Consider the following 72,089-nt stretch of genomic DNA (forward strand, 5'->3'; position numbering starts at 1 on the left):
AGATACGGGATCCCAGAGTATCCCAGAGTGAGTGTGAGAGATTGGGAATCCCAGAGAGACTCCGAGTGTGTGTTAGAGATTGGGGATCCCAGAGTGTCCCCGAGAGGGTGTGAGAGATAGGGAATCCTAGAGTGTTCCCGAGAGTGTGTGAGAGATACGGGATCCCAGAGTGTCCCAGAGTGTGTGTGACAGATAGGGAATCCCTGAGAGTCTCCGAGTGTGTGTGAGAGATAGGGGATCCCAGAGAGTCTCCGAATGTGCGTTAGAGATAGGGGATCCCAGAGTGTCTCTCAGAGTGTGTGAGTGATAGGGAATCCCAGAGAGTCCCCAAGTGTGTGTGAGAGATAGGCAATCCCAGAGAATTCCCGAGTGTGCATGAGAGATAGGGAAACCCCGAGAGTGTGTGAGAGATAGGTTATCCCAGAGTGTCCCCGAGTGTGTGAAAGAGATAGGGAATCCCCGAGTGTGTGTGAGAGTTAGGGAATCACCGAGTTTGTGTGAGAGAGATAGGGAATCCCCGAGATTGTGTGAGAGATAGGGAATCCCAGAGAGTCCCCGACAGTGTGTGAGAGATAGGGAATCCCAGAGTGCCGCGAGTGTGTGTGTGAGAGAGGGAATCCCAGAGTGTCCCCGAGTGTATGTGAGAGATAGGGAATCCCAGAGTGTCCCCGAGTGTGTGTGAGAAATAGGGAATCCCAGAGAGTCCCCGAGAGTGTGTGAGAGAAAGGGAATCCCAGAGTGTCCCCGAGTGTGTGTGAGAGATAGGGAATCCCAGAGTGTCCCCGAGTGTGTGTGAGAGATAGGGAATCCCAGAGTGTCCCCGAGTGTGTGTGAGAGATAGGGAATCCCAGAGTGTCACCGAGTGTTTGGGAGAGATAGGGAATCCCAGAGTGTCCCCGAGAGTGTGTCAGAGATAGGGAATCACCGAGTGTGTGTGAGAGATTGGGAATCCCAGAAGGTCCCCGAGTGTGTGTGAGATAGAGAATCCCAGTGAGTCCCAAAGTGTATGTGAGAGATAGGGAATTCCCGGTTTTGTGTGAGAGATAGGGAATCCCCGAGAGTGTGAGAGAGATAGGGAATCCCAGTGTGTCCCCGAGTGTGTGATAGAATCCCAGAGATTCCCCGAGTGTGTGTGAGAAATAGGGAATCCCAGAGTGTATGTGAGTGACAGGGAATCCCAGAGTGTCCCCGAGAGTGTGTGATAGGATCCCAGATAGTCACCGAGAGTGTGTGAGATATAGGGAATCCCATTGTGTCCCCGAGAGTGTGTGTTAGAATTCCAGAGAGTCCCCGAGAGTGTGTGAGAGATAGGGAATCCCAGGGTCTTCCCGAGAGTGTGTGAGAGATAAGGAATCCCCGAGTGTGCTTGAGAGATAGGGAATCCCTGAGAGTGTGTGAGAGATAGGAAATCCCAGAGTGTTCCCGAGAATGTGTGAGAGAAAGGGAATCCCAGAGTGTCCCCGAGTGTGTGTGAGAGAAAGGGAATCCCAGAGTGTCCCCGAGTGTGTGTGAGATAGGGAATCCCAGAGAGTCCCCGAGTGTGTGTGAAAGATTGGGAAACCCAGAGCGTGTGTGAGAGATAGGGAATCCCAGAGCGTGTGTGAGAGATAGGGAATTCCAGAGCGTGTGTGAGAGATTGGGAATTTTAGAGTGTCCCCGAGCGTGCGTGAGAGATAGGGAATCCCTGAGAGTCCCCGAGTGTGCGTGAGAGATAGGGAATCCCAGAGAGTGTGTGAGGGATAGGGAATCCGAGAGTGTCCCTGAGAGTGTGTGAGAGATAGGGAATCCCAGAGTGTCCCCGAGTGAGTCTGAGAGATAGGGAATCCCAGAGTGTCCACAAGTGTGTGTGAGAGATAGGGAATCCCACAGAGCGTGTGAGAGATAGGGAATCTCAGAGAGTGTGTGAGACATAGGGAATCCCAGAGTGTCCCAGAGAGTGTATGAGAGAAAGGGAATCCCAGAGTTTCCCCGAGTGTGTGTGAGAGATAGGGAATCCCAGAGCGTGTGTGAGAGATAGGGAATGCCAGAGCGTCCCCGAGTGTGTGTGAGAGATAGGGATTCCCTGAGTGTCCCCGAGTGTGTGTGAGATATAGGGAATGCCAGAGTGCCCTGAGTGTGTGTGAGAGATAGGGAATCGCAGAGAGTGTGTGAGAAATAGGGAATCCCAGAGAGTCCCTGAGAGTGTGTGAGAGAAAGGGAATCCCAGAGTGTCCCCGAGTGTGTGTGAGAGATAGGGAATCCCAGAGTGTCCCGGAGTGTGTGTGAGAGATAGGGAATCCCAGAGAGTCCCCGAGTGTGTGTGAGAGATAGGGAATCCCAGAGAGTCCCCGAGTGTGTGTGAGAGATAGGGAATCACAGAGAGTCCCCGAGTGTGTGTGAGAGATAAGGAATCCCAGAGAGTCCCCGAGTGAGTGAGAGAGATAAGGAATCACAGATTGTCCCTGAGAATGTGTGAGAGATACGGGATCCCAGAGTGTCACCGAGTGTGTGTGTGAGAGATAGGGAATCCCAGAGTGTACCCAATTGTGTGTGAGAGATAGGGATTCTCAGAGTGTCCCCGAGTGTGTGTGAGAGATAGGGAATCACCGAGTGTGTGTGAGAGATTGGGATTCCCAGAAGGTCCCCGAGTGTGTGTGAGAGTGAGTGTTCCAGTGAGTCCCAAAGTGTGTGAGAGAGATAGGGAATCCCAGAGTGTCCCCTAGTGTGTGTGAGAGAGAGAATCCCAGTGAGGTCCAAAGTGTGTGTGAGATATAGGGAATTCCCGGTTTTGTGTGAGAGATAGGGAATCCACGAGAGTGTGAGAGAGATAGGGAATCCCAGAGTGTCCCCGAGCGTGTGATAGAATCCCAGAGATTCCCCGAGTGTGTGTGAGAGATAGGGAATCCCAGAGTGTGTATGAGAGATAGGGAAACAAAGAGAGTCCCCGAGTGTGTGTGATAGGATCCCAGATAGTCCCCGCGAGTGTGTGAGAGATAGGGAATCCCCGAGTGTGTGTGAGAGATAGGGAATCCCAGAGTGACCCCGAGAGTGTGTGAGAGATAGGGAATCCCAGAGTGTCTCCGAATGTGTGTGAGAGATAGGGAATCTCAGAGTGTCCCCGAGTGTGTTTGAGAGATAGGGAATCCCAGAGTGTCCCGGAGTGTGTATAAGAGATAGGGAATCCCAGAGAGTCCGCTAGTGTGTGTGAGAGATAAGGAATCCCAGAGAGTCCCCGAGTGTGTGTGAGAGATAAGGTATCCCAGAGTGTTCCCGAGAGTGTGTGAGAGATACGGGATCCCAGAGTATCCCAGAGTGAGTGTGAGAGATTGGGAATCCCAGAGAGACTCCGAGTGTGTGTTAGAGATTGGGGATCCCAGAGTGTCCCCGAGAGGGTGTGAGAGATAGGGAATCCTAGAGTGTTCCCGAGAGTGTGTGAGAGATACGGGATCCCAGAGTGTCCCAGAGTGTGTGTGACAGATAGGGAATCCCTGAGAGTCTCCGAGTGTGTGTGAGAGATAGGGGATCCCAGAGAGTCTCCGAATGTGCGTTAGAGATAGGGGATCCCAGAGTGTCTCTCAGAGTGTGTGAGTGATAGGGAATCCCAGAGAGTCCCCAAGTGTGTGTGAGAGATAGGCAATCCCAGAGAATTCCCGAGTGTGCATGAGAGATAGGGAAACCCCGAGAGTGTGTGAGAGATAGGTTATCCCAGAGTGTCCCCGAGTGTGTGAAAGAGATAGGGAATCCCCGAGTGTGTGTGAGAGTTAGGGAATCACCGAGTTTGTGTGAGAGAGATAGGGAATCCCCGAGATTGTGTGAGAGATAGGGAATCCCAGAGAGTCCCCGACAGTGTGTGAGAGATAGGGAATCCCAGAGTGCCGCGAGTGTGTGTGTGAGAGAGGGAATCCCAGAGTGTCCCCGAGTGTATGTGAGAGATAGGGAATCCCAGAGTGTCCCCGAGTGTGTGTGAGAAATAGGGAATCCCAGAGAGTCCCCGAGAGTGTGTGAGAGAAAGGGAATCCCAGAGTGTCCCCGAGTGTGTGTGAGAGATAGGGAATCCCAGAGTGTCCCCGAGTGTGTGTGAGAGATAGGGAATCCCAGAGTGTCCCCGAGTGTGTGTGAGAGATAGGGAATCCCAGAGTGTCACCGAGTGTTTGGGAGAGATAGGGAATCCCAGAGTGTCCCCGAGAGTGTGTCAGAGATAGGGAATCACCGAGTGTGTGTGAGAGATTGGGAATCCCAGAAGGTCCCCGAGTGTGTGTGAGATAGAGAATCCCAGTGAGTCCCAAAGTGTATGTGAGAGATAGGGAATTCCCGGTTTTGTGTGAGAGATAGGGAATCCCCGAGAGTGTGAGAGAGATAGGGAATCCCAGTGTGTCCCCGAGTGTGTGATAGAATCCCAGAGATTCCCCGAGTGTGTGTGAGAAATAGGGAATCCCAGAGTGTATGTGAGTGACAGGGAATCCCAGAGTGTCCCCGAGAGTGTGTGATAGGATCCCAGATAGTCACCGAGAGTGTGTGAGATATAGGGAATCCCATTGTGTCCCCGAGAGTGTGTGTTAGAATTCCAGAGAGTCCCCGAGAGTGTGTGAGAGATAGGGAATCCCAGGGTCTTCCCGAGAGTGTGTGAGAGATAAGGAATCCCCGAGTGTGCTTGAGAGATAGGGAATCCCTGAGAGTGTGTGAGAGATAGGAAATCCCAGAGTGTTCCCGAGAATGTGTGAGAGAAAGGGAATCCCAGAGTGTCCCCGAGTGTGTGTGAGAGAAAGGGAATCCCAGAGTGTCCCCGAGTGTGTGTGAGATAGGGAATCCCAGAGAGTCCCCGAGTGTGTGTGAAAGATTGGGAAACCCAGAGCGTGTGTGAGAGATAGGGAATCCCAGAGCGTGTGTGAGAGATAGGGAATTCCAGAGCGTGTGTGAGAGATTGGGAATTTTAGAGTGTCCCCGAGCGTGCGTGAGAGATAGGGAATCCCTGAGAGTCCCCGAGTGTGCGTGAGAGATAGGGAATCCCAGAGAGTGTGTGAGGGATAGGGAATCCGAGAGTGTCCCTGAGAGTGTGTGAGAGATAGGGAATCCCAGAGTGTCCCCGAGTGAGTCTGAGAGATAGGGAATCCCAGAGTGTCCACAAGTGTGTGTGAGAGATAGGGAATCCCACAGAGCGTGTGAGAGATAGGGAATCTCAGAGAGTGTGTGAGACATAGGGAATCCCAGAGTGTCCCAGAGAGTGTATGAGAGAAAGGGAATCCCAGAGTTTCCCCGAGTGTGTGTGAGAGATAGGGAATCCCAGAGCGTGTGTGAGAGATAGGGAATGCCAGAGCGTCCCCGAGTGTGTGTGAGAGATAGGGATTCCCTGAGTGTCCCCGAGTGTGTGTGAGATATAGGGAATGCCAGAGTGCCCTGAGTGTGTGTGAGAGATAGGGAATCGCAGAGAGTGTGTGAGAAATAGGGAATCCCAGAGAGTCCCTGAGAGTGTGTGAGAGAAAGGGAATCCCAGAGTGTCCCCGAGTGTGTGTGAGAGATAGGGAATCCCAGAGTGTCCCGGAGTGTGTGTGAGAGATAGGGAATCCCAGAGAGTCCCCGAGTGTGTGTGAGAGATAGGGAATCCCAGAGAGTCCCCGAGTGTGTGTGAGAGATAGGGAATCACAGAGAGTCCCCGAGTGTGTGTGAGAGATAAGGAATCCCAGAGAGTCCCCGAGTGAGTGAGAGAGATAAGGAATCACAGATTGTCCCTGAGAATGTGTGAGAGATACGGGATCCCAGAGTGTCACCGAGTGTGTGTGTGAGAGATAGGGAATCCCAGAGTGTACCCAATTGTGTGTGAGAGATAGGGATTCTCAGAGTGTCCCCGAGTGTGTGTGAGAGATAGGGAATCACCGAGTGTGTGTGAGAGATTGGGATTCCCAGAAGGTCCCCGAGTGTGTGTGAGAGTGAGTGTTCCAGTGAGTCCCAAAGTGTGTGAGAGAGATAGGGAATCCCAGAGTGTCCCCTAGTGTGTGTGAGAGAGAGAATCCCAGTGAGGTCCAAAGTGTGTGTGAGAGATAGGGAATTCCCGGTTTTGTGTGAGAGATAGGGAATCCACGAGAGTGTGAGAGAGATAGGGAATCCCAGAGTGTCCCCGAGCGTGTGATAGAATCCCAGAGATTCCCCGAGTGTGTGTGAGAGATAGGGAATCCCAGAGTGTGTATGAGAGATAGGGAAACAAAGAGAGTCCCCGAGTGTGTGTGATAGGATCCCAGATAGTCCCCGCGAGTGTGTGAGAGATAGGGAATCCCCGAGTGTGTGTGAGAGATAGGGAATCCCAGAGTGACCCCGAGAGTGTGTGAGAGATAGGGAATCCCAGAGTGTCTCCGAATGTGTGTGAGAGATAGGGAATCTCAGAGTGTCCCCGAGTGTGTTTGAGAGATAGGGAATCCCAGAGTGTCCCCGAGAGTGTGTGAGAGATTGGGAATCCCAGAGAGTCCCCGTGAGTGTGTGATAGAATCCCAGAGAGTCACCGAGAGTGTGTGAGGGATAGGGAATCCCAGAGTGTCCCCGAGTGTGTGTGAGAGATACGAAATCCCAGAGTGTCCCCGAGTGTGTGTGAGAGATAGGGAATCCCAGAGTGTCCCCGAGTGTTTGTGAGAGATAGGGAATCCCAGAGTGTCCCCGAGAGTGTGTGAGAGATTGGGAATCACAGAGAGTCCCCGAGAGTGTGTGATAGAATCCCAGAGAGTCGCCGAGAGTGTGTGAGGGATAGGGAATCCCAGAGTGTCCCCGAGTGTGTGTGAGAGATAGGGAATCCCAGAGTGTCCCGGAGTGTGTGTAAGAGATAGGGAATCCCCGAGAGTCCGCTAGTGTGTGTGAGAGATAAGGAATCCCAGAGAGTCCCCGTGTGTGTGAGAGAGATAAGGAATCCAAGAGTGTTCCCGAGAGTGTGTGAGAGATATTGGATCCCAGAGTGTCCCAGAGTGTGTGTGAGAGATTGGGAATCCCAGAGAGTCTCCGAGTGTGTGTTCGAGATTGGGGATCCCAGAGTGTCCCCGAGAGGGTGTGAGAGATAGGGAATCGTAGAGTGTTCCCGAGATTGTGTGAGAGATACGGGATCCCAGAGTGTCCCAGAGTGTGTGTGACAGATAGGGAATCCCTGAAAGTCTTCGAGTGTGTGTGAGAGATAGGGGATCCCAGAGAGTCTCCGAATGTGCGTTAGAGATAGGGGATCCCAGAGTGTCTCTAAGAGTGTGTGAGTGATAGGGAATCCCAGAGAGTTCTCGAGTGTGTGTGAGAGATAGGAAATCCAACAGAATTCCCGAGTGTGCATGAGAGATAGGGAATCCCCGAGAGTGTGTGGGAGATAGGTTATCACAGAGTGTCCCCGAGTGTGTGAAAGAGATAGGGAATCCCAGAGAGTCCCCGAGTGTGTATGAGAGATAGGGAATCCGAGAGAGTCCCCGAGTGTGTCTGAGAGATAGGGAATCCCCGAGTGTGTGTGAGAGTTAGGGAATCACCGAGTTTGTGTGAGAGAGATAGGGAATCCCCGAGATTGTGTGAGAGATAGGGAATCCCAGAGAGTCCCCGACAGTGTGTGAGAGATAGGGAATCCCAGAGTGTCCCCGAGTGTGTGTGTGAGAGAGGGAATCCCAGTGTGTCCCCGAGTGTGTGTGAGAGATAGGGAATCCCAGAGTGTCCCCGAGTGTGTGTGAGAGATAGGGAATCCCAGAGTGTCCCCGAGTGTGTGTGAGAAATAGGGAATCCCAGAGAGTCCCCGAGAGTGTGTGAGAGAAAGGGAATCCCAGAGTGTCCCCGAGTGTGTGTGAGAGATAGGGAATCCCAGAGTGTCCCCGAGTGTGTGTGAGAGATAGGGAATCCCAGAGTGTCACCGAGTGTGTGTGAGAGATTGGGAATCCCAGAAGGTCCCCGAGTGTGTGTGAGATAGAGAATCCCAGTGAGTCCCAAAGTGTTTGTGAGAGATAGGGAATTCCCGGTTTCGTGTGAGAGATAGGGAATCCCCAAGAGTGTGAGAGAGATAGGGAATCCCAGTGTGTCCCCGAGTGTGTGATAGAATCCCAGAGATTCCCCGAATGTGTGTGAGAAATAGGGAATCCCAGAGTGTATGTGAGATACAGGGAATCCCATTGTGTCCCCGAGAGTGTGTGTTAGAATTCCAGAGAGTCCACGAGAGTGCGTGAGAGATAGGGAATCCCAGGGTCTTCCCGAGAGTGTGTGAGAGATAGGGAATCCCCGAGTGAGTGTGAGAGATAGGGAATCCCAGAGTGTCCATGAGAGTGTGCGAGAGATAGAGAATCCCAGAGTGTCCCCGAGAGTGTGTGAGAGATAGGAAATCCCAGAGATTCCCCGAGTGTGTGTGAGAAATAAGGAATCCCAGAGAGTCCCCGAGTGTGTGTGTGAGAGATAGTGAATCCCAAAATGTCCCCGAGTGTGTGTGAGAGAATACCAGAGTGTCCCTGAGTGGTTGTGATAGACTCCTAGAGAGTTCCCGAGTGTGTGTGTGAGATAGGGAATCCCAGAGAGTCCCCGAGTGTGTGTGAGAGATAGGGAATCCCAGAGAGTCCCCGAGTGTGTGTGAGAGATAGGGAATCCCAGGGTGTCCCCGAGTGTGTGTGAGAGATAAGGAATCCCAGAGAGTCCCCGAGTGAGTGAGAGAGATAAGGAATCCCAGATTGTCCCCGAGAGTGTGTCAGAGATAGGGAATCACCGAGTGTGTGTGAGAGATTGGGAATCCCAGAAGGTCCCCGAGTGTGTGTGAGAGAGAGAATCCAAGTGAGTCCAAAAGTGTGTGTGAGAGATAGGGAATTCCCGGTTTTGTGTGAGAGATAGGGAATCCCCAAGAGTGTGAGAGAGATAGGGAATCCCAGAGTGTGTGTGAGTGATAGGGAATCCCAGAGTGTCCCCGAGAGTGTGTGATAGGATCCCAGATAGTCACCGAGAGTTTGTGAGATATAGGGAATCCCAGTGAGTCCCCGAGTGTGTTTGAGAGATTGGGATTCCCAGAGTGTCCCCGAGTGTGTATGATAGAATCCCAGAGTGTCCCCGAGTGTGTGTGAGATAGGGAATCCCAGAATATGTGTGAGAGGTAGGGAATCCCACAGTGTGTGTGAGAGGTAGGGAATCCCAGAATGTGTATGAGAGGTAGGGAATCCCAGAGTGTGTGCGAGAGGTAGAGAATCCCAGAGTGTGTGTGAGAGATAGGGAATCCCAGAGAGTCCCCGAGTGTGTGTGTGAGAGATAGGGAATCCTCGAGTGTCCCCGAGTGTGTGTGAGAGATAGGAATACCAGAGTGTCCCTGAGAGTGTGTGTGAGAGATAGGGAATCCCAGGGTTTTCCCGAATATGTGTGAGACATAGGGAATCCCAGAGTGTCCCTAAGAGTGTGTAAGAGATACGGAATACCAGAGAGTCTCTGAGCGTGTGTGGGAGATAGGGAATCCCAGAGAGTTCCCGAGTGTGTGGGAGATAGGGAATCCCCGAGTGTGTGTGAGAGATAGGGAATCCCAGAGTGTGTGATAGAGATAGGGTATCCCAGGGAGTCCCGGAATGTGTGATAGAATCCCAGAGAGTCCCCCAGTTTGTGAGAGATACAGGAACCCAGTGAGTCCCCGAGTGTGTGTGAGATGCAGAATCCCAGAGAGTCCCCAAGTGTGTGTGATCGATTGGGAATCCCAGAAAGCCCCCGAGAGTCTGTGAGAGATAGGGAATCCCAGTGTGTGTGTGAGAGATGGGGAATCCCAGAGTGTGTGTGAGAGATAGGGTATCCCATAGTGTGTGATAGAATCCCAGAGCTTCCCCGAGTGTGTGATAGATACAGGATCCCAGTGAGTCCCCGAGTGTCTGAGAGATACAGAATCCCAAAGAGCCCCCAAGTGTGTGTGAGAGATAGGGAATCCCAGAGAGTCCCCGTGTGTGTGTGATAGAATTCCAGAGAGTCCCCGAGTGTGTGTGAGAGATCGGGAATCCCATAGAGTCCCCGAGTGTGTGTGACAGATCGGGAATCCCAGAGAGTCCCCGAGTGTGTGTGAGAGATAGGGAATCCCAGAGAGTTCCCGAGTGGGTGTGATAGAATCCCAGAGAGTACACAAGTGTGTGTGTGAGATTGAGAATCCCAGAGTGTCCCCCCGTGAGTGTGATAGAATCACAGAGAGTTCCCGAGCGTGTGTGAGAGATCGGGAATCCCAGAGTTTTCCCGAATATGTGTGAGACATAGGGAATCCCAGAGTGTCCCTAAGAGTGTGTAAGAGATACGGAATACCAGAGAGTCTCTGAGAGTGTGTGAGAGATAGGGAATCCCATAGAGTTCCCGAGTGTTTGAGAGAGATAGGGAATCCCCACGTGTGTGTGAGACATAGGGGATCCCAGAGTGTCCCCGAGTGTGTGTGAGAGATAGGGAATCCCAGAGTGTCCCCGAGTGTGTGTGAGAGATAGAGAATCCCAGAGTGTCCCCGAGTGTGTGTGAGAGATAGGGAATCCCAGAGTGTCCCCGAGTGTGTGTGTGAGAGATGGGGAATCCCAGAGTGTCCCCGAGTGTGTGGGAGAGATAGGGATTCCCAGAGTAACCCCGAGTGTGTGTGAGATCTAGGGAATCCCAGAGAGTTCCCGAGTGTGTGTGAAAGATAGGGAATCCCAGAGAGTTCCCGAGTGGGTGTGATAGAATCCCAGAGAGTACACAAGTGTGTGTGTGAGATTGCGAATCCCAGAGTGTCCCCCCGTGAGTGTGATAGAATCACAGAGAGTTCCCGAGCGTGTGTGAGAGATCGGGAATCCCAGAGTTTTCCCGAATATGTGTGAGACATAGGGAATCCCAGAGTGTCCCTAAGAGTGTGTAAGAGATACGGAATACCAGAGAGTCTCTGAGAGTGTGTGAGAGATAGGGAATCCCATAGAGTTCCCGAGTGTTTGAGAGAGATAGGGAATCCCCACGTGTGTGTGAGACATAGGGGATCCCAGAGTGTCCCCGAGTGTGTGTGAGAGATAGGGAATCCCAGAGTGTCCCCGAGTGTGTGTGAGAGATAGAGAATCCCAGAGTGTCCCCGAGTGTGTGTGAGAGATAGGGAATCCCAGAGTGTCCCCGAGTGTGTGTGTGAGAGATGGGGAATCCCAGAGTGTCCCCGAGTGTGTGGGAGAGATAGGGATTCCCAGAGTAACCCCGAGTGTGTGTGAGATCTAGGGAATCCCAGAGAGTTCCCGAGTGTGTGTGAGAGATAGGGAATCCCAGCGAGTCCCCGAGTGTGTGTGAAAGATAGGGAATCGCAGAGTGTCCCCGAGTGTGTGTGATAGAATCCCAGAGAGTCCCCGAGTGTGTGTGAGAGATAGGGAATTACAGAGAGTCCCCGAGTGTGTGTGTGAGAGATAGGGTATCCCAGAGTGTCCCCGAGTCTGTGTGATAAAATCCCAGAGAGTCCCCGAGTGTCTCTGAGAGATAGGGAATCCCCGAGTGTGTGTCAGAGATAGGGAATCCCAGAGTGTTCCCGAGTTTGTGTGAGAGATAGGGATCCCAGAGATTCCCAGGGTGTGGGTGAGAGAATCCCAGATTGGCCCTGAGTGTGTGTCAGAGATAGGTAATCCTAGAGTTTCCCTGAGTGTGTGTGAGAGATAGGGGAGTGCCAGAGTTTCCCCGAGTGGGTGTGATAGAATCCCAGAGAGTCCCCGAGTGTGTGTGAGAGATAGGGAAACCCATAGTGAACCCGAGTGTGTGTGAGAGGTAGGGAATCCCAGAGAGTTCCCGAGTGTGTGTGAGAGATAGGGAATCCCAGAGTGTGTGTGAGAGATAGGGAATCCCAGAGTGTCCCCGAGTATGTGTGACAGATAGGGAATCCCAGAGAGTCCCCGATTGTGTGTCAGAGATAGGGAATCCTCGAGTTCCCCTGAGTGTGTGTGAGAGATTGGGGAATGCCAGAGTGTCCCCTAGTGTGTGTGATAGAATCCCTGAGTGTGTGTGAGAGATAGGGAATCCCATAGTGACCCCGAGTATTTGTGAGAGATAGGGAATCCCAGAGAGTTCCCGAGTGTGTGTGAGAGATAGGGAATCCCAGAGTGTGTGTGAGAGATAGGGAATCCCAGTGTGTGTGTGAGAGATAGGGAATCCCAGAGTATGTGTGAGAGATAGGGAATCACAAAGTGTCACCGAGTATGTGTGACAGATAGGGAATCCCAGAGAGTCCCCGAGTGTGTGTGAGAGATAGGGAATCCCAGAGAGTCCCCGAGTGCGTGTGTGAGAGATAGGGAATCCCAGAGTGTCCCCGAGTGTGTGTGAGAGATAGGAATACCAGATAGTCCCCGAGTGTGTGTGAGAGACAGGGAATCCCAGAGTGTCCCTGAGAGTGTGTGCGAGAGATAGGGAATCCCAGAGTTTTCCCGAATATGTGTGAGACATAGGGAATCCCAGAGTGTCCCTAAGAGTGTGTAAGAGATACGGAATACCAGAGACTCTCTGAACGTGTGTGAGAGATAGGGAATCCCAGAGAGTTCCCGAATGTGTGACAGATAGGGAATCCCCGAGTGTGTGTGAGAGATAGGGAATCCCAGAGTGTGTGAGAGAGATAGGGTATCCCAGGGAGTCCCGGAATGTGTGATAGAATCCCAGAGAGTCCCCGAGTTTGTGAGAGATACAGGAACGCAGTGAGTCCCCGAGTGTGTGTGAGATGCAGAATCCCAGAGAGTCCCCAAGTTAGTGTGATCGATTGGGAATCCAAGAAAGCCCCCGAGAGTCTGTGAGAGATAGGGAATACCAGTGTGTGTGTGAGAGATGGGGAATCCCAGAGTGTGTGTGAGAGATAGGGTATCCCATAGTGTGTGATAGAATCCCAGAGCTTAGCCGAGTGTGTGATAGATACAGAATCCCAGTGAGTCCCCGAGTGTCTGAGAGATACAGAATCCCAAAGAGCCCCCAAGTGTGTGTGAGAGATAGGGAATCCCAGAGTGTCCCCGAGTGTGTGTGTGAGAGATGGGGAATCCCAGAGTGTCCCCGAGTGTGTGTGAGAGATAGGGATTCCCTGAGAGTCCCCGAGTGTGTGTGAGATCTAGGGAATCCCAGAGAGTTCCCGAGTGTGTGTGAGAGATAGGGAATCCCAGCGAGTCCCCGAGTGTGTGTGAAAGATAGCGAATCGCAGAGTGTCCCCGAGTGTGTGTGATAGAATCCCAGAGAGTCCCTGAGTGTGTGTGAGAGATAGGGAATCCCCGCGTGTGTGTGAGAGAAAGGGAATCGCAGAGTGTCCCCGAGTGTGTGTGAGAGATAGGGAATCCCAGAGTGTCCCCGAGTGTGTGTGAGAGATTGTGATTCCCAGAGTTTCCCCGAGTGTGTGTGAGAGATAGGGAATCCCAGAGAGTCCCCGAGTTTGTGTGAGAGATAGGGAATCCCAGTGAGTCCCCGAGTGTGTGTGAAAGATAGGGAATCGCAGAGTGTTCCCGAGTGTGTGTGATAGAATCCCAGAGAGTCCCTGAGTGTGTGTGAAAGATAGGGAATCGCAGAGTGTCCCCGAGTGTGTGTGATAGAATCCCACAGAGTCCCTGAGTGTGTGTGAGAGATAGGGAATCCCCAAGTGTTTGTGAAAGATAGGGAATCCCAGAGTGTGTGTGAGAGATAGGGAATCCCAGAGAGTCCCCGAGTGTGTGTGAGAGATAGGGAATCCCAGAGTGTCCCGGAGTAAGTGTGAGAGATAAGGAATCCCAGAGAGTCCCCGAGTGTGTGTGAGAGATAGGGAATCCCAGAGAGTCGCCGACTGTGTGTGAAAGATAGGGAATCGCAGAGTGTCCCCGAGTGTGTGTGATAGAATCCCAGAGAGTCCCTGAGTGTGTGTGAGAGATAGGGAATCCCAGAGTGTCCCCGAGTGTGTGTGAGAGATAGTGATTCCCAGAGTTTCCCCGAGTGTGTGTGAGAGATAGGGAATCCCAGCGAGTCCCCGAGTGTGTGTGAAAGATAGGGAATCGCAGAGTGTCCCCGAGTGTGTGTGATAGAATCCCAGAGAGTTCCTGAGTGTGTGTGAAAGATAGGGAATCGCAGAGTGTCCCCGAGTGTGTGTGATAGAATCCCAGAGAGTCCCTGAGTGTGTGTGAGAGATAGGGAATCCCCAAGTGTTTGTGAGAGATAGGGAATCCCAGAGTGTGTGTGAGAGATAGGGAATCCCAGAGAGTCCCCGAGTGTGTGTGAGAGATAGGGAATCCCAGAGAGTCCCCGAGTGTGTCTGAGAGATAGGGAATCCCAGAGTATGTGAGATAGATAGGGTATCCCAGGGAGTCCCGGAGTATGTGATAGAATCCCAGAGATTCCCCGAGATTGTGAGAGATACAGAATCCCAGAGAGTCGCCGAGTGTATGTGAGATACAGAAACCCAGAGAGTCCCCAAGTGTGTGTGAGAGGTAGGGAATCCCAGAGTGTCCCCGAGTGTGTGTGAGAGATAGGGAATCCCAGAGAGTCCTCGAGTCTGCGTGAGAGACAGGGAATCCCATAGAGTCCCCGAGTGTGTGTGAGAGATAGGGAATCCCTGAGTGTCCCCGGGAGTGTGTGATAGAATCCCAGAGAGTCCCCGAGTGTGTCGGAGAGAGATAGTGAATCCCAGAGAGTTTGCGAGTATGTGTCAGAGATAGGGAATCCCAGAGAGTCCCCGAGTGTGTGTGAAAGATAGGGAATCCACGAATGTGTGTGAGAGATAGGGAATGCCCGATTGTGTGAGAGAGATAGGGAATCCCAGAGGGTCCCCGAGTATGTGTGAGAGATAGGGAATCCCAGAGAGTTCCCGAGTGTGTGTGAGAGGTAGGGAATCCCAGAGTGTGTGTGAGAGATAGGGAATCCCCGAGTATGTGAGATAGATAGGGTATCCCAGAGAGTCCCGGAGTGTGTGATAGAATCCCAGAGAGTCCCCGAGATTGTGACAGATACAGAATCCCAGAGAGTCGCCGAGTGTAAGTGAGATACAGAAACCCAGAGAGTCCCCGAGTGTGTGTGAGAGATAGGGAATTACAGAGAGTCCCCGAGTGTGTGTGTGAGAGATAGGGTATCCCAGAGTGTCCCCGAGTCTGTGTGATAAAATCCCAAAGAGTCCCCGAGTGTGTGTGAGAGATAGGGAATCCCCGAGTGTGTGTCAGAGATAGGTAATCCTAGAGTTTCCCTGAGTGTGTGTGAGAGATAGGGGAGTGCCAGAGTGTCCCCGAGTGGGTGTGATAGAATCCCAGAGAGTCCCCGAGTGTGTGTGAGAGATAGGGAAACCCATAGTGAACCCGAGTGTGTGTGAGAGATAGGGAATCCCAGAGAGTTCCCGAGTGTGTGTGAGAGATAGGGAATCCCAGAGTGTGTGTGAGAGATAGGGAATCCCAGAGTGTCCCCGAGTATGTGTGACAGATAGGGAATCCCAGAGAGTCCCCGATTGTGTGTCAGAGATAGGGAATCCTAGAGTTCCCCTGAGTGTGTGTGAGAGATTGGGGAATGCCAGAGTGTCCCCTAGTGTGTGTGATAGAATCCCTGAGTGTGTGTGAGAGATAGGGAATCCCATAGTGACCCCGAGTATTTGTGAGAGATAGGGAATCCCAGAGAGTTCCCGAGTGTGTGTGAGAGATAGGGAATCCCAGAGTGTGTGAGAGAGATAGGGAATCCCTGAGTGTGTGTGAGAGATAGGGAATCCCAGAGTATGTGTGAGTGATAGGGAATCCCAGACTGTCACCGAGTATGTGTGACAGATAGGGAATCCCAGAGAGTCCCCGAGTGTGTGTGAGAGATAGGGAATCCCAGAGAGTCCCCGAGTGCGTGTGTGAGAGATAGGGAATCCCAGAGTGTCCCCGAGTGTGTGTGAGAGATAGGAATACCAGATAGTCCCCGAGTGTGTGTGAGAGACAGGGAATCCCAGAGTGTCCCTGAGAGTGTGTGTGAGAGATAGGGAATCCCAGAGTTTTCCCGAATATGTGTGAGACATAGGGAATCCCAGAGTGTCCCTAAGAGTGTGTAAGAGATACGGAATACCAGAGACTCTCTGAACGTGTGTGAGAGATAGGGAATCCCAGAGAGTTCCCGAATGTGTGACAGATAGGGAATCCCCGAGTGTGTGTGAGAGATAGGGAATCCCAGAGTGTGTGAGAGAGATAGGGTATCCCAGGGAGTCCCGGAATGTGTGATAGAATCCCAGAGAGTCCCCGAGTTTGTGAGAGATACAGGAACCCAGTGAGTCCCCGAGTGTGTGTGAGATGCAGAATCCCAGAGAGTCCCCAAGTGTGTGTGATCGATTGGGAATCCCAGAAAGCCCCCGAGAGTCTGTGAGAGATAGGGAATACCAGTGTGTGTGTGAGAGATGTGGAATCCCAGAGTCTGTGTGAGATAGGGTATCCCATAGTGTGTGATAGAATCCCAAAGCTTCCCCGAGTATGTGAGAGATACAGAATCCCAGTGAGTCCCCGAGTGTCTGAGAGATACAGAATCCCAAAGAGACCCCAAGTGTGTGTGAGAGATAGGGAATCCCAGAGTGTCCCCAAGTGTGTGTGAGAGATAGGGAATCACAGAGAGTCCCCGAGTGTGTCTGAGAGAGAGGGAATCCCAGAGCGTCCCCGAGTGTGTGTGAGAGATAGGGAATCCCCAAGTGTTTGTGAGAGATAGGGAATCCCAGAGTGTGTGTGAGAGATAGGGAATCCCAGAGCGTCCCCGAGTGTGTGTGAGAGATAGGGAATCCCAGAGAGTCCCCGAGTGTGTCTGAGAGATAGGGAATCCCAGAGTGTCCCGGAGTAAGTGTGAGAGATAGGGAATCCCAGAGAGTCGACAAGTGTGTGTGAGTTACAGAAACCCAGAGAGTCCCCAAGTGTGTGTGAGAGGTAGGGAATCCCAGAGTGTCCCCAAGTGTGTGTGAGAGATAGGGAATCACAGAGAGTCCCCGAGTGTGTCTGAGAGAGAGGGAATCCCAGAGAGTCCCCGAGTGTGTGTGAGAGATAGGGAATCCCCGAGTGTGTGTGAGAGATAGGGAATCCCAGAGAGTTCCCGAGTGTGTGTGAGAGATAGGGAATCCCCGAGTGTGTGTGAGAGATATGGAATCCCAGAGTATGTGAGATAGATAGGGTATCCCAGGGAGTCCCGGAGTGTGTGATAGAATCCCAGAGATTCCCCGAGATTGTGAGAGATACAGAATCCCAGAGAGTCGCCGAGTGTATGTGAGATACAGAAACCCAGAGAGTCCCCAAGTGTGTGTGAGAGGTAGGGAATCCCAGAGTGTCCCCGAGTGTGTGTGAGAGATAGGGAATCACAGAGAGTCCTCGAGTCTGCGTGAGAGACAGGGAATCCCATAGAGTCCCCGAGTGTGTGTGAGAGATAGGGAATCCCTGAGTGTCCCCGAGAGTGTGTGATAGAATCCCAGAGAGTCCCCGAGTGTGTCGGAGAGAGATAGTGAATCCCAGAGAGTTTGCGAGTATGTGTCAGAGATAGGGAATCCCAGAGAGTCCCCGAGTGTGTGTGAAAGATAGGGAATCCGCGAATGTGTGTGAGAGATAGGGAATCCCAGAGGGTCCCCGAGTATGTGTGAGAGATAGGGAATCCCAGAGAGTTCCCGAGTGTGTGTGAGAGGTAGGGAATCCCAGAGTGTGTGTGAGAGATAGGGAATCCCCGAGTATGTGAGATAGATAGGGTATCCCAGAGAGTCCCGGAGTGTGTGATAGAATCCCAGAGAGTCCCCGAGATTGTGACAGATACAGAATCCCAGAGAGTCGCCGAGTGTAAGTGAGATACAGAAACCCAGAGATTCCCCGAGTGTGTGTGAGAGATAGGGAATTACAGAGAGTCCCGGAGTGTGTGTGTGAGAGATAGGGTATCCCAGAGTGTCCCCGAGTATGTGTGATAAAATCCCAGAGAGTCCCCGAGCGTCTCTGAGAGATAGGGAATCCCCGAGTTTGTGTCAGAGATAGGGAATCCCAGAGTGTTCCCGAGTTTGTGTGAGAGATAGGGATCCCAGAGATTCCCAGGGTGTGGGTGAGAGAATCCCAGATTGGCCCTGAGTGTGTGTCAGAGATAGGTAATCCTAGAGTTTCCCTGAGTGTGTGTGAGAGATAGTGGAGTGCCAGAGTGTCCCCGAGTGGGTGTGATAGAATCCCAGAGAGTCCCCGAGTGTGTGTGAGAGATAGGGAAACCCATAGTGAACCCGAGTGTGTGTGAGAGGTAGGGAATCCCAGAGAGTTCCCGAGTGTGTGTGAGAGATAGGGAATCCCAGAGTGTGTGTGAGAGATAGGGGATCCCAGAGTGTCCCCGAGTATGTGTGACAGATAGGGAATCCCAGAGAGTCCCCGATTGTGTGTCAGAGATAGGGAATCCTAGAGTTCCCCTGAGTGTGTGTGAGAGATTGGGGAATGCCAGAGTGCCCCTAGTGTGTGTGATAGAATCCCTGAGTGTGTGTGAGAGATAGGGAATCCCATAGTGACCCCGAGTATTTGTGAGAGATAGGGAATCCCAGAGAGTTCCCGAGTGTGTGTGAGAGATAGGGAATCCCAGTGTGTGTGTGAGAGATAGGGAATCCCAGAGTGTGTGTGAGAGATAGGGAATCCCAGAGTATGTGTGAGAGATAGGGAATCCCAGAGTGTCACCGAGTATGTGTGACAGATAGGGAATCCCAGAGAGTCCCCGAGTGTGTGTGAGAGATAGGGAATCCCAGAGTTTTCCCGAATATGTGTGAGACATAGGGAATCCCAGAGTGTCCCTAAGAGTGTGTAAGAGATACGGAATACCAGAGACTCTCTGAACGTGTGTGAGAGATAGGGAATCCCAGAGAGTTCCCGAATGTGTGACAGATAGGGAATCCCCGAGTGTGTGTGAGAGATAGGGAATCCCAGAGTGTGTGAGAGAGATAGGGTATCCCAGGGAGTCCCGGAATGTGTGATAGAATCCCAGAGAGTCCCCGAGTTTGTGAGAGATACAGGAACCCAGTGAGTCCCCGAGTGTGTGTGAGATGCAGAATCCCAGAGAGTCCCCAAGTGTGTGTGATCGATTGGGAATCCCAGAAAGCCCCCGAGAGTCTGTGAGAGATAGGGAATACCAGTGTGTGTGTGAGAGATGTGGAATCCCAGAGTCTGTGTGAGATAGGGTATCCCATAGTGTGTGATAGAATCCCAAAGCTTCCCCGAGTATGTGAGAGATACAGAATCCCAGTGAGTCCCCGAGTGTCTGAGAGATACAGAATCCCAAAGAGACCCCAAGTGTGTGTGAGAGATAGGGAATCCCAGAGTGTCCCCAAGTGTGTGTGAGAGATAGGGAATCACAGAGAGTCCCCGAGTGTGTCTGAGAGAGAGGGAATCCCAGAGCGTCCCCGAGTGTGTGTGAGAGATAGGGAATCCCCAAGTGTTTGTGAGAGATAGGGAATCCCAGAGTGTGTGTGAGAGATAGGGAATCCCAGAGCGTCCCCGAGTGTGTGTGAGAGATAGGGAATCCCAGAGAGTCCCCGAGTGTGTCTGAGAGATAGGGAATCCCAGAGTGTCCCGGAGTAAGTGTGAGAGATAGGGAATCCCAGAGAGTCGACAAGTGTGTGTGAGTTACAGAAACCCAGAGAGTCCCCAAGTGTGTGTGAGAGGTAGGGAATCCCAGAGTGTCCCCAAGTGTGTGTGAGAGATAGGGAATCACAGAGAGTCCCCGAGTGTGTCTGAGAGAGAGGGAATCCCAGAGAGTCCCCGAGTGTGTGTGAGAGATAGGGAATCCCCGAGTGTGTGTGAGAGATAGGGAATCCCAGAGAGTTCCCGAGTGTGTGTGAGAGATAGGGAATCCCCGAGTGTGTGTGAGAGATATGGAATCCCAGAGTATGTGAGATAGATAGGGTATCCCAGGGAGTCCCGGAGTGTGTGATAGAATCCCAGAGATTCCCCGAGATTGTGAGAGATACAGAATCCCAGAGAGTCGCCGAGTGTATGTGAGATACAGAAACCCAGAGAGTCCCCAAGTGTGTGTGAGAGGTAGGGAATCCCAGAGTGTCCCCGAGTGTGTGTGAGAGATAGGGAATCACAGAGAGTCCTCGAGTCTGCGTGAGAGACAGGGAATCCCATAGAGTCCCCGAGTGTGTGTGAGAGATAGGGAATCCCTGAGTGTCCCCGAGAGTGTGTGATAGAATCCCAGAGAGTCCCCGAGTGTGTCGGAGAGAGATAGTGAATCCCAGAGAGTTTGCGAGAATGTGTCAGAGATAGGGAATCCCAGAGAGTCCCCGAGTGTGTGTGAAAGATAGGGAATCCACGAATGTGTGTGAGAGATAGGGAATCCCAGAGGGTCCCCGAGTATGTGTGAGAGATAGGGAATCCCAGAGAGTTCCCGAGTGTGTGTGAGAGGTAGGGAATCCCAGAGTGTGTGTGAGAGATAGGGAATCCCCGAGTATGTGAGATAGATAGGGTATCCCAGAGAGTCCCGGAGTGTGTGATAGAATCCCAGAGAGTCCCCGAGATTGTGACAGATACAGAATCCCAGAGAGTCGCCGAGTGTAAGTGAGATACAGAAACCCAGAGATTCCCCGAGTGTGTGTGAGAGATAGGGAATTACAGAGAGTCCCGGAGTGTGGGTGTGAGAGATAGGGTATCCCAGAGTGTCCCCGAGTATGTGTGATAAAATCCCAGAGAGTCCCCGAGTGTCTCTGAGAGATAGGGAATCCCCGAGTTTGTGTCAGAGATAGGGAATCCCAGAGTGTTCCCGAGTTTGTGTGAGAGATAGGGATCCCAGAGATTCCCAGGGTGTGGGTGAGAGAATCCCAGATTGGCCCTGAGTGTGTGTCAGAGATAGGTAATCCTAGAGTTTCCCTGAGTGTGTGTGAGAGATAGTGGAGTGCCAGAGTGTCCCCGAGTGGGTGTGATAGAATCCCAGAGAGTCCCCGAGTGTGTGTGAGAGATAGGGAAACCCATAGTGAACCCGAGTGTGTGTGAGAGGTAGGGAATCCCAGAGAGTTCCCGAGTGTGTGTGAGAGATAGGGAATCCCAGAGTGTGTGTGAGAGATAGGGGATCCCAGAGTGTCCCCGAGTATGTGTGACAGATAGGGAATCCCAGAGAGTCCCCGATTGTGTGACAGAGATAGGGAATCCTAGAGTTCCCCTGAGTGTGTGTGAGAGATTGGGGAATGCCAGAGTGCCCCTAGTGTGTGTGATAGAATCCCTGAGTGTGTGTGAGAGATAGGGAATCCCATAGTGACCCCGAGTATTTGTGAGAGATAGGGAATCCCAGAGAGTTCCCGAGTGTGTGTGAGAGATAGGGAATCCCAGTGTGTGTGTGAGAGATAGGGAATCCCAGAGTGTGTGTGAGAGATAGGGAATCCCAGAGTATGTGTGAGAGATAGGGAATCCCAGAGTGTCACCGAGTATGTGTGACAGATAGGGAATCCCAGAGAGTCCCCGAGTGTGTGTGAGAGATAGGGAATCCCAGAGAGTCCCCGAGTGCGTGTGTGAGAGATAGGGAATCCCAGAGTGTCCCCGAGTGTGTGTGAGAGATAGGAATACCAGATAGTCCCCGAGTGTGTGTGAGAGACAGGGAATCCCAGAGTGTCCCTGAGAGTGTGTGTGAGAGATAGGGAATCCCAGAGTTTTCCCGAATATGTGTGAGACATAGGGAATCCCAGAGTGTCCCTAAGAGTGTGTAAGAGATACGGAATACCAGAGACTCTCTGAACGTGTGTGAGAGATAGGGAATCCCAGAGAGTTCCCGAATGTGTGACAGATAGGGAATCCCCGAGTGTGTGTGAGAGATAGGGAATCCCAGAGTGTGTGAGAGAGATAGGGTATCCCAGGGAGTCCCGGAATGTGTGATAGAATCCCAGAGAGTCCCCGAGTTTGTGAGAGATACAGGAACCCAGTGAGTCCCCGAGTGTGTGTGAGATGCAGAATCCCAGAGAGTCCCCAAGTGTGTGTGATCGATTGGGAATCCCAGAAAGCCCCCGAGAGTCTGTGAGAGATAGGGAATACCAGTGTGTGTGTGAGATAGGGTATCCCATAGTGTGTGATAGAATCCCAGAGCTTCCCCGAGTATGTGAGAGATACAGAATCCCAGTGAGTCCCCGAGTGTCTGAGAGATACAGAATCCCAAAGAGCCCCCAAGTGTGTGTGAGAGATAGGGAATCCCAGAGTGTCCCCAAGTGTGTGTGAGAGATAGGGAATCCCAGAGTGTCCCCGAGTGTGTGTGTGAGAGATGGGGAATCCCAGAGTGTCCCCGAGTGTGTGTGAGAGATAGGGATTCCCTGAGAGTCCCCGAGTGTGTGTGAGATCGAGGGAATCCCAGAGAGTTCCCGAGTGTGTGTGAGATATAGGGAATCCCAGCGATTCCCCGAGTGTGTGTGAAAGATAGCGAATCGCAGAGTGTCCCCGAGTGTGTGTGATAGAATCCCAGAGAGTCCCTGAGTGTGTGTGAGAGATAGGGAATCCCCGCGTGTGTGTGAGAGAAAGGGAATCGCAGAGTGTCCCCGAGTGTGTGTGAGAGATAGGGAATCCCAGAGTGTCCCCGAGTGTGTGTGAGAGATAGTGATTCCCAGAGTTTCCCCGAGTGTGTGTGAGAGATAGGGAATCTCAGAGAGTCCCCGAGTGTGTGTGAGAGATAGGGAATCCCAGCGAGTCCCCGAGTGTGTGTGAAAGATAGGGAATCGCAGAGTGTCCCCGAGTGTGTGTGATAGAATCCCAGAGAGTCCCTGAGTGTGTGTGAAAGATAGGGAATCGCAGAGTGTCCCCGAGTGTGTGTGATAGAAACCCAGAGAGTCCCTGAGCGTGTGTGAGAGATAGGGAATCCCCAAGTGTTTGTGAGAGATCGGGAATCCCAGAGTGTGTGTGAGAGATAGGGAATCCCAGAGAGTCCCCGAGTGTGTGTGAGAGATAGGGAATCCCAGAGAGTCCCCGAGTGTGTCTGAGAGATAGGGAATCCCAGAGTGTCCCGGAGTAAGTGTGAGAGATAGGGAATCCCAGAGAGTCCCCGAGTGTGTGTGAGAGGTAGGGAATCCCAGAGAGTCGACGAGTGTGTGTGAGTTACAGAAACCCAGAGAGTCCCCAAGTGTGTGTGAGAGGTAGGGAATCCCAGAGTGTCCCCGAGTGTGTGTGAGAGATAGGGAATCACAGAGAGTCCCCGAGTGTGTCTGAGAGAGAGGGAATCCCAGAGAGTCCCCGAGTGTGTGTGAGAGATAGGGAATCCCCGAGTGTGTGTGAGAGATAGGGAATCCCAGAGAGTTCCCGAGTGTGTGTGAGAGATAGGGAATCCCCGAGTGTGTGTGAGAGATATGGAATCCCAGAGTATGTGAGATACATAGGGTATCCCAGGGAGTTCCGGAGTGTGTGATAGAATCCCAGAGATTCCCCGAGATTGTGAGAGATGCAGAATCCCAGAGAGTCGCCGAGTGTATGTGAGATACAGAAGCCCAGAGAGTCCCCAAGTCTGTGTGAGAGGTAGGGAATCCCAGAGTGTCCCCGAGTGTGTGTGAGAGATAGGGAATCCCAGAGAGTCCTCGAGTCTGCGTGAGAGACAGGGAATCCCATAGAGTCCCTGAGTGTGTGTGAGAGATAGGGAATCCCTGAGTGTCCCCGAGAGTGTGTGATAGAATCCCAGAGAGTCCCCGAGTGTGTCGGAGAGATAGTGAATCCCAGAGAGTTCGCGAGTATGTGTCAGAGATAGGGAATCCTAGAGAGTCCCCGAGTGTGTGTGAAAGATAGGGAATCCACGAATGTGTGTGAGAGATAGGGAATGCCCGATTGTGTGAGAGAGATAGGGAATCCCAGAGGGTCCCCGAGTATGTGTGAGAGATAGGGAATCCCAGAGAGTTCCAGAGTGTGTGTGAGAGGTAGGGAATCCCAGAGTGTGTGTGAGAGATAGGGAATCCCCGAGAGTGTGTTAGAGATCGGGAATCCCAGAGTATGTGAGATAGATAGGGTATCCCAGAGAGTCCCGGAGTGTGTGATAGAATCCCAGAGAGTCCCCGAGATTGTGACAGATACAGAATCCCAGAGAGTCGCCGAGTGTAAGTGAGATACAGAAACCCAGAGAGTCCCCGAGTGTGTGTGAGAGATAGGGAATTACAGAGAGTCCCCGAGTGTGTGTGTGAGAGATAGGGTATCCCAGAGTGTCCCCGAGTCTGTGTGATAAAATCCCAGAGAGTCCCCGAGTGTCTCTGAGAGATAGGGAATCCCCGAGTGTGTGTCATAGATAGGGAATCCCAGAGTGTTCCCGAGTTTGTGTGAGAGATAGGGATCCCAGAGATTCCCAGGGTGTGGGTGAGAGAATCCCAGATTGACCCTGAGTGTGTGTCAGAGATAGGTAATCCTAGAGTTTCCCTGAGTGTGTGTGAGAGATAGGGTAGTGCCAGAGTGTCCCCTAGTGGGTGTGATAGAATCCCAGAGAGTCCCCGAGTGTGTGTGAGAGATAGGGAAACCCATAGTGACCCCGAGTGTGTGTGAGAGATAGGGAATCCCTGGGAGTTCCCGAGTGTGTGTGAGAGATAGGGTATCCCAGAGTGTGTGTGAGAGATAGGGAATCCCACAGTGTCCCCGAGTATGTGTGACAGATAGGGAATCCCAGAGAGTCCCCGATTGTGTGTCAGAGATAGGGAATCCCAGAGAGTCCCCGAGTGCGTGTGTGAGAGATAGGGAATCCCAGAGTGTCCCCGAGTGTGTGTGAGAGATAGGAATACCAGATAGTCCCCGAGTGTGTGTGAGAGACAGGGAATCCCAGAGTGTCCCTGAGAGTGTGTGCGAGAGATAGGGAATCCCAGAGTTTTCCCGAATATGTGTGAGACATAGGGAATCCCAGAGTGTCCCTAAGAGTGTGTAAGAGATACGGAATACCAGAGAGTCTCTGAGCGTGTGTGAGAGATAGGGAATCCCAGAGAGTTCCCGAATGTGTGACAGATAGGGAATCCCCGAGTGTGTGTGAGAGATAGGGAATCCCAGAGTGTGTGAGAGAGATAGGGTATCCCAGGGAGTCCCGGAATGTGTGATAGAATCCCAGAGAGTCCCCGAGTTTGTGAGAGATACAGGAACCCAGTGAGTCCCCGAGTGTGTGTGAGATGCAGAATCCCAGAGAGTCCCCAAGTGTGTGTGATCGATTGGGAATCCCAGAAAGCCCCCGAGAGTCTGTGAGAGATAGGGAATACCAGTGTGTGTGTGAGAGATGGGGAATCCCAGAGTGTGTGTGAGAGATAGGGAATCCCATAGTGTGTGATAGAATCCCAGAGCTTCCCCGAGTATGTGAGAGATACAGAATCCCATTGAGTCCCCGAGTGTCTGAGAGATACAGAATCCCAAAGAGCCCCCAAGTGTGTGTGAGAGATAGGGAATCCCAGAGTGTCCCCGAGTGTGTGTGAGAGATAGGGAATCCCAGAGTGTCCCCGAGTGTGTGTGTGAGAGATGGGGAATCCCAGAGTGTCCCCGAGTGTGTGTGAGAGATAGGGATTCCCTGAGAGTCACCGAGTGTGTGTGAGATCTAGGGAATCCCAGAGAGTTCCCGAGTGTGTGTGAGAGATAGGGAATCCCAGCGAGTCCCCGAGTGTGTGTGAAAGATAGCGAATCGCAGAGTGTCCCCGAGTGTGTGTGATAGAATCCCAGAGAGTCCCTGAGTGTGTGTGAGAGATAGGGAATCCCCGCGTGAGTGTGAGAGAAAGGGAATCGCAGAGTGTCCCCGAGTGTGTGTGAGAGATAGGGAATCCCAGAGTGTCCCCGAGTGTGTGTGAGAGATAGTGATTCCCAGAGTTTCCCCGAGTGTGTGTGAGAGATAGGGAATCCCAGAGAGTCCCCGAGTGTGTGTGAGAGATAGGGAATCCCAGCGAGTCCCCGAGTGTGTGTGAAAGATAGGGAATCGCAGAGTGTCCCCGAGTGTGTGTGATAGAATCCCAGAGAGTCCCTGAGTGTGTGTGAAAGATAGGGAATCGCAGAGTGTCCCCGAGTGTGTGTGATAGAATCCCAGAGAGTCCCTGAGTGTGTGTGAGAGATAGGGAATCCCCAAGTGTTTGTGAGAGATAGGGAATCCCAGAGTGTGTGTGAGAGATAGGGAATCCCAGAGAGTCCCCGAGAGTGTGTGAGAGATAGGGAATCCCCGAGTGTGTGTGACACATAGCGAATCCCCGAGTGTGTGTGAGATATAGGAAATCCCCAAGTGTGTGTGAGAGGTAGTGAATCCCAGAGTGTGTGTGAGAGATAGGGAATCCCAGAGTGTCCCGAGTGTGTCTGAGAGATAGAGAATCCCAGAGTGTCCCCGAGTGTGTGCGAGATACAGAATCCCAGAGAGTCCCCGAGTGTGTGAGGGAGATAGGGAATCCCAGAGAGTCCCCGAGTATGTGTGAGAGATGGGCAATCCCCGAGTTTCCCCGAGTGTGTGTGATAGAATCCCAGTAAGCCCCCGAGTGTGTGTGAGAGATAGGGAATCCCAGAGTGTATGTGAGAGATAGGGAATCCCAGTGTGTCCCCGAGTGTGTGTGAGATACAGAATCCCAGAGTGTCCCCGAGTGTGTGCGAGAGACAGGGAATCCCATAGTGTCCCGGAGTGTGTGTGAGAGATAGGGAATCCCAGATTATCCCCGAGTGTGTGTGAGAGATAGGGAATTCCAGAGAGTCCCCGAGAGTGTGTGAGAGATAGGGAATCCCAGAGAGTCCCCGAGTGTGTGTGAGAGATCGGGAATCCCCGAGTGTTTTTTTAGAGATACAGAATCCCAGAGTGTCCCCGAGTGTGTGTGAGAGATAGGGAATCCCAGAGAGTTCCCGAGTCTGCGTGAGAGATAGGGAATCCCAGAGTGTCACCGAGTGTGTGTGAAAGGTAGGGAATCCCAGAGAGTCCCCGAGTGTGTGTGATAGAATCCCAGAGAGTTCCCGAGTGTCTCTGAGAGATAGGGAATGCACGAGTGTGTGTCAGAGATAGGGAAACCCAGAGAGTTCCGGAGTATTTGTGCGAGATAGGGATCCCAGAGATTCCCCGAGTGTGGGTGAGAGAGACAGGGAATCCCAGAGTATCCCCGTGTGTGTGTGAGAGAGATAGGGAATCCCAGAGTGTCCCCGAGTGTGCGTGAGAGATAGGGAATCCCAGAGTGACCCCGAGAGTGAGAGATAGGGAATCCCCGTGTGTGTGCGAGAGATCGGGAATCCCAGAGTGTCCCCGAGTGTGTGTGATAGAATCCCAGAGAGTCCCCGAGCGTGTGTTATAGAATCCCAGAGAGTCCCGAGTGTGTGTGAGAGATGGGGACCCTCTGGCATTCACTGAGTGTGTCTGAAAGATATTGTATCCCCCAGTGTCTGCGAGAGAAAGGGAATCCCCGAGTGTGTGCGAGAGAAAGGGAATCCCCGAGTGTGTGCGAGAGAAAGGGAATCCCAGAGTGTGTGTGAGAGATAGGGAATCCCAGAGTGTGTGTGAGAGATAGGGAATCCCAGAGAGTCCCGGAGTGTGTGATAAAATCCCAGAGAGTCCCCGAGTGTGAGAGAGATACAGAATCCCAGACTGTCCCCGAGTGTGTGTGAGAGATAGGGATTTCCAGAGTGTCCCGGAGTGTGTGTGATAGAATCCCAGAGAGTCCCCGAGTGTGTGTGAGAGATTGGGAATTCTAGTGAGTCCCCGAGTATGGCTGAGAGATAGGGAATCCCAGAGCCTGGGTGAGTGATAGTGAATCCCAGTGCGTGTGTAAGAGATAGGGAATCCCAGAGTGTGTGTGAGAGATAGGGAATGCCAGAGCATCCCCGAGTGTGTCTGAGAGACTGGGAATTCCCGAGTGTGTGTGAGAGATAGGGAATTGCAGAGCGTCCCCGAGTGTGTGTGAGAGATAGGGAATACCAGAGAGTCCCCGAGTGTGTCTGAGAGATAGGGAATACCAGATAGTACCCGAGTGTGTGTGAGAGATAGGGAATCCAAGAGTGTGTGTGAGAGATAGGGAATCCCAGAGTGTGTGTGAGAGATAGGGAATCCCAGAGTGTTCCGGAGTAAGTGTGAGAGATAGGGAATCCCAGAGAGTCCCCGAGTGTGTGTGAGAGAGAGGGAATCCCAGAGAGTCTCCAAGTGTGTGCGAGAGGTAGGGAATCCCAGTGTGTCCCCGAGTGTGTGTGAGAGATAGGGAATCACAGAGAGTCCCCGAGTGTTTCTGAGAGAGAGGGAATCCCAGAGAGTCCCCGAGTGTGTGTGAGAGATAGGGAATCCCCGAGTGTGTGTGAGAGATAGGGAATCCCAGAGAGTTCCCGAGTGTGTGTGAGAGATAGGGAATCCCCGAATGTGTGTGAGAGATAGGGAATCCCAGAGTATGTGAGATAGATAGGGTATCCCAGGGAGTCCCGGAGTGTGTGATAGAATCCCAGAGAGTTACCGAGATTGTGAGAGATACAGAATCCCAGAGAGTCGCCGAGTGTATGTGAGATACAGAAACCCAGAGAGTCCCCAAGTGTGTGTGAGAGATAGGGAATCCCAGAGAGTCCCCGAGTCTGCGTGAGAGACAGGGAATCCCATAGAGTCCCCGAGTGTGTGTGAGAGATAGGGAATCCCTGAGTGTCCCCGAGAGTGTGTGATAGAATCCCAGAGAATCCCCGAGTGTGTCGGGGAGAGAGTGAATCCCAGAGAGTTCCCGAGTATGTGTGAGAGATAGGGAATCCCAGAGAGTCCCCGAGTGTGTGTGAGAGATAGGGAATCCACGAGTGTGTGTGAGAGATAGGGAATGCCCGATTGTGTGAGAGAGATAGGGAATCCCAGAGGGTCCCCGAGTATGTGTGAGAGATAGGGAATCCCAGAGAGTGTGTGAGAGATAGGGAATCCCAGAGTATGTGAGATAGATAGGGTATTCCAGAGAGTCCCGGAGTGTGTGATAGAATCCCAGAGAGTCCCCGAGATTGTGACAGATACAGAATCCCAGAGAGTCGCCGAGTGCAAGTGAGATACAGAAACCCAGAGAGTCCGCGAGTGTGTGTGAGAGATAGGGAATCACAGAGAGTCCCCGAATGTGTGTGAGAGAGATAGGGAATCCCAGAGTGTCCCCGGGTATGTGTGATAAAATCCCAGAGAGTCCCCGAGTGTCTCTGAGAGATAGGGAATCCCCGAGTGTGTGTCAGAGATAGGGATCCCAGAGGTTCCTAGAGTGTGGGTGAGAGAATCCCAGATTGGCCCTGAGTGTGTGTCAGAGATAGGTAATCCGAGAGTTTCCCTGAGTGTGTGTGAGAGATAGGGGAGTGCCAGAGTGTCCCCGAGTGGGTGTGATAGAATCCCAGAGTGTCCCCGAGTATGTGTGAGAGATAGGGAAACCCATAGTGACCCCGAGTGTGTGTGAGAGATAGGGAATCCCAGAGAGTTCCCGAGTGTGTGTGAGAGATAGGGAATCCCAGAGTATGTGTGGGAGATAGGGAATCCCAGAGTGTGTGTGAGAGATAGGGAATCCCAGAGTGTCCCCGAGTATGTGTGACAGATAGGGAATCCCAGAGAGTCCCCGAGTGTGTGTCAGAGATAGGGAATCCTAGAGTTCCCCTGAGTGTGTGTGAGATATAGGGGAATGCCAAGTGTCCCCTCGTGTGTGTGATAGAATCCCGGAGAGTCCCCGAGTGTGTGTGAGAGATAGGGAATCCCATAGTGACCCCGAGTATGTGTGAGAGATAGGGAATCCCAGAGAGTTCCCGAGTGTGTGTGAGAAATAGGGAATCCCAGAGTGTGTGTGAGAGATAGGGAATCCCAGAGCGTGTGTGAGAGATAGGGAATCCCAGAGTATGTGTGAGAGATAGGGAATCCCAGAGTGTCACCGAGTATGTGTGACAGATAGGGAATCCCAGAGAGTCCCCGAGTGTTTGTGAGAGATAGGGAATCCCAGAGAGTCCCCGAGTGTGTGTGAGAGATAGGGAATCCCAGAGAGTCCCCAAGTGTGTGTGAGAGATAGGGAATCCCAGAGTGTCCCCGAGTGTGTGTGAGAGATAGGGAATCAGAGAGAGTCCCCGAGTGTGTGTGAGAGATAGGGAATCCCCAAGAGTGTGTGAGAGATAGGGAATCCCAGAGTATGTGAGATAGATAGGGTATCCCAGGGAGTCCCGGAGTGTGTGATAGAATCCCAGAGAGTCCCCGAGATTGTGAGAGATACAGAATCCCAGAGAGTCGCCGAGTGTAAGTGAGATACAGAAACCCAGAGAGTCCCCGAGTGTGTGTGAGAGATAGGGAATCACAGAGAGTCCCCGAGTGTGTGTGTGAGAGATAGGGAATCCCAGAGTGTCCCCGAGTATGTGTGATAAAATCCCAGAGAGTCCCCGAGTGTGTGTGAGAGATAGGGAATCCCCGAGTGTGTGTCAGAGATAGGGAATCCCAGAGAGTTCCCGAGTGTGTGTGAGAGATAGGGATCCCAGAGATTCCCAGAGTGTGGGTGAGCGAATCCCAGATTGGCCCTGAGTGTGTGTCAGAGATAGGGAATCCTAGAGTTTCCCTGAGTGTGTGTGAGAGATAGGGGAATGCCAGAGTGTCCCCGAGTGTGTGTGATAGAATCCCAGAGAGTCCCCGAGTGTGTGTGAGAGATATGGAAACCCATAGTGACCCCGAGTGTGTGTGAGAGGTAGGGAATCCCAGGGTGTCCGCGGGTGTTGGTGATAGAATCCCAGAGAGTCCCGAGTGTGTGTGAGAGATAGGGAATGCCAGAGAGTCCCCGAGTGTGTCTGAGAGAAAGGGAATCCCCGAGTGTGTGTGGGAGCAAGGGAATCCCCGAGTGGGTGCGAGAGAAAGGGAATCCCCGAGTCTGGTTGAGAGATAGTGAATCACACAGCCTGTGTGCGAGATAGTGAATCACAGAGTGTTTGTGAAAGATAGGGAATGCCAGAGTATGAGTGAGAGATAGGGAATCCCAGAGATTCTCGGAGTGTGTGATAAAATCCCAGAGATTCCCCGAGTGTGTGAGAGATAGGGAATCCCAGAGTATCCCCAAGTGTGTGTGAGAGATAGGGAATCCCAGAGTGTCCCCGAGTGTGTGTGAGAGACAGGGAATCCCAAAGTATCCCCGAGTGTGTGTGAGAGATAGGGAATCCCAGAGTATTTGTTAGAGATAGGGAATCCCAGAGAGCCTCGGAGTGCGTGATAAAATCCCAGAAATTCCCCGAGTGTGTGAGAGATAGGGAATCCCAGAGTATCCCCGAGTGTGTGTGAGAGATAGGGAATCCCAAAGTATCCCCGAGTGTGTGTGAGAGATAGGGAATCCCCGAGTGTGTGTGCGAGATCGGAGACCCAGAGTATGTGATATAAATAGGGTATCCCAGGGTGTCCCGGAGTGTGTGATAGAATCCCAGAGAGTCCCCGATATTGTGAGAGATACAGAATCCCAGAGAGTCGCCGAGTGTGTGTAAGATACAGAAACCCAGAGAGTCCATAAGTGTGTGTAAGAGATAGGGAATCCGAGAGAGTCTCTGAGCGTCTGTGAGAGATAGGGCATCCCAGAGAGTTCCCGAGTGTGTGAGAGAGAGGGAATCCCCGAGTGTGTGTGAGAGATAGGGAATCCCAGAGTGTGTGAGAGAGACACGGTATCCCAGGGAGTCCCGGAATGTGTGATAGAAACCCAGAGTTTGTGAGAGATACAGGAACCCAGTGAGTCCCCGAGTGTGTGTGAGATGCAGAATCCCAGAGAGTCCCCAAGTGTGTGTGATTGATTGGGAATCCCAGAAAGCCCCCGAGTGTTCGTGAGAGATAGGGAATCCCAGACTCTCTGGGATTCCCTATCTCTCACACACACTCCGGGACACTCTGCGATTCCCTATCTCTCATACACACTCGGGGACTCTCTGGGATTTCATGACAACCACTCGGGGACACTCTGGGATTCTATCACAACCACTCAGGGACAGTCTGGTATTCTCTCACACACACTCGGGTACTCTCTGGGATTCCCTATCTCTCACACACACTCGGGGACTCTCTGGGATTCCCTATCTCTCACACACACTCGGGAACTCTCTGGGATTCTATCACAACCACTCAGGGACAGTCTGGTATTCTCTCACACACACTCGGGGACTCTCTGGGATTCGCTATCTCTCACACACACTCGGGGACGCTCTAGGATTCGCTATCTCTCACACACACTCGGGTCTCTCTGGGATTCGATCACAACCACTCAGGGACAGTCTGGTATTCGCTCACACACACTCGGGGACTCTCTGGGATTCGCTATCTCTCACACACACTCGGGGACTCTCTGGGATTCCCTATCTCTCACACACACTCGGGGACACTCTGGGATCCCGTATCTCTCACACACTCTCGGGAACACTCTGGGATTCCTTATCTCACTCACACACTCGGGGACTCTCTGGGATTCCTTATCTCTCACACACACTCGGGGACTCTCTGGGATTCCCTATCTCTCACACACACTCCGGTACACTCTGGGATGCCCTATCTCCCACACACACTCGGGAACACTCTGGGATTTTATCACAACCACTCGGGGACACTCTGGTATTCTCTCACACACACTCGGGGATATTCTGGGATTTACTATCACTCACACACACTCGGGGACTCTCTGGGATTCCTTACTTCTCACACACACTCGGGACACTCTGGGATTCTATCACCCACACTCGCACAGACCCTGGGATTCCCTCCCTCTCACACACACTCGGGGTCACTATGGGTTTCCCTGTCTCTCACACACACTCGGGGACTCTTTGGGATTCTATCACACACACTCGGGGACACTCTGGGATTCCCTATCTCTCACACACACTCAGGTCCAATCTGGGATTCTATCACACACACTCCGGGACTCCCTGGGATACCCTAACTATCTCACATACTCTGGGATTCCCTATCTCTCACACACACTCGTGGATTCCCTATCGCACACACACAATCGGGAACTCTCTGGGATTCCCTATCTCTCACACACACTCGGGGATTCCCTATCTCTCACACACACTCGGGGACTCTTTGTGATTCCCTATCTCTCACACACACTCGGGGACACTCTGGGATTCCCTACCTCTCACACACACTTGGGGACTCTCTGGGTTTCTGTATCTCACACACACTCGGCGACTCTCTGGGATTCCCTCTCTCTCACACACACTCGGGGACTCTCTGGGATTCCCTATCTCTCACACTTACTCCGGAACACTCTGGGATTCCCTATCTCTCACACACACTCTGGGATTCCCTATCTCTCACACACACTCTTGGATTCCCTATCTCTCACACACACTCGGGGACTCTCTGGTATTCCCTATCTCTCAGACACACTCGGGGACGCTCTCGGACCCTATCTCTCACACACACTCGTGGATTCCCTATCGCACACACACACTCGGGAACTCTCTGGGATCCCCTACCTCTCACACACACTCGGGGATTCCTTATCTCTCACACACACTCGGGGACTTTCTGGGATACCCTCCTCTCAGACACACTCGGGGAGTCTCTGTGATTCCCTATCTCTCACACACACTCGTGGACACTCTGTGATTCCCTATCTCTCACACACACTCGTGGACACTCTGGGATTCCCTATCTCTCACACACACTCGGGGATTCCCTATCGCTCACACACACTCGGGAACTCTCTGGGATACCCTATCTCTCACACACACTCGGGGACTTTCTGTGATTCCATATCTCTCACACACACTCGGGGACACTCTGGGATTCCCTATCTCTCACACTCACTTGGGGACTCTCTGGGTTTCTGTATCTAACACGCACTCGGCGACTCTCTGGGATTCTGTATCTCTCACAATCTCGGGGACTATCTGGGATTCTATCACACACTCTGGGACCCCCTGGGATACCCTATATATCTCAAATACTCTGGGTCTCCGATCTCTCACACACACTCGGGGATTCCCTATCTCTCACACACACTCGGGGACACTCTGGGATTCCCTATCTCTCACACACACTCAGGCACTCTCTGGGATTCCCTATCTATCACACACACTCGGGGACTCTCTGGGATTCCCGATCTCTCACACACACTCGGGGACTCTCTGGGATTCCCTATCTCTCACACACACTCGGGGACGCTCTGGGATTCCCTATCTCTCACACACACTCAGGGACTCTCTCGGATTCCCTATCTCTCTCACACACTCGGGCATTCCCTATCTCTCACACACACTCCAGGATTCCCTATCTCTCACACTCACTCTGGGATTCCCTATCTCTCACACACACTCGGGAACTCTCTGGGATTCCCTATCTCTCAAACATACTCGGGGACTCTCTGGGAGTCCCCATCTCTCACACATACTCGGGGACACTCTGGGAATCCCTATCTCTCACACACACTCATGGACTCTCTGGGATTCCCTATCTCTCACACACACTCACGGACTCTCTGGGATTCCCTATCTCTCACACACACTCAGGGACTCTCTGGCATTCCCTATCCCTCACACACACTCAGGGACTCTCTGGGTTTCTGTATCTTACACACACTCGGCGACTCTCTGGGATTCTGTATCTCTCACAATCTCGGGGACTCTTTGGGATTCTATCACACACTCCGGGACCCCCTGGGATACCCTATCTATCTCACATACTCTGGGTCTCCGATCTCTCACACACACTCGGGGATTCCCTATCTCTCACACACACTCGGGGATCCCTATCTCTCACACACACTCGGGAACTCTCTGGGATTCCCTATCTCTCACACCCACTTGGGGACTCTCTGGGATTCCCTATCTCTCACACACACTCAGGGACCCTCCGGGATTCCCTATCTCTCACACACACTCGGGGACTCTCTGTGATTCCCTATCTCTCACACACACTCAGGGACTCTCTGGGATTACCTATCTCTCGCACACACTCAGGGACTCTCTGGGATTCTCTATCTCTCACACATACTCAGGGACTATCTGGGATTCCCTATCTCTCACACACACTCGGGGACACTCTGGGATTCCCTATCTCTCACACACACTCGGGGACTCTCTGGGATTCCCTACCTCTCTCACTCTCTCGGGCATTCCCTATCTGTCACACACATACTCTGGGATTCCCTATCTAATCACACACTCAGGGAATCCCTATCTCTCACACACACTCGGGAACTCTCTGGGATTCCCTATCTCTCACACATACTCGGGGACACTCTGGGATTCCCTATCTCTCTCTCACTCTCGGGCATTCCCTATCTCTCACACACACTCTGGGATTCCCTGTCTGTCACACACACTCGGGGACTCTCTGGGATTCCCTATCTCTCACACACACTCGGGGACTCTCCGGGATTCCCGATCTCTCACACACACTCGGGGACTCTCTGGGATTCCCGATCTCTCTCACATACTCGGGGCACTCTGGGATTCCCTGTCACACACACTTGGGTACTCTCTGGGATTCTATCACACACACTCGGGGACACTCTGGGATTCTATCACACACACTTGGGGACACTCTGGGATTCCCTATCTCACACACACACTTTAGTACTTTCTGGGATTCCCTACGTCTCACACACACTCGGGGACTCTCTGGGATTCCGTATCTCTCACACACACTCGGGGACTCTCTGGGATTCCCGATCTTTCACACACACTCGGGGACTCTCTGGGATTCCCGATCTCTCACACGCACTCGGGGAATCTCTGGGATTCTATCACACACTCTGGGATACCCTATCTCTCACACACACTCTGGGATTCCCCATCTCTCACACACACACTGGGATTCCCTATCTCTCACAGATTCTCGGAAGCTTTCTGGGATTCTGCATCTCACACACACTCGGGGACTCACTGGGTTCCTGTATCTCTCACAATCTAATCTAATCTAATCTAATCTAATCTCTCAAACACACTCCGGGACGCTCTTGGACCCCGAAATCTCACACACACTCGGGAACTCTCTGGGTTTCTGTATCTCACACACACTCGGCGACTCTCTGGGATTCCCTCTCTCTCAGACACACTCGGGGACACTCTTGGATTCCCTCTCTCTCAGACACACTCCGGGACTCTCTGGGATTCCCTATCTCTCCCACACTCGGGGACTCTCTGGGATTCCCGATCTCTCACACACACTCGGGGACTCTCTGGGATTCAATATCTCTCACACGCACTCAGGGACTCTCTGGGATTCCCTATCTCTCACACACACTCAGGGACTCTCTGGGATTCCCTATCTCTCGCACACACTCAGGGACTCTCTGGGATTCCCTATCTCTAACAAACACTCGGGGACATTCTGGGATTCCCTATCTCGCACACACACTCGGGGACTCTCTGGGATTCCCTATCTCTCACACATACTCGGGGACACTCTGGGACTCCCTGTCTCTCTCACACACTCGGGGATTCCTTATCTCTCTCACACACTCTGGGATTCCCTATCTCTCACACACACTCGGGGATTCCCTGACTCTCACACACACTCTGGGTTTCCCTATCTCTCACACACACTCGGGGACTCTCTGGGATTCCCTATCTCTCGCACACACTCAGGGACTCTCTGGATTCCCTATCTCTCACAAACACTCGGGGACATTCTGGGATTCCCTATCTCTCACACACACTCGGGACAATCTGCGATTCCCTATCTCGCACACACACTTGGGGACTCTCTGGATTTCTGTATCTCTCCCACACTCGGCGACTCTCTGGGATTCCCTCTCTCTCAGACACACTCGGGGATACTCTGCGATTCCCGATCTCTCACACACACTTGGGGACTCTCTGGGTTTCTGTATCTCACACACATTCGGCGACTCTCTGGTATTCCCTCTCTCTCTGACACACTCGGGGACACTCTGGGATTCCCTCTCTCTCAGACACACTCAGGGACTCTCTGGGATTCCCTATCTCTCACACACACTCAGGGACTCTCTGGGATTCCCTATCTCTCACACACACTCAGGGACTCTCTGGGATTCCCTATCTCTCACAAACACTCGGGGACATTCTGGGATTCCCTATCGCTCACACACACTCGGGGACTCTCTGGGATTCCCTATCTCTCACACATACTCGGGGACACACTGGGACTCCCTATCTCTCTCACACACTCGGGGATTCCCTATCTCTCTCACACATTCTGGGATTCCCTATCTCTCACACACACTCGGGGATTCCCTAACTCTCACACACACTCTGGGATTCCCTATCTCTCACACACACTCGGGGACTCTCTGGGATTCCCTATCTCTCACACACACTCAGGGACTCTCTGGGATTCCCTATCTCTAACAAACACTCGGGGACATTCTGGGATTCCCTATCTCGCACACACACTCGGGGACTCTCTGGGATTCCCTATCTCTCACACACACTCAGGGACTCTCTGGGATTCCCTATCTCTCACACACACTCGGGGACACTCTGGGATTCCCTATCTCTCACACACACTCGGGGACTCTCTGGGATTCCCTACCTCTCTCACTCTCTCGGGCATTCCCTATCTGTCACACACATACTCTGGGATTCCCTATCTAATCACACACTCAGGGAATCCCTATCTCTCACACACACTCGGGAACTCTCTGGGATTCCCTATCTCTCACACATACTCAGGGACTCTCTGGGATTCCCTATCTCTCACACACACTCGGGGACACTCTGGGATTCCCTATCTCTCACACACACTCGGGGACTCTCTGGGATTCCCTACCTCTCTCACTCTCTCGGGCATTCCCTATCTGTCACACACATACTCTGGGATTCCCTATCTAATCACACACTCAGGGAATCCCTATCTCTCACACACACTCGGGAACTCTCTGGGATTCCCTATCTCTCACACATACTCGGGGACACTCTGGGATTCCCTATCTCTCTCTCACTCTCGGGCATTCCCTATCTCTCACACACACTCTGGGATTCCCTGTCTGTCACACACACTCGGGGACTCTCTGGGATTCCCTATCTCTCACACACACTCGGGGACTCTCCGGGATTCCCGATCTCTCACACACACTCGGGGACTCTCTGGGATTCCCGATCTCTCTCACATACTCGGGGCACTCTGGGATTCCCTGTCACACACACTTGGGTACTCTCTGGGATTCTATCACACACACTCGGGGACACTCTGGGATTCTATCACACACACTTGGGGACACTCTGGGATTCCCTATCTCACACACACACTTTAGTACTTTCTGGGATTCCCTACGTCTCACACACACTCGGGGACTCTCTGGGATTCCGTATCTCTCACACACACTCGGGGACTCTCTGGGATTCCCGATCTTTCACACACACTCGGGGACTCTCTGGGATTCCCGATCTCTCACACGCACTCGGGGAATCTCTGGGATTCTATCACACACTCTGGGATACCCTATCTCTCACACACACTCTGGGATTCCCCATCTCTCACACACACACTGGGATTCCCTATCTCTCACAGATTCTCGGAAGCTTTCTGGGATTCTGCATCTCACACACACTCGGGGACTCACTGGGTTCCTGTATCTCTCACAATCTAATCTAATCTAATCTAATCTAATCTCTCAAACACACTCCGGGACGCTCTTGGACCCCGAAATCTCACACACACTCGGGAACTCTCTGGGTTTCTGTATCTCACACACACTCGGCGACTCTCTGGGATTCCCTCTCTCTCAGACACACTCGGGGACACTCTTGGATTCCCTCTCTCTCAGACACACTCCGGGACTCTCTGGGATTCCCTATCTCTCCCACACTCGGGGACTCTCTGGGATTCCCGATCTCTCACACACACTCGGGGACTCTCTGGGATTCAATATCTCTCACACGCACTCAGGGACTCTCTGGGATTCCCTATCTCTCACACACACTCAGGGACTCTCTGGGATTCCCTATCTCTCGCACACACTCAGGGACTCTCTGGGATTCCCTATCTCTAACAAACACTCGGGGACATTCTGGGATTCCCTATCTCGCACACACACTCGGGGACTCTCTGGGATTCCCTATCTCTCACACATACTCGGGGACACTCTGGGACTCCCTGTCTCTCTCACACACTCGGGGATTCCTTATCTCTCTCACACACTCTGGGATTCCCTATCTCTCACACACACTCGGGGATTCCCTGACTCTCACACACACTCTGGGTTTCCCTATCTCTCACACACACTCGGGGACTCTCTGGGATTCCCTATCTCTCGCACACACTCAGGGACTCTCTGGATTCCCTATCTCTCACAAACACTCGGGGACATTCTGGGATTCCCTATCTCTCACACACACTCGGGACAATCTGCGATTCCCTATCTCGCACACACACTTGGGGACTCTCTGGATTTCTGTATCTCTCCCACACTCGGCGACTCTCTGGGATTCCCTCTCTCTCAGACACACTCGGGGATACTCTGCGATTCCCGATCTCTCACACACACTTGGGGACTCTCTGGGTTTCTGTATCTCACACACATTCGGCGACTCTCTGGTATTCCCTCTCTCTCTGACACACTCGGGGACACTCTGGGATTCCCTCTCTCTCAGACACACTCAGGGACTCTCTGGGATTCCCTATCTCTCACACACACTCAGGGACTCTCTGGGATTCCCTATCTCTCACACACACTCAGGGACTCTCTGGGATTCCCTATCTCTCACAAACACTCGGGGACATTCTGGGATTCCCTATCGCTCACACACACTCGGGGACTCTCTGGGATTCCCTATCTCTCACACATACTCGGGGACACACTGGGACTCCCTATCTCTCTCACACACTCGGGGATTCCCTATCTCTCTCACACATTCTGGGATTCCCTATCTCTCACACACACTCGGGGATTCCCTAACTCTCACACACACTCTGGGATTCCCTATCTCTCACACACACTCGGGGACTCTCTGGGATTCCCTATCTCTCACACACACTCAGGGACTCTCTGGGATTCCCTATCTCTAACAAACACTCGGGGACATTCTGGGATTCCCTATCTCGCACACACACTCGGGGACTCTCTGGGATTCCCTATCTCTCACACACACTCAGGGACTCTCTGGGATTCCCTATCTCTCGCACACACTCAGGGACTCTCTGGGATTCCCTATCTCTCACACACACTCAGGGACTCTCTGGGATTCCCTATCTCTCGCACACACTCAGGGACTCTCTGGGATTCCCTATCTCTCACACACACTCAGGGACTCTCTGGGATTTAATATCTCTCACACGCACTCAGGGACTCTCTGGGATTCCCTATCTCTCACACACACTCAGGGACTCTCTGGGATTCCCTATCTCTCGCACACACTCAGGGACTCTCTGGGATTCCCTATCTCTAACAAACACTCGGGGACTCTCTGGGATTCCCTATCTCTCACACATACTCGGGGACACTCTGGGACTCCCTGTCTCTCTCACACACTCGGGGATTCCCTATCTCTCTCACACACTCTGGGATTCCCTATCTCTCACACACACTCGGGGATTCCCTGACTCTCACACACACTCTGGGTTTCCCTATCTCTCACACACACTCGGGGACTCTCTGGTATTCCCTTTCTCTCAGACACACTCGGGGACGATCTTGGACCCCTGTATCTCGCACACACTCGGGGACTCTCTGGGTTTCTGTATCTCACACATACTCGGCGACTCTCTGGGATTCCCTCTCTCTCAGACACACTCCGGGACTCTCTGGGATTCCCTATCTCTCCCACACTCGGGGACTCTCTGGGATTCCCGATCTCTCACACACACTCGGCGACTCTCAGGGATTCCCTATCTCTCACACACACTCAGGGAATCTCTGGGATTCCTTATCTCTCACACACACTCAGGGACTCTCTGGGATTCCCTATCTCTCACACACACTCAGGGAATCTCTGGGATTCCTTATCTCTCACACACACTCAGGGACTCTCTGGGATTCCCTATCTCTCGCACACACTCAGGGACTCTCTGGGATTCCCTATCTCTCACACACACTCGGGGACTCTCTGGTATTCCCTATCTCTCAGACACACTCGGGGACGCTCTTGAACCCCTATCTCTCACACACACTCAGGGACTCTCTGGGATTCCCTATCTCTAACAAACACTCGGGGACATTCTGGGATTCCCTATCTCGCACACACACTCGGGGACTCTCTGGGATTCCCTATCTCTCACACACACTCAGGGACTCTCTGGGATTCCCTATCTCTCGCACACACTCAGGGACTCTCTGGGATTCCCTATCTCTCACACACACTCGGGGACTCTCTGGTATTCCCTATCTCTCAGACACACTCGGGGACGCTCTTGAACCCCTATCTCTCACACACACTCAGGGACTCTCTGGGATTCCCTATCTCTAACAAACACTCGGGGACATTCTGGGATTCCCTATCTCGCACACACACTCGGGGACTCTCTGGGATTCCCTATCTCTCACACACACTCGGGGACTCTCTGGTATTCCCTATCTCTCAGACACACTCGGGGACGCTCTTGAACCCCTATCTCTCACACACACTCAGGGACTCTCTGGGATTCCCTATCTCTAACAAACACTCGGGGACATTCTGGGATTCCCTATCTCGCACACACACTCGGGGACTCTCTGGGATTCCCTATCTCTCACACACACTCAGGGACTCTCTGGGATTCCCTATCTCTCACACACACTCAGGGACTCTCTGGGATTCCCTATCTCTCACACACACTCAGGGACTCTCTGGGATTCCCTATCTCTCACACACACTCGGCGACTCTCTGGGATTCCCTATCTCTCACACACACTCGGCGACTCTCTGGGATTCCCTATCTCTCACACACACTCAGGGAATCTCTGGGATTCCTTATCTCTCACACACACTCAGGGATTCCCTAACTCTCACACACACTCTGGGATTCCCTAACTCTCACACACACTCGGGGACTCTCTGGTATTCCCTATCTCTCAGACACACTCCGGGACGCTCTTGGACCCCTCTATCTCACACACACTCGGGAACTCGCTGGGTTTCTCTATCTCACACACACTCGGCGACTCTCTGGGATTCCCTCTCTCTCAGACACACTCGGGGACACTCTGGGATTCCCTCTCTCTCAGACACACTCCGTGACTCTCTGGGATTCCCTATCTCTCCCACACTCGGGGACTCTCTGGGATTCCCGATCTCTCACACACACTCGGGGACTCTCTGGGATTCCATATCTCTCACACGCCCTCAGGGACTCTCTGGGATTCCCTATCTCTCGCACACACTCAGGGACTCTCTGGGATTCCCTATCTCTCACAAACACTCGAGGACATTCTGGGATTCCCTCTCTCTCAGACATACTCGGGGACCCTCTGCGAATCCCTATCTCTCACACACACTTGGGGACTCTCCGGGTTTCTGTATCTCACACACACTCGGCGACTCTCTGGGATTCCCTCTCTCTCAGACACACTCGGGGACACTCTGGGATTCCCGCTCTCTCAGACATACTCCGGGACTCTCTGGGATTCCCTATCTCTCCCACACTCGGGGACTCTCTGGGATTCCCGATCTCTCACACACACTCGGGGACTCTCTGGGATTCCCTATCTCTCACACACACTCAGGGACTCTCTGGGATTCCCTATCTCTCACACACACTCAGGGACTCTCTGGGATTCCCTATCGCTCGTACACACTCAGGGACTCTCTGGGATTCCCTATCTCTAACAAACACTCGGGGACATTCTGGGATTCCCTATCTCGCACACACTCTCGGGGACTCTCTGTGATTCCCTATCTCTCACACATACTCGGGAACACTCTGGGACTCCCTATCTCTCTCACACACTCGGGGATTCCCTATCTCTCTCACACACTCTGGGATTCCCTATCTCTCACACACACTCAGGGATTCCCTGACTCTCACACACACTCTGGGATTCCCTATCTCTCACACACACTCGGGGACTCTCTGGGATTCCCTATCTCTCACACACACTCGGGGACATTCTGGGATTCCCTATCTCTCACACACACTCGGGGAATCTCTGGGATTCCCTATCTCTCAGACACACTCGGCGACTCTCTGGTATTCCCTATCTCTCACACACACTCAGGGACTCTCTGGGATTCCCTATCTCTCACACACACTCAGGGACTCTCTGGGATTCCCTATCTCTCGCACACACTCAGGGACTCTCTGGGATTCCCTATCTCTCACACACACTCAGGGACTCTCTGGGATGCCCTATCTCTCACACACACTCAGGGACTCTCTGGGATTCCCTATCTCACGCACACAATCAGGGACTCTCTGGGATTCCCTATCTCACGCACACAATCAGGGACTCTCTGGGATTCCCTATCTCTCACACACACTCAGGGACTCTCTGGGATTCCCTATCTCTCACACACATTCGGGGACACTCTGGGATTCCCTATCTCTCACACACACTCGGGGACTCTCTAGAATTCCCAATCTCTCACACACACTCGGGGACTCTTTGGGATTCTATCACACACACTCCGGGACACTCTGGGATTCCCTATCTCTCACACACACTCGGGGACAGTCTGGGATTCTGTATCTCTCACACACTCGGGGAATCTCTGGGATTTTATCACACACTCCGCGACTCTCTGGGATTCACTATCTCTCACACACACTCTGGGATTCCCTATCTCTCAGACACACTCGGGGACTCTCTGGCATTCCCTATCTCTCACACACACTCGGGACTCTCTGGGATTCTATCACACACACTCGGGGACTCTCTGGGATTCTATCTCACACACTCGGGGACACTCTGGGATTTCCTATCTCACACACACACACGGGGATACTGTGGGATTCCCTATCTCTCACACACACTCAGGGCCAATCTGGGATTCTCGCACCCACACTCGGGGAATCTCTGGCATCCCTATCTCGCACACACACTCGGGAACTCTCTGGGATTTCTTATCTCTGACACACACTCGGCGACTCCCTATTTCTCAGAGACACTCGGGAACTCTCTTGGATTCTATCACACACACTCGGGGACTCTCTGGGATTCCCTACCTCACACACACAATCGTGGACACTATGGGATTCCCTATCTCTCACGCAGACTCGGGGACTCTCTGGGATTCCCTATCTCTCACACACACTCAGGGACTCTCTGGGATTCCCTATCTCTCACACACACTCAGGGACTCTCTGGGATTCCCTATCGCTCGCACACACTCAGGGACTCTCTGGGATTCCCTATCTCTAACAAACACTCGGGGACATTCTGGGATTCCCTATCTCGCACACACTCTCGGGGACTCTCTGGGATTCCCTATCTCTCACACATACTCGGGAACACTCTGGGACTCTCTATCTCTCTCACACACTCGGGGATTCCCTATCTCTCTCACACACTCTGGGATTCCCTATCTCTCACACACACTCAGGGATTCCCTGACTCTCACACACACTCTGGGATTCCCTATCTCTCACACACACTCGGGGACTCTCTGGGATTCCCTATCTCTCACACACACTCGGGGACATTCTGGGATTCCCTATCTCTCACACACACTCGGGGAATCTCTGGGATTCCCTATCTCTCAGACACACTCGGCGACTCTCTGGTATTCCCTATCTCTCACACACACTCAGGGACTCTCTGGGATTCCCTATCTCTCACACACACTCAGGGACTCTCTGGGATTCCCTATCTCTAGCACACACTCAGGGACTCTCTGGGATTCCCTATCTCTCACACACACTCAGGGACTCTCTGGGATGCCCTATCTCTCACACACACTCAGGGACTCTCTGGGATTCCCTATCTCACGCACACAATCAGGGACTCTCTGGGATTCCCTATCTCTCACACACACTCAGGGACTCTCTGGGATTCCCTATCTCTCACACACATTCGGGGACACTCTGGGATTCCCTATCTCTCACACACACTCGGGGACTCTCTAGAATTCCCAATCTCTCACACACACTCGTGGACTCTCTGGGATTCTATCACACACACTCCGGGACACTCTGGGATTCCCTATCTCTCACACACACTCGGGGACAGTCTGGGATTCTGTATCTCTCACACACTCGGGGAATCTCTGGGATTTTATCACACACTCCGCGACTCTCTGGGATTCACTATCTCTCACACACACTCTGGGAATCCCTATCTCTCAGACACACTCGGGGACTCTCTGGCATTCCCTATCTCTCACACACACTCGGGACTCTCTGGGATTCTATCACACACACTCGGGGACTCTCTGGGATTCTATCTCACACACTCGGGGACACTCTGGGATTTCCTATCTCACACACACACACGGGGATACTGTGGGATTCCCTATCTCTCACACACACTCAGGGCCAATCTGGGATTCTCTCACCCACACTCGGGGAATCTCTGGCATCCCTATCTCGCACACACACTCGGGAACTCTCTGGGATTTCTTATCTCTGACACACACTCGGCGACTCCCTATTTCTCAGAGACACTCGGGAACTCTCTTGGATTCTATCACACACACTCGGGGACTCTCTGGGATTCCCTACCTCACACACGCAATCGTGGACACTATGGGATTCCCTATCTCTCACGCAGACTCGGGAACTCTCTGGGATTCCCTATCTCTCACACACACTCGGGGACTCTCTGGGATTCCCTCTCTCTCAGACACACTCGGGGACTCTCTGTGATTCCCTATCTCTCACACACACTCGGGGACCCTCTGCGATTCCCTCTCTCTCACACACACTTGGGGACTCTCTGGGTTTCTGTATCTCACACACACTCGGCGACTCTCTGGGATCCTATCACACACTCTCGGGGACACTCTGGGATTCCCTATCTCTCACACACACACTCGGACACTCTGGGATTCCCTATTACTCACACACACTCGGGGATTCCCTATCTCTCACACACTCGGGGAAACTCTGGGATCCCGTATCTCTCACACACTCCCGGGAACACTCTGGGAGTCCTTATCTCTCTCACACACTCGGGGACTCTCTGGGATTCCCTATCTCTGACACACACTCGGGGACTCTCTGGGATTCCCTATCTCTCACACACACTCCGGGACTCACTGGGATTCTCTCTCTCACACACACTTGGGGACCTTCTGGGATTCCCAATCTCTCACACACACTCGGTGATTTCCTTTCTCTCACACACACTCGGAGACATTCTGGGATTCCCTATCTCTCACACACTCTCAGGGACACTCGGGGATTCCCTATCTCTCACACACTCTCGGGGACTCTCTGGGATTCCCTATCGCTCACACACTCTCGGGAAGACCCTGGGATTCCCTGTCTCTCACACACTCTCGGGGACTCTCTGGAATTCTAACACACACTCTCGGGGACACACTGGGATTCCCTATATTTCACACACTCTCGGGGACACTCTGGGATTTTATCACAAACATTCAGGGACATTCTGGGATTCCCGATCTCTCACACACACTCGGGGACTCTATGGGATTCCCTATCACTCACACACACTCGGGGACACTCTGGGATTCACAATCTCTCACAATCTCTCGGGGATTCCTTATCTCTCACTCACACTCGGGGAATCTCTGGGATTCTGTAACACACTCGGGGACAATCTGGGATTCCCTATCTGTCTCACACTCTCGGAGATTCCCTATCTCTCACACAAAACCGGGAATTCCCTATCTCTCACACACACTTTGGGACTCACTGGGATTCGCTCTCTCACACACACTCGGGGACCTTCTGGGATTCCCAATCTCTCACACACACTCGGTGATTCCCTATCCCTCACAAACTCTCGAGGACTCTCTGGGGTTCTATCATACACTCTCGGGGACTGTCTGGGATTCCCTATCTCTCACACACACTCCGGGACACTCTGGGATTCCCAATCTCTCACACACTCTCGGCGAATCCCTATCTCTCACACAAACCCGGGAATTCCCTCTCTCTCTCACACACTCGTGGACTCTCTGGGATTCCCTATCTCTCACTCACACTCGGGGACACTGTGGGATTTCCTATCTCTCACACATACTCGGGGACACTCTGGGATTCCCTATCTCTCACACACACTCGGGGACACTCTGGGATTCCCTCTCTCTCACACACACTCGGGGACACTCTGGGATTCCCTATCTCTTACACACTCTCGGGGACTCTCTGGGATTCCCAATCTCTCACACACTCGGGGACACTCTGGGATTCCGTCTCTCTCACACACACTCGGGGACTCTCTGGGATTCCCTATCTCTGACACACACTCGGGGACTCTCTGGGATTCCCTATCTCTCACACACACTCGGGGACACTCTGGGATTCCCTATCTCTCACACACACTCGGGGACACTCTGGGATTCCCTCTCTCTCACACACACTCGGGGACACTCTGGGATTCCCTATCTCTTACACACTCTCGGGGACTCTCTGGGATTCCCAATCTCTCACACACTCGGGGACACTCTGGGATTCCGTCTCTCTCACACACACTCGGGGACTCTCTGGGATTCCCTATCTCTGACACACACTCGGGGACTCTCTGGGATTCCCTATCTCTCACACACACTCGGGGACACTCTGGGATTCCCTATCTCTCACACACACACGGGGACACTCTGGGATTCGCTATCTCTCACACACACTCGGGGACACTCTGGGATTCCCTCTCTCTCGCACACACACTCGGGGACACTCTTGGATCCCGTATCTCTCACACACTCTCAGGGACACTCTGGGATTCCTTATCTCTCTCACACACTCGGGGACTCTCTGGGATTCCCTATCTCTCACACACACTCGGGGACTCTCTGGGATTTTATCACAACCACTCGGGGACACTCTGGGATTCCCTATTTCTCACGCACACTCGGGAACTCTTTGGAATTCCCTATCTCTCACACAGTCTCGGGGACTCTCTGGCATTATAATACACACACTCGGGGACATTCTGGAATTGTATCACAAAATCTCGGGGACTCTCTGGGATTCCTAATTTCTCACTCACACTCGGGGAATCTCAGGGATTCCTTATCTCTCACACACTCTCGGGGACATTCTGGGATTCCCTATCTCTCACACGCTCTCAGGGACACTCGGGGATTCCCTATCTCTCACACACTCTCGGGGACTCTCTGGGATTCTCTATCTCTCACACACTCTCGGGAAGACCCTGGGATTCCCTATCTCTCACACACTCTCGGGGACTCTCTGGAATTCTAACACACACTCTCGGGGACACACTGGGATTCCCTATATCTCACACACTCTCGGGGACACTCTGGGATTTTATCACAAACATTCAGGGACACTCTGGGATTCCCGATCTCTCACACACACTCGGGGACTCTATGGGATTCCCTATCACTCACAATCTCTCGGTGATTCCCTATCTCTCACACACACTCGGGGAATCTCTGGGATTCTGTAACACACTCGGGGACACTCTGGGAATCCCTATCTGTCTCACACTCTCGGGGATTCCCTATCTCTCACACAAAACCGAGAATTCCCTATCTCTCACACACACTTTGGGACTCACTGGGATTCGCTCTCTCACACACACTCGGGGATCCTCTGGGATTCCCAATCTCTCACACACACTCGGTGATTCCCTATACCTCACACACTCTCGGGGACTCTCTGGGGTTCTATCACACAGTCTCGGGGACTCTCTGGGATCCCCTATCTCTCACACACACTCCGGGACACTCTGGGATTCCCAATCTCTCACACACTCTCGGCGAATCCCTATCTCTCACACAAACCCGGGAATTCCCTCTCTCTCACACACACTCGTGGACTCTCTGGGATTCCCTATCTCTGACTCACACTCGGGGACACTGTGGGATTTCCTATCTCTCACACATACTCGTGGACACTCTGGGATTCCCTATCTCTCACACACACTCGGGGACACTCTGGGATTCCCTCTCTCACACACACACTCTGGGACACTCTGGGATTCCCTATCTCTCTCACACTCTCTGCGATTCCCTATCTCGCACACACACTCACGGCACTCTGGCATTCCCTATATCTCACACACACTCGGGGATTCCCTATCTCTCACACTCACTCGTGGACTCTCTGTGATTCCCTATCTCTCACACTCGGGGTATCTCAGGGATAGGGAACTGGGGGTTCCCTATCTCTCACACACACTCGGGAAACTCGGGGATTCCCTATCTCTCACGCACACCCGGGGACACTCGCGGATTCCCTTTCTCTCACGTGCACTCGGGGAGACTCTGGGATTCCATATCTCTCACACACACTCGGGGACACTCTGGGATTCACAATCTCTCACACACACTCGGGGACACTCTGGGATTCCCTATCTATCACACACGTTCTGGGATTCCCTATCTCTCACACACACTCGGGGACTCTCTGGGATTCCCTTTCTCTCACACACACTCGAGGACACTCTGGGATTCCCTATCTCTCACACATACTCGGGGACACTCAGGGAATCCCTATATCTCACACACACTCGGGGACTCTCTGGGATTCCCTATCTCTCACACACGTTCTGGGATTCCCTATCTCTCACACACACTCGGGGACTCTCTGGGATTCCCTATCTCTCACACACAATCGGGGACACTCTGGGATTCCTTATCTCTCACACTCACCCGGGGACACTCTGGGATTCCCTTTCTCTCACACACTCTCTGAGATTCCCTATCTCTCACACACTCTGTGGGATTCCCTATCTCTCACGCACTCTCGGGGACATTCTAAAATTCCCAATCTCTCACGCACACTGTCTGTGATTCCCTATCTCTCACACACGCTCTGGGATTCCCTATCTCTCACACACGCTCTGGGATTCCCTATCTCTCTCACACACTCGGGTCTCTCTGGAATTCCCTATCTCACACACACTCGGGGACACTCTGGGATTCCCTATCTCTCACACACTCTCGGGGACACTCTGGGATTTTATCACAAACACTCGGGGACACTCTGGCATTCTCTCAACACACATTCGGGGACACTCCGGGATTCCCTATCTCTCACACACACTCGGTGACACTCTGGGATTCCCTTTCTCTCACACACACTCGGGGACACTCTGGGATTCCCTATCACTCACGCACACTCGGGGATTCCTTATCTCTCTCACACACTCGGGGACTCTCTGGGATTCCTTATCTCTGACACACACTCGGGGACTCTCTGGGATTCCATATCTCTCACACACACTCCGGGACACTCTGGGATTTCCTATCTCTCACACACACTTTGGGACTCACTGGGATTCTCTCTCTCACACACACACTCGGGGACACTCAGGGAATCCCTATCTCTCACACACACTCGGTGATTCCCTATCTCACACACACACTCGGGGATACTCTGGGAATCCCTATCTCTCACACACACTCGGGGACACTCAGGGAATCCCTATCTCTCACACACACACTCGGGGACACTCTGGGATTCCTTATCTCTCTCACACACTCGGGGACTCTCTGGGATTACTTATCTCTCACACACACTCGGGGACTCTCTGGGATTCCTTATCTCTCACACACACTCGGGGACTCTCTGGGATTCCCTATCTCTGACACACACTCGGGGACTCTCTGGGATTCCCTATCTCTCACACACACTCCGGGACACTCTGGGATTTCCTATCTCTCACACACACTTTGAGACTCACTGGGATTCTCTCTCACACACACACACTCGGGGACACTCAGGGAATCCCTATCTCTCACACACACTCGGTGATTCCCTATCTCACACATACACTCGGGGACAATCTGGGAATCCCTATCTCTCACACACACTCGGGGACACTCAGGGAATCCTTATCTCTCACACACACTCGGGGACACTCTGGGATTCCCTATCACTCACACACACTCGGGGATTCCTTATCTCTGACACATACTCGGGGACTCTCTGGGATTCTCTATCTCTCACACACACTCCGGGACACTCTGGGATTTCCTATCTCTCACACACACTTTGGGACTCACTGGGATTCTCTCTCTCTCACACACACTCGGGGACACTCAGGGAATCCCAATCTCTCTCACACACACACGGGGACAATCTGGGATTCCTTATCTCTCTCACACACTCGGGGACTCTCTGGGATTACCTATCTCTCACACACACTCGGGGACTCTCTGGGATTCCTTATCTCTCACACACACTCGGGGACTCTCTGGGATTCCCTATCTCTCACACACACTCGGGGACACTCTGGGATTCCCTATCTCTCAAACACACTCGGGGACTCTCTGGGATTTGATCACAACCACTCGGGGACACTCTGGGATTCCCTATCTCTCACGCACACTCGGGAACTCTCTGGGATTCACTATCTCTCACACACACTCGGGGACTCTCTGGGATTCCCTATCTCTCACACACACTCGGGAACTCTCTGGGATTCTATCACAAACACTCATGGACGCTCTGGTATTCTCTCACACACACTCAGGGACATTCTGGGATTCACTATCTCTCTCACACACTCGGGGACTCTCTGGGATTCCTTATTTCTCACACTCGAGGAATCTCTGGTATTCCCTATCTCTCACACACACTCGGGGACACTCTGGGATTCCCTATCTCTCACACACTCTCAGGGACACTCTGGGATTCCCTATCTCTCACACTCACTCGGGGATTCCCTATCTCTCACACACTCTCGGCAAGACCCTGGGATTCACTATCTCTCTGGAATTCTAACACACACTCTCGGTGACTATCTGGGATCCTATCACACACTGTCGGGGACACTCTGAGATTCCCTATCACTCACACACACTCTGGGATTCCCTATCTCTCACACACACTCGGGGAATCTCTGGGATTCTATCACACACTCGGGGGCACTCTGGGATTCCCTATCTGTCTCACATTCTCGGGGATTCCCTATCTCTCACACAAAACCGGGAATTCCCTATCTCTCACACACACTTTGTGACTCACTGGGATTCTCTCTCTCACACACACTCGGGGACCTTCTGGGATTCCCAATCTCTCACGCACACTCGGTGATCCCCTATCTCTGACACATTCTCGGGGACACTTTGGGATTCCCTATCTCTCACACACACTCGGGGACACTCTGGGATTCCCTATCTCTCACACACACTCGGGGACACTCTGGGATTCCCTATCTCTCACACACACTCGGGGATACTCTGGGATTCCCTATCACTCACACACGCTCGGGGATTCCCGAACTCTCACACAAAACCGGGAATTCCATATCTCTCTCACACACACTCGGGGATTCCCTATCTCTCTCACACACTCGGGGACACTCTGGGGTTTCCTATGTCTCACACACTCGGGGACACTCTGGGATTCCCTATCTCTAACACACACTCGGGAATTCCCTATCTCTCACACACACTCGGGAATTCCCTATCTCTCACACACTTGCGGGGACTCTCTGGAATTCTAACACACACTGTCGGGGACATCCTGGGATTCCCTATCTCTCACTCACACTCGGGGACACTGTGGGATTTCCTATCTCTCACACATGCACGGGGACACTCTGGGATTCCTTATCTCTCTCACACACTCGGGGACTCTCTGGGATTCCTTATCTCTCACACACACTCGGGGACTCTCTGTGATTCCCTATCTCTGACACACACTCGGGGACTCTCTGGGATTCCTTATCTCTCACACACACTCCGGGACTCACTGGGATTCTCTCTCTCACACACACTTGGGGACCTTCTGGGATTCCCAATCTCTCACACACACTCGGTGATTCCCTATCTCTCTCACACACTCGGGGACACTCTCGGATTCCCTATCTCTCACACACACTCGGGGACACCCTGGGATTCCCTATCTCTCACACACACTCGGGGACACTCTGGGATTCCCTCTCTCTCACACACACACTCGGGGACACTCTTGGATCCCGTATCTCTCACACACTCTCAGGGACACTCTGGGATTCCTTATCTCTCTCGCACACTCGGGGACTCTCTGGGTTTCCTTATCTCTCACACACACTCGGGGACTATCTGGGATTCCCTATCTCTCACAGACACTCGGGGACACTCTGGGATTCCCAATCTCTCACAATCTCTCGGGGATTCACTATCTCTCACTCACACTCGGGGAATATCTGGGATTCTGTAACACACTCGGGGACACTCTGGGATTCCCTATCTGTCTCACACTCTCGGGGATTCCCTATCTCTCACACAAAACCCGGAATTCCCTATCTCTCACACACACACTCGGGGATTCCCTATCTCTCTCACACACTCGGGGACACTCTGGGGTTTCCTATGTCTCACACACTCGGGGACACTCTGGGATTCCCTATCTCTCACACACTCTCGGGGACACTGTGGGATTTCCTATCTCTCACACATACTCGGGGAACCTCTGGGATTCCCTATCTCTCACACACACTCTGGGACACTCTGGGATTCCCTATCACTCACACACTCTCGGGGATTCCCTATCTCTCACACACTCCCGGGAACACTCTGGGATTCCTTATCTCTCTCACACACTCGGGGACTCTCTGGGATTATAACACACACACTCGGGGACATTATGGAATTGTATCACAAAATCTCGGGGATTCTCTGGGATTCCTAATTTCTCACTCACACTCGGGGAATCTCAGGGATTCCTTATCTCTCACACACTCTCGGGGACATTCTGGGATTCCCTATCTCTCACACACTCTCAGGGACACTCGGGGATTCCCTAACTCTCACACACTCTCGGGGACTCTCTGGGATTACCTATCTCTCACACACTCTCGGGAAGACCCTGGGATTCCCTATCTCTCACACACTCTCGGGGACTCTCTGGAATTCTAACACACACTCTCGGGGACACACTGGGATTCCTTATATCTCATACATTCTCGGGGACACTCTGGGATTTTATCACAAACATTCAGGGACACTCTGGGATTCCCGAACTTTCACACGCACTCGGGGACTCTATGGGATTCCCTATCACTCACACACACTCGGGGACACTCTGGGATTCCCAATCTCGCACAATCTCTCGGGGATTCCCTATCTCTCACTCACACTCGGGGAATCTCTGGGATTCTGTAACACACTCGGGGACACTCTGGGATTCCCTATCTGTCTCACACTCTCGGGGATTCCCTATCTCTCACACAAAACCGGGAATTCCCTATCTCTCACACACACTTTGGGACTCACTGGGATTCGTTCTCTCACACACACTCGGGGACCTTCTGGGATTCCCAATCTCTCACACACACTCGGTGATTCCCTATCCCTCACACACACTCGGGGACTCTCTGGGGTTCTATCACACACTCTCGGGGACTCTCTGGGATCCCCTATCTCTCACACACACTCCGGGACACTCTGGGATTCCCTATCTCTCACTCACACTCGGGGACACTGTGGGACTTCCAATCTCTCACACACTCGGGGACACTCTGGGATTCCCTATCTCTCACACACTCTCGGCGAATCCCTATCTCTCACTCAAACCCGGGAATTCCCTCTCTCTCACACACACTCGTGGACTCTCTGGGATTCCCTATCTCTCACTCACACTCGGGGACACTGTGGGATTTCCTATCTCTCACACATTCTCGGGGACACTCTGGGATTCCCTATCTCTCACACACACTCGGGGACACTCTGGGATTCCCTCTCTCTCACACACACTCGGGGACACTCTGGGATTCCCTACCTCTTACACACTCTCGGGGACTCTCTGGGATTCCCAATCTCTCACACACTCTCGGGGACACTCTGGGATTCCCTATCTCTCACACACTCTCTGCGATTCCCTATCTCGCAAACACACTCAGGGCACTCTGGCATTCCCTATATCTCACACACACTCGGGGATTCCCTATCTCTCACACTCACTCGTGGACTCTTTGGGCTTCCTTATCTCTCTCACACACTCGGGGACTCTCTGGGATTCCTTATCTCTCACACACACTCGGGGACTCTCTGTGATTCCCTCTCTCTGACACGCACTCGGGGACTCTCTGGGATTCCCAATCTCTCACACACACTCGGTGATTCCCTATCTCTCACACACACTCGGGGACACTCTGGGATTCCCTATCTCTCACACACACTCGTGGACACCCTGGGATTCCCTATCTCTCACACACACTCGGGGACACCCTGGGATTCCCTCTCTCTCACACATACACTCGGGGACACTCTTGGATCCCGTATCTCTCACACACTCTCAGGGACACTCTGGGATTCCTTATCTCTCTCACACACTCGGGGACTCTCTGGGATTCCTTATCTCTCACACACACTCGGGGACTCTCTGGGATTCCCTATCTCTCACACACACTCGGGGACTCTCTGGGATTTTATCACAACCTCTCGGGGACACTCTGGGATTCCCTATTTCTCATGCACACTCGGGAACTCTCTGGGATTCCCTATCTCTCACACACACTCGGGACCACTCTGTGATTCCATCACAACCACTCAGGGACACTCTGGTTATCTCTCACACACATTCGGGGACATTCCGGGATTCCCTATCTCTCACACAGTCTCGGGGACTCTCTGGCATTATAACACACACACTCGGGGACATTCTGGAATTGTATCACAAAATCTCGGGGACTCTCTGGGATTCCTAATTTCTCACTCACACTCGGGGAATCTCAGGGATTCCTTATCTCTCACACACTCTCGGGGACATTCTGGGATTCCCTATCTCTCACACACTCTCAGGGACACTCGGGGATTCCCTAACTCTCACACACTCTCGGGGACTCTCTGGGATTCCCTATCTCTCACACACTCTCGGGAAGACCCTGGGATTCCCTATCTCTCACACACTCTCGGGGACTCTCTGGAATTCTAACACACACTCTCGGGGACACACTGGGATTCCCTATATCTCACACACTCTCGGGGACACTCTGGGATTTTATCACAAACATTCAGGGACACTCTGGGATTCCCGATCTCTCACACACACTTCGGGACTCTATGGGATTCCCTATCACTCACACACACTCGGGGACACTCTGGGATTCACAATCTCTCACAATCTCTCGGGGATTCCCTATCTCTCACTCACACTCGGGGAATCTCTGGGATTCTGTAACACACTCGGGGACACTCTGGGATTCCCTATCTGTCTCACACTCTCGGGGATTCCCTATCTCTCACACAAAACCGGGAATTCCCTATCTCTCACACACACTTTGGGACTCACTGGGATTCGTTCTCTCACACACACTCGGGGACCTTCTGGGATTCCCAATCTCTCACATACACTCGGTGATTCCCTATCCCTCACACACTCTCGGGGACTCTCTGGGGTTCTATCACACACTCTCGGGGACCCTCTGGGATCCCCTATCTCTCACTCACACTCGGGGACACTGTGGGATTTCCTATCTCTCACACATTCTCGGGGACACTCTGGGATTCCCTATCTCTCACACACACTCGGGGACACTCTGGGATTCCCACTCTCACACACACACTCGGGGACACTCTGGGATTCCCTAACTCTTACACACTCTCGGGGACCCTCTGGGATTCCCAATCTCTCACACACTCGTGGACACTCTGGGATTCCTTATCTCTCACACACACTCGGGGACACTCTGGGATTCCCTCTCTCTCACACACACTCGGGGACACTCTGGGATTCCCTATCTCTCACACACTCTCGGCGATTCCCTATCTCGCACGCACACTCAGGGCACTGTGGCATTCCCTATATCTCACACACACTCGGGGATTCCCTATCTCTCACACTCACTCGTGGACTCTCTGGGCTTCCCTATCTATCACACACACTCGGGGATTCTCTATCTCTCACACACACTCGGGAAACTCGGGCATTCCCTATCTCTCACGCACACTCGGGGACACTCGGGGATTCCCTATCTCTCACACACACTCGGGAAACTCGGGCATTCCCTATCTCTCACGCACACTCGGGCACTCTCTGGGATTCCCTATCTCTCACACATACTCGGGGACACTCAGGGAATCCCTATATCTCACACACACTCGGGGACGCTCTGGGATTCCCTATCTCTCCCACACGTTCTGGGATTCCCTATCTCTCACACACACTCGGGGACTCTCTGGGATTCCCTATCTCACACACACTCGGGGACACTCTGGGATTCCTTATCTCTCAAACTCACTCGGGGACACTCTTGGATTCCCATTTCTCTCACACACTCTGTGGGATTCCCTATCTCTCACGCACACTCGGGGACTCTCTGGGATTCCCTATCTCTCACGCACACTCCGGGACATTCTAAAATTCCCAATCTCTCACGCACACTCTCTGTGGATCCCTGTCTCTCACTCACATTCTGGGATTCCCTATCTCTCACACACGCTCTGGGATTCCCTATCTCTCTCACACACTCGGGGACTCTCTGGGATTCCCTATCTCACACACACTCGGGGACACTCTGGGATTCTCTATCTCTCACACTCACTCGGGGACACTCTGGGATTGCCTATCTCTCACACACTCTCGGGCATTCCCTATCACTCACACACACTCGGGGACACGCTGGGATTCCCTATCTCACACACACCCCCAGGGAACTCTCTGGAATTCTATCACACACTCTCGGGGACACTCTGGGATTCCCTATCTCTCACACACGCTCTGGGATTCCCTCTCTCTCACACACGCTCTGGGATTCCCTATCTCTCACACACACTCGGGGACTTTCTGGGATTCCCTATCTCACACACACTCGGGGACACTCTGGGATTCCCTATCTCTCAAACTCACTCGGGGACACTCTGGGATTCCCTTTCTCTCACACACTCTCGGGGACACTCTGGGATTCCCTTTCTCTCACACACTCTCGGTGACACTCTGGGATTCCCTATCTCTCACACACACTCGGGGACTCTCTGGGATTTGATCACAACCACTCGGGGACACTCTGGGATTCCCTATCTCTCACGCACACTCGGGAACTCTCTGGGATTCACTATCTCTCACACACACTCGGGGACTCTCTGGGATTCCCTATCTCTCACACACACTCGGGAACTCTCTGTGATTCTATCACAAACACTCAGGGACACTCTGGTATTCTCTCACACACACTCGGGGACATTCTGGGATTCACTATCTCTCACACACTCTCTGAGATTCCCTATCTCTCACACACTCTCTGGGATTCCCTATCTCTCACGCACACTCGGGGACTCTCAGGGATTCCCTCCCTCTCACACACACTCGGGGACTATGTGGGATTCCCTATCTCTCACACACACTCGGGGACACTCTGGGATTCCCTATCTCTCACACACGCTCTGGGATTCCCTCTCTCTCACACACGCTCTGGGATTCCCTATCTCTCACACACACTCGGGGACTCTCTGGGATTCCCTATCTCACACACACTCGGGGACACTCTGGGATTCCCTATCTCTCAAACTCACTCGGGGACAATCTGGGATTCCCTTTCTCTGACACACTCTCGGGGACACTCTGGGATTCCCTTTCTCTCACACACTCTCGGGGACACTCTGGGATTCCCTATCTCTCACACACTCTCTGAGATTCCCTATCTCTCACACACTCTCTGGGATTCCCTATCTCTCACGCACACTCGGGGACTCTCAGGGATTCCCTCCCTCTCACACACACTCGGGGACTATGTGGGATTCCCTATCTCTCACACACACTCGGGGACACTCTGGGATTCCCTATCTCTCACACACACTCGAGGACACTCTGGGATTCCCTATCTCTCACACACTCTCGGGGACTCTCTGGGATTCCCAATCTCTCACACACTCGGGGACATTCTGGGATTCCCTATCTCTCACACACACTCGGGGACACTCTGGGATTCCCTCTCTCTCACACACTCTCTGCGATTCCGTATCTCGCACACACTCTCACGGCACTCTGGCATTCCCTATATCTCACACACACTCGGGGATTCCCGATCACTCACACTCACTCGAGGACTCTCTGGGATTCCCTATCTCTCACACACACTCGGGGATTCCCTATCTCTCACACACACTCGGGAAACTCGGGGATTCCCTACCTCTCACGCACACTCGGGGACACTTGGGGATTCCCTATCTCTCACGCACACTCGGGGACTCTCTGGGATTTCATATCTCTCACACACACTCGGGGACACTCTGGGATTCCCAATCTCTCACACACACTTGGGGACACTCTGGGATTCCCTATCTCTCACACACACTCGGGGACGCTCTGGGATTCCCTATCTCTCACAAACGTTCTGGGATTCCCTATCTCTCACACGCACTCGGGGACTCTCTGGGATTCCCAATCTCTCACACACTCGGGGACACTCTGGGATTCCCTATCTCTCACACACACTCGGGGATTCCCTCTCTCACACACACACTCGGGAACTCTTTGGGATTCCCTATCTCTCACACACCTTCTGGGATTCCCTATCTCTCACACACACTCGGGGATTCTCTGGGATTCCCTATCTCACACACACTCGGGGACACTCAGGGAATCCGTATATCTCACACACACTCGGGGACGCTCTGGGATTCCCTATCTCTCACACACACTCGGGGATTCTCTGGGATTCCCTATCTCACACACACTCGAGGACACTCTGGGATTCCCTTTCTCTCACGCACTCTCTGAGATTCCCTATCTCTCACACACTCTGTGGGATTCACTATCTCTCACGCACACTCGGGGACTCTCTGGGATTCCCTATCTCGCACGCACACTTGGGGACATTCTAAAATTCCCAATCTCTCACGCACACTCTATGATTCCCTATCTCTCACACACGCTCTGGGATTCCCTATCTCTCAAACGCGCTCTGGGATTCCCTATCTCTCTCACACACTCGGGGACACTCTGGGATTCCCTATCTCTCACACTCACTCGGGGACACGCTGGGATTCCCTATCTCACACACACCCCCAGGGGACTCTCTGGAATTCTATCACACACTCTCGGGGACACTCTGGGATTCCCTATCTCTCACACACGCTCTGCGATTCCCTCTCTCTCACAAACGCTCTGGGATTCCCTATCTCTCACACACACTCGGGGACTCTCTGGGATTCCCTATCTCACACACACTCGGGGACACTCTGGGATTCGCTATCTCTCAAACTCACTCGGGGACACTCAGGGATTCCCTTTCTCTCACACACTCTCGGGGACACTCTGGGATTCCCTTTCTCTCACACACTTTCGGGGACACTCTGGGATTCCCTTTCTCTCACACACTCTCGGGGACACTCTGGGATTCCCTATCTCTCACACACTCTCTGAGATTCCCTATCTCTCACACACTCTCTGGGATTCCCTATTTGTCACGCACACTCGTGGACTCTCAGGGATTCCCTATCTTTCACAAACACTCGGGGACTATGTGGGATTCCCTATCTCTCACACACACTCGGGGACACTCTGGGATTCCCTCTCTCTCACACACTCTCTGAGATTCCCTGTCTCTCACACACTCTCTGGGATTCCCTATCTCTCACGCACACTCGGGTCTCTCAGGGATTCCGTATCTCTCGCACACACTCGGGGACTATGTGGGATTCCCTATCTCTCACACACACTCGAGGACACTCTGGGAATCCCTATCTCTCACACACACTGGGGAAACTCTGGGAATTCCTATCTCTCACTCACCCTCGGGGACACTCTGGGAAGCCCTATCTCTCACACACACTCGGGGATACCTCTCTCACACACACTCTGGGATTCCCTTCTCTCTCACCCACTCTGGGATTCCCTCTCTCACACACACTCTGGGATTCCCTCTCTCACACACACTCTGGGATTCCCTATCTCTCTCACACACATTCGGGGACTCTCTCGGATTCCCTATCTCTCACACTCACTCGGGGACACGCTGGGATTCCCTATCTCACACACACTCCCAGGGAACTCTCTGGAATTCTATCACACACTCTCGGGGACACTCTGGGATTCCCTATCTCTCACACACGCTCTGGGATTCCCTCTCTCTCACACACGCTCTGGGATTCCCTATCTCTCAAACTCACTCGGGGACACTCTGGGATTCCCTTTCTCTCACACACTCTCGGGGACACTCTGGGATTCCCTTTCTCTCACACACTCTCGGGGACACTCTGGGATTCCCTATCTCTCACACACTCTCTGAGATTCCCTATCTCTCACACACTCTCTGGGATTCCCTATCTCTCACGCACACTCGGGGACTCTCAGGGATTCCCTCCCTCTCACACACACTCGGGGACTATGTGGGATTCCCTATCTCTCACACACACTCGGGGACACTCTGGGATTCCCTATCTCTCACACACACTCGAGGACACTCTGGGATTCCCTATCTCTCACACACTCTCGGGGACTCTCTGGGATTCCCAATCTCTCACACACTCGGGGACATTCTGGGATTCCCTATCTCTCACACACACTCGGGGACACTCTGGGATTCCCTCTCTCTCACACACTCTCTGCGATTCCGTATCTCGCACACACTCTCACGGCACTCTGGCATTCCCTATATCTCACACACACTCGGGGATTCCCTATCACTCACACTCACTCGAGGACTCTCTGGGATTCCCTATCTCTCACACACACTCGGGGAATCCCTATCTCTCACACTCACTCGGGAAACTCGGGGATTCCCTATCTCTCACGCACACTCGGGGACACTTGGGGATTCCCTATCTCTCACGCACACTCGGGGACTCTCTGGGATTTCATATCTCTCACACACACTCGGGGACACTCTGGGATTCCCAATCTCTCACACACACTTGGGGACACTCTGGGATTCACTATCTCTCACACACACTCGGGGACGCTCTGGGATTCCCTATCTCTCACAAACGTTCTGGGATTCCCTATCTCTCACACGCACTCGGGGACTCTCTGGGATTCCCAATCTCTCACACACTCGGGGACACTCTGGGATTCCCTATCTCTCACACACACTCGGGGATTCCCTCTCTCACACACACACTCGGGAACTCTTTGGGATTCACTGTATCTCACACACACTCCGGACCGCTCTGGGATTCCCTATCTCTCACACACCTTCTGGGATTCCCTATCTCTCACACACTCGGGGACACTCAGGGAATCCGTATATCTCACACACACTCGGGGACGCTCTGGGATTCCCTATCTCTCACACACACTCGGGGATTCTCTGGGATTCCCTATCTCACACACACTCGAGGACACTCTGGGATTCCCTTTCTCTCACGCACTCTCTGAGATTCCCTATCTCTCACACACTCTGTGGGATTCACTATCTCTCACGCACACTCGGGGACTCTCTGGGATTCCCTATCTCGCACGCACACTTGGGGACATTCTAAAATTCCCAATCTCTCACGCACACTCTATGATTCCCTATCTCTCACACACGCTCTGGGATTCCCTATCTCTCAAATGCGCTCTGGGATTCCCTATCTCTCTCACACACTCGGGGACACTCTGGGATTCCCTATCTCTCACACTCACTCGGGGACACGCTGGGATTCCCTATCTCACACACACCCCCAGGGGACTCTCTGGAATTCTATCACACACTCTCGGGGACACTCTGGGATTCCCTATCTCTCACACACGCTCTGCGATTCCCTCTCTCTCACAAACGCTCTGGGATTCCCTATCTCTCACACACACTCGGGGACTCTCTGGGATTCCCTATCTCACACACACTCGGGGACACTCTGGGATTCGCTATCTCTCAAACTCACTCGGGGACACTCAGGGATTCCCTTTCTCTCACACACTCTCGGGGACACTCTGGGATTCCCTTTCTCTCACACACTTTCGGGGACACTCTGGGATTCCCTTTCTCTCACACACTCTCGGGGACACTCTGGGATTCCCTATCTCTCACACACTCTCTGAGATTCCCTATCTCTCACACACTCTCTGGGATTCCCTATTTGTCACGCACACTCGTGGACTCTCAGGGATTCCCTATCTCTCACAAACACTCGGGGACTATGTGGGATTCCCTATCTCTCACACACACTCGGGGACACTCTGGGATTCCCTATCTCTCACACACTCTCTGAGATTCCCTATCTCTCACACACTCTCTGGGATTCCCTATCTCTCACGCACATTCGGGGACTCTCAGGGATTCCGTATCTCTCACACACACTCGGGGACTATGTGGGATTCCCTATCTCTCACACACACTCAAGGACACTCTGGGAATCCCTATCTCTCACACACACTGGGGAAACTCTGGGAATTCCTATCTCTCACTCACCCTCGGGGACACTCTGGGAAGCCCTATCTCTCAAACTCACTCGGGGACACTCTGGGATTCCCTTTCTCTGACACACTCTCGGGGACACTCTGGGATTCCCTATCTCTCACGCACACTCGGGTCTCTCAGGGATTCCGTATCTCTCGCACACACTCGGGGACTATGTGGGATTCCCTATCTCTCACACACACTCGAGGACACTCTGGGAATCCCTATCTCTCACACACACTGTGGAAACTCTGGGAATTCCTATCTCTCACTCACCCTCGGGGACACTCTGGGAAGCCCTATCTCTCACACACACTCGGGGATACCTCTCTCACACACACTCTGGGATTCCCTTCTCTCTCACCCACTCTGGGATTCCCTCTCTCACACACACTCTGGGATTCCCTCTCTCACACACACTCTGGGATTCCCTATCTCTCTCACACACATTCGGGGACTCTCTCGGATTCCCTATCTCTCACACTCACTCGGGGACACGCTGGGATTCCCTATCTCACACACACTCCCAGGGAACTCTCTGGAATTCTATCACACACTCTCGGGGACACTCTGGGATTCCCTATCTCTCACACACGCTCTGGGATTCCCTCTCTCTCACACACGCTCTGGGATTCCCTATCTCTCAAACTCACTCGGGGACACTCTGGGATTCCCTTTCTCTCACACACTCTCGGGGACACTCTGGGATTCCCTTTCTCTCACACACTCTCGGGGACACTCTGGGATTCCCTATCTCTCACACACTCTCTGAGATTCCCTATCTCTCACACACTCTCTGGGATTCCCTATCTCTCACGCACACTCGGGGACTCTCAGGGATTCCCTCCCTCTCACACACACTCGGGGACTATGTGGGATTCCCTATCTCTCACACACACTCGGGGACACTCTGGGATTCCCTATCTCTCACACACACTCGAGGACACTCTGGGATTCCCTATCTCTCACACACTCTCGGGGACTCTCTGGGATTCCCAATCTCTCACACACTCGGGGACATTCTGGGATTCCCTATCTCTCACACACACTCGGGGACACTCTGGGATTCCCTCTCTCTCACACACTCTCTGCGATTCCGTATCTCGCACACACTCTCACGGCACTCTGGCATTCCCTATATCTCACACACACTCGGGGATTCCCTATCACTCACACTCACTCGAGGACTCTCTGGGATTCCCTATCTCTCACACACACTCGGGGAATCCCTATCTCTCACACTCACTCGGGAAACTCGGGGATTCCCTATCTCTCACGCACACTCGGGGACACTTGGGGATTCCCTATCTCTCACGCACACTCGGGGACTCTCTGGGATTTCATATCTCTCACACACACTCGGGGACACTCTGGGATTCCCAATCTCTCACACACACTTGGGGACACTCTGGGATTCACTATCTCTCACACACACTCGGGGACGCTCTGGGATTCCCTATCTCTCACAAACGTTCTGGGATTCCTTATCTCTCACACGCACTCGGGGACTCTCTGGGATTCCCAATCTCTCACACACTCGGGGACACTCTGGGATTCCCTATCTCTCACACACACTCGGGGATTCCCTCTCTCACACACACACTCGGGAACTCTTTGGGATTCACTGTATCTCACACACACTCCGGACCGCTCTGGGATTCCCTATCTCTCACACACCTTCTGGGATTCCCTATCTCTCACACACTCGGGGACACTCAGGGAATCCGTATATCTCACACACACTCGGGGACGCTCTGGGATTTCCTATCTCTCACACACACTCGGGGATTCTCTGGGATTCCCTATCTCACACACACTCGAGGACACTCTGGGATTCCCTTTCTCTCACGCACTCTCTGAGATTCCCTATCTCTCACACACTCTGTGGGATTCACTATCTCTCACGCACACTCGGGGACTCTCTGGGATTCCCTATCTCGCACGCACACTTGGGGACATTCTAAAATTCCCAATCTCTCACGCACACTCTATGATTCCCTATCTCTCACACACGCTCTGGGATTCCCTATCTCTCAAATGCGCTCTGGGATTCCCTATCTCTCTCACACACTCGGGGACACTCTGGGATTCCCTATCTCTCACACTCACTCGGGGACACGCTGGGATTCCCTATCTCACACACACCCCCAGGGGACTCTCTGGAATTCTATCACACACTCTCGGGGACACTCTGGGATTCCCTATCTCTCACACACGCTCTGCGATTCCCTCTCTCTCACAAACGCTCTGGGATTCCCTATCTCTCACACACACTCGGGGACTCTCTGGGATTCCCTATCTCACACACACTCGGGGACACTCTGGGATTCGCTATCTCTCAAACTCACTCGGGGACACTCAGGGATTCCCTTTCTCTCACACACTCTCGGGGACACTCTGGGATTCCCTTTCTCTCACACACTTTCGGGGACACTCTGGGATTCCCTTTCTCTCACACACTCTCGGGGACACTCTGGGATTCCCTATCTCTCACACACTCTCTGAGATTCCCTATCTCTCACACACTCTCTGGGATTCCCTATTTGTCACGCACACTCGTGGACTCTCAGGGATTCCCTATCTCTCACAAACACTCGGGGACTATGTGGGATTCCCTATCTCTCACACACACTCGGGGACACTCTGGGATTCCCTATCTCTCACACACTCTCTGAGATTCCCTATCTCTCACACACTCTCTGGGATTCCCTATCTCTCACGCACATTCGGGGACTCTCAGGGATTCCGTATCTCTCACACACACTCGGGGACTATGTGGGATTCCCTATCTCTCACACACACTCAAGGACACTCTGGGAATCCCTATCTCTCACACACACTGGGGAAACTCTGGGAATTCCTATCTCTCACTCACCCTCGGGGACACTCTGGGAAGCCCTATCTCTCAAACTCACTCGGGGACACTCTGGGATTCCCTTTCTCTGACACACTCTCGGGGACACTCTGGGATTCCCTTTCTCTCACACACTCTCGGGGACACTCTGGGATTCCCTATCTCTCACACACTCTCTGAGATTCCCTATCTCTCACACACTCTCTGGGATTCCCTATCTCTCACGCACACTCGGGGACTCTCAGGGATCCCCTCCCTCTCACACACACTCGGGGACTATGTGGGATTCCCTATCTCTCACACACACTCGGGGACACTCTGGGATTCCCTATCTCTCACACACACTCGAGGACACTCTGGGATTCCCTATCTCTCACACACTCTCGGGGACTCTCTAGGATTCCCAATCTCTCACACACTCGGGGACATTCTGGGATTCCCTATCTCTCACACACACTCGGGGACACTCTGGGATTCCCTCTCTCTCACACACTCTCTGCGATTCCGTATCTCGCACACACTCTCACGGCACTCTGGCATTCCCTATATCTCACACACACTCGGGGATTCCCGATCACTCACACTCACTCGAGGACTCTCTGGGATTCCCTATCTCTCACACACACTCGGGGATTCCCTATCTCTCACACACACTCGGGAAACTCGGGGATTCCCTATCTCTCACGCACACTCGGGGACACTTGGGGATTCCCTATCTCTCACGCACACTCGGGGACTCTCTGGGATTTCATATCTCTCACACACACTCGGGGACACTCTGGGATTCCCAATCTCTCACACACACTTGGGGACACTCTGGGATTCACTATCTCTCACACATACTCGGGGACGCTCTGGGATTCCCTATCTCTCACAAACGTTCTGGGATTCCCTATCTCTCACACGCACTCGGGGACTCTCTGGGATTCCCAATCTCTCACACACTCGGGGACACTCTGGGATTCCCTATCTCTCACACACACTCGGGGATTCCCTCTCTCACACACACACTCGGGAACTCTTTGGGATTCACTGTATCTCACACACACTCCGGACCTCTCTGGGATTCCCTATCTCTCACACACCTTCTGGGATTCCCTATCTCTCACACACACTCGGGGATTCTCTGGGATTCCCTATCTCACACACACTCGGGGACACTCAGGGAATCCGTATATCTCACACACACTCGGGGACGCTCTGGGATTCCCTATCTCTCACACACACTCGGGGATTCTTTGGGATTCCCTGTCTCACACACACTCGAGGACACTCTGGGATTCCCATTCTCTCACGCACTCTCTGAGATTCCCTATCTCTCACACACTCTGTGGGATTCACTATCTCTCACGCACACTCGGGGACTCTCTGGGATTCCCTATCTCGCACGCACACTTGGGGACATTCTAAAATTCCCAATCTCTCACGCACACTCTATGATTCCATATCTCTCACACACGCTCTGGGATTCCCTATCTCTCAAACGCGCTCTGGGATTCCCTATCTCTCTCACACACTCGGGGACACTCTGGGATTCCCTATCTCTCACACTCACTCGGGGACACGCTGGGATTCCCTATCTCACACACACCCCCAGGGGACTCTCTGGAATTCTATCACACACTCTCGGGGACACTCTGGGATTCCCTATCTCTCACACACGCTCTGCGATTCCCTCTCTCTCACAAACGCTCTGGGATTCCCTATCTCTCACACACACTCGGGGACTCTCTGGGATTCCCTATCTCACACACACTCGGGGACACTCTGGGATTCGCTATCTCTCAAACTCACTCGGGGACACTCAGGGATTCCCTTTCTCTCACACACTCTCGGGGACACTCTGGGATTCCCTTTCTCTCACACACTTTCGGGGACACTCTGGGATTCCCTTTCTCTCACACACTCTCGGGGACACTCTGGGATTCCCTATCTCTCAAACACTCTCTGAGATTCCCTATCTCTCACACACTCTCTGGGATTCCCTATTTGTCACGCACACTCGTGGACTCTCAGGGATTCCCTATCTTTCACAAACACTCGGGGACTATGTGGGATTCCCTATCTCTCACACACACTCGGGGACACTCTGGGATTCCCTATCTCTCACACACTCTCTGAGATTCCCTATCTCTCACACACTCTCTGGGATTCCCTATCTCTCACGCACACTCGGGTCTCTCAGGGATTCCGTATCTCTCACACACACTCGGGGACTATGTGGGATTCCCTATCTCTCACACACACTCGAGGACACTCTGGGAATCCCTATCTCTCACACACACTGGGGAAACTCTGGGAATTCCTATCTCTCACTCACCCTCGGGGACACTCTGGGAAGCCCTATCTCTCACACACACTCGGGGATACCTCTCTCACACACACTCTGGGATTCCCTTCTCTCTCACCCACTCTGGGATTCCCTCTCTCACACACACTCTGGGATTCCCTCTCTCACACACACTCTGGGATTCCCTATCTCTCTCACACACATTCGGGGACTCTCTCGGATTCCCTATCTCTCACACTCACTCGGGGACACGCTGGGATTCCCTATCTCACACACACTCCCAGGGAACTCTCTGGAATTCTATCACACACGCTCGGGGACACTCTGGGATTCCCTATCTCTCACACACGCTCTGGGATTCCCTCTCTCTCACACACGCTCTGGGATTCCCTATCTCTCAAACTCACTCGGGGACACTCTGGGATTCCCTTTCTCTCACACACTCTCGGGGACACTCTGGGATTCCCTTTCTCTCACACACTCTCGGGGACACTCTGGGATTCCCTATCTCTCACACACTCTCTGAGATTCCCTATCTCTCACACACTCTCTGGGATTCCCTATCTCTCAAGCACACTCGGGGACTCTCAGGGATTCCCTCCCTCTCACACACACTCGGGGACTATGTGGGATTCCCTATCTCTCACACACACTCGGGGACACTCTGGGATTCCCTATCTCTCACACACACTCGAGGACACTCTGGGATTCCCTATCTCTCACACACTCTCGGGGACTCTCTGGGATTCCCAATCTCTCACACACTCGGGGACATTCTGGGAATCCCTATCTCTCACACACACTGGGGAAACTCTGGGAATTCCTATCTCTCACTCACCCTCGGGGACACTCTGGGAAGCCCTATCTCTCACACACACTCGGGGATACCTCTCTCACACACACTCTGGGATTCCCTTCTCTCTCACCCACTCTGGGATTCCCTCTCTCACACACACTCTGGGATTCCCTCTCTCACACACACTCTGGGATTCCCTATCTCTCTCACACACATTCGGGGACTCTCTCGGATTCCCTATCTCTCACACACACTCGGGAACTCTCTGGGATTCCCTATCTATCACACACACTCGGGGACTCTCTGAGATTCCCTATCTCGCACACACACTCGGGGATTCCCTCTCTCACACACACACACTCGGGAACTCTTTGGGATTCACTCTATCTCACACACACTCCGGACCTCTCTGGGATTCCCTATCTCTCACGCACACTCGGGGACACTTGGAAATCTCTATCTCTCACACACACTCGGGGACTCTCTGGGATTCCCGATCTCTCTCACACACTAGGGGACAGTCTGGAAATCCCTATCTCTCACACACACTCGGGTACACTCTGGGATTCCCTATCTCTCACACATACTCGGGGACACTCAGGGAATCCGTATATCTCACACACACTCGGGGACGCTCTGGGATTCCCTATCTCTCACACACCTTCTGGGATTCCCTATCTCTCACACACACTCGGGGATTCTCTGGGATTCCCTATCTCACACACACTCGGGGACACTCAGGGAATCCGTATATCTCACACACACTCGGTGACGCTCTGGGATTCCCTATCTCTCTCACACACTCGGGGATTCTCTGGGATTCCCTATCTCACACTCACTCGGGGACACTCTGGGATTCCCTTTCTCTCACGCACTCTCTGAGATTCCCTATCTCTCACACACTCTGTGGGATTCACTATCTCTCACGCACACTCGGGGACTCTCTGGGATTCCCTATCTCGCACGCACACTTGGGGACATTCTAAAATTCCCAATCTCTCACGCACACTCTATGATTCCCTATCTCTCACACACGCTCTGGGATTCCCTATCTCTCACACGCGCTCTGGCATTCCCTATCTCTCTCACACACTCGGGGACACTCTGGGATTCCCTGTCTCTCACACTCACTCGGGGACACGCTGGGATTCCCTATCTCACACACACCCCCAGGGGACTCTCTGGAATTCTATCACACACTCTCGGGGACACTCTGGGATTCCCTATCTCTCACACACGCTCTGCGATTCCCTCTCTCTCACAAACGCTCTGGGATTCCCTATCTCTCACACACACTCGGGGACTCTCTGGGATTCCCTATCTCACACACACACTCGGGGACACTCTGGGATTCCCTATCTCTCAAACTCACTCGGGGACACTCTGGGATTCCCTATCTCTCACACACTCTCGGGGACACTCTGGGATTCCCTTTCTCTCACACACTCTCGGGGACACTCTGGGATTCCCTATCTCTCACACACTCTCTGAGATTCCCTATCTCTCACACACTCTCTGGGATTCCCTATCTGTCACGCACACTCGGGGACTCTCAGGGATTCCCTCCCTCTCACACACACTCGGGGACTATGTGGGATTCCCTATCTCTCACACACACTCGAGGACACTCTGGGAATCCCTATCTCTCACACACACTGGGGAAACTCTGGGAATTCCTATCTCTCACTCACCCTCGGGGACACTCTGGGAAGCCCTATCTCTCACACACACTCGGGGATACCTCTCTCACACACACTCTGGGATTCCCTTCTCTCTCACCCACTCTGGGATTCCCTCTCTCACACACACTCTGGGATTCCCTCTCTCACACACACTCTGGGATTCCCTATCTCTCTCACACACATTCGGGGACTCTCTCGGATTCCCTATCTCTCACACTCACTCGGGGACACGCTGGGATTCCCTATCTCACACACACTCCCAGGGAACTCTCTGGAATTCTATCACACACTCTCGGGGACACTCTGGGATTCCCTATCTCTCACACATACTCGGGGACACTCAGGGAATCCGTATATCTCACACACACTCGGGGACGCTCTGGGATTCCCTATCTCTCACACACCTTCTGGGATTCCCTATCTCTCACACACACTCGGGGATTCTCTGGGATTCCCTATCTCACACACACTCGGGGACACTCAGGGAATCCGTATATCTCACACACACTCGGTGACGCTCTGGGATTCCCTATCTCTCTCACACACTCGGGGATTCTCTGGGATTCCCTATCTCACACTCACTCGGGGACACTCTGGGATTCCCTTTCTCTCACGCACTCTCTGAGATTCCCTATCTCTCACACACTCTGTGGGATTCACTATCTCTCACGCACACTCGGGGACTCTCTGGGATTCCCTATCTCGCACGCACACTTGGGGACATTCTAAAATTCCCAATCTCTCACGCACACTCTATGATTCCCTATCTCTCACACACGCTCTGGGATTCCCTATCTCTCACACGCGCTCTGGCATTCCCTATCTCTCTCACACACTCGGGGACACTCTGGGATTCCCTGTCTCTCACACTCACTCGGGGACACGCTGGGATTCCCTATCTCACACACACCCCCAGGGGACTCTCTGGAATTCTATCACACACTCTCGGGGACACTCTGGGATTCCCTATCTCTCACACACGCTCTGCGATTCCCTCTCTCTCACAAACGCTCTGGGATTCCCTATCTCTCACACACACTCGGGGACTCTCTGGGATTCCCTATCTCACACACACTCGGGGACACTCTGGGATTCGCTATCTCTCAAACTCACTCGGGGACACTCAGGGATTCCCTTTCTCTCACACACTCTCGGGGACACTCTGGGATTCCCTTTCTCTCACACACTTTCGGGGACACTCTGGGATTCCCTTTCTCTCACACACTCTCGGGGACACTCTGGGATTCCCTATCTCTCACACACTCTCTGAGATTCCCTATCTCTCACACACTCTCTGGGATTCCCTATTTGTCACGCACACTCGTGGACTCTCAGGGATTCCCTATCTCTCACAAACACTCGGGGACTATGTGGGATTCCCTATCTCTCACACACACTCGGGGACACTCTGGGATTCCCTATCTCTCACACACTCTCTGAGATTCCCTATCTCTCACACACTCTCTGGGATTCCCTATCTCTCACGCACATTCGGGGACTCTCAGGGATTCCGTATCTCTCACACACACTCGGGGACTATGTGGGAT

Source organism: Chiloscyllium plagiosum, unplaced genomic scaffold (genome assembly GCF_037043375.1).
Source record: "Chiloscyllium plagiosum isolate Xiang-an unplaced genomic scaffold, Cpla_swu_hap1 HiC_scaffold_21, whole genome shotgun sequence".
Lineage (NCBI taxonomy): Eukaryota > Metazoa > Chordata > Chondrichthyes > Orectolobiformes > Hemiscylliidae > Chiloscyllium > Chiloscyllium plagiosum.